The 63,030-nt window shown below is 42.8% G+C and overlaps 5 protein-coding genes across 12 annotated transcripts; 1 reads left to right on the top strand and 4 right to left on the bottom strand.

Moving 5' to 3' along the window:
* Nucleotides 1-2,844: 2,844 nt before the first annotated feature.
* On the bottom strand, nt 2,845-8,410 carry slc25a3a (solute carrier family 25 member 3a). The gene is made up of 8 exons (XM_031582850.2): nt 8,137-8,410; nt 7,686-7,839; nt 6,388-6,515; nt 5,918-6,097; nt 5,066-5,247; nt 4,449-4,621; nt 3,749-3,859; nt 2,845-3,201 (listed from the first exon to the last, which is right to left on the bottom strand). The coding sequence occupies exons 2-8, from the start codon at nt 7,828-7,830 to the stop codon at nt 3,038-3,040; spliced, it is 1,083 nt and encodes a 360-aa protein (XP_031438710.1). The 5' UTR covers nt 7,831-7,839; nt 8,137-8,410; the 3' UTR covers nt 2,845-3,037.
* A 2,011-nt stretch (nt 8,411-10,421) lies between these two features.
* On the bottom strand, nt 10,422-14,541 carry LOC116224098. Of its 3 annotated transcripts, none has more exons than XM_031582849.2 (5): nt 14,386-14,541; nt 13,745-13,908; nt 12,897-13,051; nt 12,073-12,143; nt 10,422-10,871 (listed from the first exon to the last, which is right to left on the bottom strand). In XM_031582849.2, exons 2-5 carry the CDS (start codon nt 13,887-13,889, stop codon nt 10,610-10,612), a joined length of 633 nt encoding a protein of 210 aa, XP_031438709.1. In that variant the 5' UTR covers nt 13,890-13,908; nt 14,386-14,541; the 3' UTR covers nt 10,422-10,609. The 3 variants fall into 3 exon arrangements, with proteins under 3 accessions (XP_031438709.1, XP_031438707.1, XP_031438708.1); XM_031582847.2 differs by having other exon boundaries at nt 12,897-13,063; nt 14,386-14,536; XM_031582848.1 differs by lacking the exon at nt 14,386-14,541 and adding an exon at nt 14,242-14,373 and having other exon boundaries at nt 12,897-13,063.
* Nucleotides 14,542-15,597: 1,056 nt separating this feature from the next.
* Nucleotides 15,598-30,238, bottom strand: tmpoa (thymopoietin a). Of its 5 annotated transcripts, XM_031582576.2 has the most exons (12): nt 29,956-30,237; nt 23,995-24,112; nt 23,664-23,813; nt 23,216-23,340; nt 20,966-21,100; nt 20,437-20,463; nt 19,992-20,102; nt 19,536-19,640; nt 18,949-19,179; nt 18,585-18,701; nt 17,807-17,907; nt 15,598-17,501 (listed from the first exon to the last, which is right to left on the bottom strand). In XM_031582576.2, exons 1-12 carry the CDS (start codon nt 30,187-30,189, stop codon nt 17,090-17,092), a joined length of 1,866 nt encoding a protein of 621 aa, XP_031438436.1. In that variant the 5' UTR covers nt 30,190-30,237; the 3' UTR covers nt 15,598-17,089. The 5 variants fall into 5 exon arrangements, with proteins under 5 accessions (XP_031438436.1, XP_031438437.1, XP_031438438.1 ...); XM_031582577.2 differs by lacking the exon at nt 18,585-18,701 and having other exon boundaries at nt 29,956-30,238; XM_031582578.2 differs by lacking the exons at nt 19,992-20,102; nt 20,437-20,463.
* A 1,031-nt stretch (nt 30,239-31,269) lies between these two features.
* LOC105897561 (serine/threonine kinase receptor associated protein) lies at nt 31,270-39,855 on the bottom strand. Of its 2 annotated transcripts, none has more exons than XM_012824502.3 (10): nt 39,623-39,855; nt 39,171-39,291; nt 38,790-38,925; nt 38,435-38,516; nt 38,222-38,294; nt 37,618-37,717; nt 37,183-37,320; nt 36,636-36,772; nt 35,636-35,785; nt 31,270-31,742 (listed from the first exon to the last, which is right to left on the bottom strand). In XM_012824502.3, exons 2-10 carry the CDS (start codon nt 39,280-39,282, stop codon nt 31,672-31,674), a joined length of 999 nt encoding a protein of 332 aa, XP_012679956.1. In that variant the 5' UTR covers nt 39,283-39,291; nt 39,623-39,855; the 3' UTR covers nt 31,270-31,671. The 2 variants fall into 2 exon arrangements, with proteins under 2 accessions (XP_012679956.1, XP_012679958.1); XM_012824504.3 differs by having other exon boundaries at nt 31,271-31,730; nt 39,623-39,854.
* A 1,020-nt stretch (nt 39,856-40,875) lies between these two features.
* Nucleotides 40,876-58,524, top strand: etnk1 (ethanolamine kinase 1). Its single transcript, XM_012824501.3, has 8 exons — nt 40,876-41,167; nt 44,407-44,666; nt 45,860-46,000; nt 48,192-48,334; nt 51,300-51,383; nt 52,152-52,312; nt 57,342-57,415; nt 57,561-58,524. Exons 1-8 carry the CDS (start codon nt 41,021-41,023, stop codon nt 57,631-57,633), a joined length of 1,083 nt encoding a protein of 360 aa, XP_012679955.2. The 5' UTR covers nt 40,876-41,020; the 3' UTR covers nt 57,634-58,524.
* The last annotated feature ends 4,506 nt before the right edge of the window (nt 58,525-63,030 follow it).

The following is a 63,030-nucleotide window of genomic DNA, read 5'->3' as shown; positions in this document are numbered from 1 at the left end:
TTAATGATAATGATAAATACTGCCCATCCGTTCTAAGTTTGCTTTTGGATGGAAGGAAACAAACAAACAAACAATTCGGTTAAATAAATGAATCAATATGAAACACTAATGTATACAAAAAGAGATCCCGGGTCCCAGACACACCCCTATAAAGTAGACCACTAATGAAGAGCACCACAGTGAGGGTTAAGTGATGAGTGGAGTCATATGATGAGAGGCATGCTTCCACTACGCCTTAGTGCTAGTTCTAACTCATTAACCTCCTCAACTGATTAGCCGCTTACTGATTACTCAAAGGGAAGAGCGGAAAAGAACAGGACGAAGGAAGAAAAAAAAAGAAACCGGCATCGATTTTGAAGGCTTTCTGAGAAACCGCGTTAAAAACATCTCCCCTCATGATTATCTCTCTCACATAGTGTTCTCTCCACTAAAGGGTGATAGGCCTCTTTTGAAGGTGGCAGAAGGAGGAGGAGTGAGCTCAGCCCTGCAAGGACAGAGGGCGATGGATGCCCAGATTATCCACACATGTGCCCGTCCCCTTCATGGCTGCCAGGAACGTGTGGCATAACTCACCACCACCAACTCCGAAAAAGACAATGGAGAGCCACCTTTGACCTTTGGTCTCACATTTCATTCTCTGTCCGGCAAAACTTGATCAATAAATCATATGGTGGCTTAACCAGGCTAGGCCTCACCACACAACAAAGACAAATTCTTGCAGCGCAGTTTAGCCCTCCTGTGACAATGGCATGGAGGCCATAATCTCTGAGCAAAAGAAGCACTTCCAACAGGTTGTGTTTGCATTCTTTGACACTTTCAGCAGGAAACCATGGTTTCAACGTTGACAAAATACAAACATGCAAATGTCCATAGTAAGCGAAAGCTAATGAGGGTACTTGGTTAAATATAGCCTCTCACGTGGTCCACAGCGAGACTTTTTCCACTTATCTGTTTCAGTGATGGTCTCTCTAGTATGAGCATATACACTCACACACACACACACTCAGTGGGTTTACATGGGTCTATGACAATATTCTTTAATTAGGCCTTGTAATGTTTTCTGACTGGGTCATTTAAGAAAAATATACTCTTGTCCAACTCCAGATATGGTGTTGCTGAAGATCAATAATGTTGGTCTTGAATTGAAAATACAGTGACAACACTAGGTTCTGTGAATGAATGTCTAAGCACAACACAGACTACCAATAGATGGTGTCAAATTGATCAGGATGTATTACAGTTTGAGCTGCATTATTCAACAGCCCAGCATTTTGAGTCAGACGAGCTTGGGGGATGGGGGGGTGTTGCAAATAGACATGACTACATATCCCATGACCCTTTGCCCCCTTGCTATCATAGCAACATTCGAAATCCAGATGTGCCAACTCTGGGAGTCCATTACCCAGAATACATTTCCATTAAGACCCCGGCAACCCAGAGACATAGTCACAACAAGAGGAAGCAAATGGATTGTAATGGCAACTATAGTGACACACAATGGCTCATGAAAAACACAGAACCTGGTGATCCTGAACACTATACTGTGACGCATGTGTGCTTCTCTGTCCTGTTTATGCGTTATGAACCTATCAGCCTAAAGCAATTTTTTTTACACACACAGACACACACACACATCACTGTCTGTGCTGACTGACACCAATACCCATTCACTGATATGATGCATCTTTGCTAAATGAAAACAACCTTAATTTGAATGAGGTCACTTAGATACGCTATCTGTGCGTCACTCTTATGGTACGATGGCAGGAAACAGAAGCCGATAAAACCTTAGGTTGCTGTGACCTCAGGGACGCTGTGTACACGTTCATGACCAGTGCAGGCCTTTAAACCACTCCCCTCCCATACAGAACATCTAATTTATTCTTAATGGCTGTAGTAGGATATAGACTGGCCTGCAGGACAGATATATTTGTCCCATGATGAATGATGTCTTATCGAAGACGAACCTCAGTGTTGATTGATAATAATCTACTTGCGTGACTAGTGTGACCAGTTATATTGATTATTATGTTTTACCTCATCTACCATGTTGAAATCTAAGTATTTTGTGCATAAGTGTATAAGTTCCACATAACTTAATGTTGAATCAGTGTTTTAGTTAAGGTTTCAGTGACCTAAAGCCACAAGTAGGTCTTCTGATAAACTGAAAGACTTGACTACACTGTGAATCACTTAGTCATAGACATTTTCTCAAAGATGTCCAAGAATTCAGTTCACTCCTTGTAAAGCAGCTTCAAATGATGAGCAGGCAGAGGTACATTCTACAAACCCTGTTAAAATATTATATATAACTCTCCTCTAGGTAGGTACCTAACAATGAAAATACATTGCCTGGAAGCTCTTGAAGTTTTAGCAGGTATACGTCACATTGACGGATACTTTTCAATTTTCAACTTTAGGGATAGCGCTCCCTCTATTGGTAGAAAAGGGTACTCCCTTACAATGTCTATGTAGCACTTCAGCTGACACCAAGACAAGCAGAGCTCCCCCTTCAGGCTTGAAAAAGCAGCGTCAAGCCCATCCACTTTATATGTATGTACAATTGGAAAAAAAAGGTTCTTTAGATCAAGACTCCAAGTAATCTTGGGAAAGTAGTGCAGTAGATTTCATTACAAATACTCAGTCCATTTAGAGATACAACACAGGTCCTAAAACACACCTAAAACCCTGCCACTAAGTCTGTAAAATGTAAGATATGAGACATTGTAGTGTGTAAAATAGCTCTGGTACTTCATGCAAATATCTGGTTGCGTGAGTTACACAAAATGTTGGTGCTTCTTTGACATTTATTCCACACCAAAACCGTGACAAGAACAAACTGTATTTCCATTACAAGGTTTAATTTCTTATTGTTATGGTACCCCTCCTCTTCAGATACATGGACAGAAGTGTCAAGTGACTAACTCTAGTACAGCTGACGAATGTTTACAAAAACGGAGATGTGAGCTGTAAACTTGAGTGGATGAGAGCATGAAGAGACCCGTGTTGCATTCTGGGTAAGGAGGTAGGGACTCGTCTAGAAGCTAGCCAATTCCATCTTCTTCTTGAGCGACTCGGGCATTTCCGGGGGAGGGGGGCGGGGCAAGCGGAAGTAGACCTTCACTGAGTCGTAGATGAACCACTGCAGGGCAGTCAGGGTTCCAATCATGATGATACGAGCAACCAAGCCCTTCCACACACCTGCAGCAAGGTTCACACACACACACACACACACAAAACACACACATACACACACACACACACACACACACACACACACACACACACACACACACACACACACACACACAAACACACACACACACATACACAAAAACACACACACACAAACAAACACACACACAGGAAAACATACTTCTAAGCATAAGAAGAAGGCACATTTTGACATGAATGACAGTTCGAAATGTAGTCTTTATAGTGGGAAGACCTCCAGGACATGGATGTAAGTTCAGTGAAATAAAAAAAAACATCTAGTGTGTGCAAGTGTGTTTGTGTTTGTGTCTGCCTGCATGTCTGTCTGTGTGTGTGTGTGTGTGTGTGTGCCTGTTCGTCTGTCTGTCTCTCTCTGTGTATGTACATATATGTTTGTGAGCCTGCATGTGTGTATGTGTATGTGTGTGTCTGTCGGTGTTGGTGTCTGCGTGTGTGTGTGTGTGTGTGTGTGTGTGTGTGTGTGTGTGTGTGTGTGTGTGTGTGTGTGTGTGTGTACTTTAGGTGTACATCTCACCTCGGGGTCCAAGGCGTCTGAGCACCTGCATAGTGCTGCTCCCACTGTCCTTGTTAAGCACAGACACCACAGAGTCAGCTGGGTGAGAGACCACTGCACAGAACACACCAGCTGCAGAGAGAGAAACACACACACACACAAACACACACACACACACACACACACACACACACACACACATAAACACACACACACACACACGCAAACACATACAAACACACGCACACACACACATTCATAATGTCTCAGGAAAATAACAAGAGCCCGGGTGGAATGACCTTCCTATGACTACCTGAAAACCATTTGGTGCAAATGAAGCTAAAACTATACTGTGATTTTATTTCAATAGATAAATCGAGGAACGGGAATTTAAATTTAAATAGATCAATAAAGGTGCATTGAGTGGGTGGGTGGATGAATTAATTGACTAATTAATTAATAAATGAATGAGCTACTATACATTTTGTAATAAGTGTAAGAGGTAAGATAATAAGCACATAATGATACTGTAAAAATTTGGTATGGTCAATGTAAACAGTTTAGTTTAAACATTGTAAACTGATAATATATCCCCTTAACCTTCTCCATCTGCCTTTTTTAATTCTTAGCCAATATATAGATATATACATATATATATATACATATAGATATCCCACAAGTCCATTTCCCAGTGTTTCATTTCTGGTTCTGTGTCACTCACCAATGTACCCGGCCATAAAAGTGACCATCAGCTGCTCTCTCTTGGTGCACTCGCTGCGGGGCTTGGGCACCACGTGCTTGTAGAGCAGCTCCACGGTGCGCTCAAAGCAGGCAAACTTCATCATGGTGTAGGGGATCTGCCTGAGCCACAGTGGGTACACACCCTTATAGAACCTGCACGTGGCTCAGAGAAGGACAGGGAGAGAGGGAGAGAGAGAGAGAGGGAGAGAGGGAGCAAGAGAGAGAGAGAGATCCCCGATTAGTAAGTCAGCTCTGACAGGTGATAGCTGGAGGTTTGAGTAAGGAACATTCCGAGTGAAAGGAACGTTCGATTACTGGGGAAAGTGCCCTTTTTCTTGAGCAAAAACAAAGCAAACTATAAAAGAAACATACAGTTAGGATCTTCAGTGTGTCTCAGTGAATGTTTGTGTGTGTGTAATGAGGGGGTCTGTATGTATAATGTATGCATGTCTGATTGTTAAATATAAATATATTAAATATATTCATGGATATATTAATATACCATGTAATATAACATGTAAATGTGTGTGTGTGTGTGTGTGTGTGTGTGTGTATGTGTTTTCATATGTGGTCCGCCACACTCCCGTTTGTACTCACCCATTGAGCCCCTCCTCGCCATACATCCTGGGGAAGCACTCGCGGAGTGTGTTGGCGTACCCCGGCTGCGTCTGGATGCGCACCTTACACGCCTCCATGGGCGCCAGGGCGATGTCAGCAAAGAACTCCGCACTGGCTGACGACGCCAGGTACAGAGAGGTTCTCCACAGGTAGGTGTTCTCCTGCTCAGGACAGAAATGGGCTAAGATTACACAACAACAACAAAATATCTTTAACAAAAACGAATTTGTATAAAAGGGTAAAAACCGCGCCTGCTTATATTCATATTCACACACCAAACGTCAATGCTGTCCAATCTAAAAAGCAATGATATGTAAACTTGATCAATATTGCTTGGGTCTCCTCTCTCCCAGTGACACTCCTACCACTGCAGCCTTTAACAGTAGAACGTATTAGTTTCAAATGTATTTTCATTGTGCAGCGTATAGTACAAAGACAACAAAATACAGTTCTAAAATATAGTACTAACAGTAGATAATAGTCATCACTTCAATAGTCACTTGCATTTCCTCTCCCTTCCTCTTCCTTCCTCTACCTCTTCTTATCTTTCCTCTAATGCTATCTCCTCTAACTAGTACTTAACTCGCACTTACAGTATTTACATTCCTGAACTTTTCATTCCTTAGGTAAAGTAGTATTTATTGTTACACTAGGTCTCTATTGCCCGTAGCCTGATTGTTTTCTCCTCTGTACTTCGCTTTGGATAAAAGCGTCTGCTAAATGACTAAATGTAAATGTTATCATTTGTGCTTCCATACCAAACCACATGTAAATGACTGACTGACTGACAGACTACTTCCCTAATAGTACATCTTCCCAATCTCTACCCACCTCCCCCAGCATGTCGGCGTAGAACGACTTGAACATCTCATAGAAGCCAAACTTGCACAGGCCCTGCATGGAGTAGCCAATGAAGGTCGGGGCCCAACCCCTTCCCAGGCCCCTGAACCCATCCTCACGCAGGGTCACAGAGAAGCCAGTAAAGATGGACTTGTACTTGTCCGGGTCAACCTGCAAGACAGAATACACAACGATTATGAACTCCCATTGAAGATGGACTTGTACCTGTCCGGGTCCGGTATATATACTATATATATAGAGAGAGAGAGAGAGAGAGAGAGAGTATATGATCTTGTCTAAAAGAATGGCATAATATTTTTTGAATGAGTAATGTGACAGTTGGTGTTTAGTTGGTGACTGATCTTGCATCTTAACTCTTGGTGTTTGTCTATTAATGTCTCATCAAAGTAAATATTCACAACACTATCGATGTCACGCTGAAGCAGCGTTGATGCACAGACCTGAATGCGGCATTTGATGAGGTCGAGGGGCACGACAGCCGTGTGTGTGAGGCCGCAGCTCAGGATCCCCCCGAAGCCACACAAGGCGTAATATTTATTGGAGCCGTACTCGCAGCTCACCTCAGGGTCTGAGGAGCACACACACAGAGGAGGTCAAGCAAGGCAAACGAATATTTGGTATTCCTAAAAACTGCCTATATTCTCCACTGTACGTGAAATAAGACTGCTATTTTAGTTTTATCCCTGCAAGTGTTTTATATGATTCAAAATCCACATGGTAGATTGTCAAAGACATTAAATGCACCTTAGAGTCCAGAATATGAAGGAATAGCTACAAATTAGGTGATGCAAACATAGCCCAGAATAATGTGTCTCTTTTGATGTTTTGGTTGTTGCAAGGATATATAGTGGGGTCATGCATCGTTCAAATGTTGACATTTGTGTTTTACAGCAGCACAAAAGGACCCACCATTTCAAAGCACACAGAGAACAGAGAAATGTCACAAAAAAACAAGCAAAAATCAGCCCAATGTGCCAAAATAAAACGACCTCTTCAGCTAATGTACAGCAACGTTAGCCTGGCGTTGCCAGACAGACCACTCTTAAAGTGAAAAGGCATGAGGTGTGCTAGCCAAGGCTTTCTGTAGCCTGGACGAGGCCAGTCATACTAGTGGAATGAAGTTTCAATAAATCACTATATTTTTATTTTACACCATTTCGACTCACAATTACCACAAGGAATAGTTTTCTTCCCAAGTAAAGGGCAAAACTGCTTGCTACACCGGTGGTGAGAAGCTAAGAAGTTTGTCATAAGCCAGCAGACTTTCAGTTCGTGCAGCGCAAACCGGTGAGAAGCTTAGTGACTAGTTGTCACGGTCAAGTTCGAACGCTCATTATACCGGCGGGGAGCTGTGAAAATGTATTTTTTGCGTCAATATTCTTATAACGAAGTTATTTCATGTTACAAGGCCATAACGTTACCATGTCCTTCGTAGTACAGTAAGATACAGTTTGTCCTTCATGCCACCGTCTGTAAAGCTTATGTGAGGCTCCAGTTTAAATAGGCTGTAGTCAGATAGCCTATATTAATCCTAGATAGTCCTATTGAGCAGGCCAAAATTAAAACATTTGTACTTTATACAACTTCAAATGTATCCATCTGTAATATAATTATGATAATTATTAGGATTTTATCAGCTTTACAAATTGCTGTGTGTTGAAAGTTTTTGGTTATCGAGAAATCTTGACATATCTTATCAATCGATAAACTTCAAACAGTATATTGATGGCTCCGGTACCTTCAAGTGAGGCCGCTGCGAGTGTACGTTTCAGGTGTGGCTCAACAGGTGTGTCTTGTCCCGGCTCCTCAGCTTCATGCAGGACCATAACCGGGGTGCAGAAAGGGTTCGCCCTGGTCAACTGCGTCAGCGTGTATGGATACATCTTCTGGAGCTGAGGGTTGTGGGAATAAAAAATGACATCGTGAAAAAAGATATACCTGTTTGAGGCAACATGGCTGTAAAGGAAACAGCACATGCCCTCTGGGAAACAATCAGTCTGCCATTTTAAGGCTAAGGCAATCAGATTAATTAGCTAGATAAATACAACGTATGTCAGATTGTAATTTGATGGGAGAAAAGATAGCCAATTCTGTTCTTCACTAAAGGCACATGAAGCCTAGTCGTTGAACTGGTTGGTTAAATAGCGTTTGTAAATGTAATCGTAAACAGATTGATAGTCTTTCATTACCCTGGCTTCTCTGTGGTCCGAAACGGCGCCTCCTCAGTGCAGCGGCTCCCAGGCGTCAACTGACCTTCTGCTAAATCAATCTGTCCTCCCGTTAACTACGTCACTCTCGACAAAGCGGGGTAGACAAGATGCATCCTTTTCAACTCGTAGAGAAGAAAACCTGTGTGATAAGAGTATGGACTAAAAAACTTAGTTATAGTCCTAAAAGTATTTTAATGACTGAGTCAGAGGACTGATTTATACCTGTGTTGGTAAAAGTATACGTTTAGGCCTATAAACTATAATGACCACACTGTCAATAAAATAATTAGTGGATCAATTCCTTTACTGTGTGAGACAATGGCCCAGCCCAGGTTTATTGTGTTTTATACGAAAGCCAGCGTGAGTAATTGGGTGAGTAACTACGCTAAATAGTGAGAGTAAGGCAGGTCAAGTTTTATTATGGACTATCACAAAGTACATCAAGCTTACTAGCTACTACAAGACAGTTCAATGGAAGTGTGCGGCTGATCCATAACAGAGGGACTAGTAAGTAGATTATGCCGGCAGAGAAGGGCTATTCTCGGCCGTGAGTCAGGTGAGTCAACCTCCCGCCGTGCTGTGCGCGGAGAATGATCAAAGCAGACTTTTCCCTATATTCTTCAACAGGATCCCCATATAGTCCTGTCCTGGTCGTAAATAATTAATGGACTATGGATAATAATGACTCATGGACTGGAATTCGGATTTCAAACTGGAGTCTAAATTAATCAAGCAATATTTGGGTAGATCAAAGCGACATAGCTTTACGCCTAACACAGATACATAACAGTTTAAGAAATGGTTTTGAAATAAGTATATAAACAACCCTAATAAGTATTAATTTTTTATTCAATTCGCTCAATATTGTACACAGCACCCCCCACCACCCATCACAAAACTGCTCTTAAAAGCTATGTTCATTGAGGTTCAGCCTTAATCCCAAGGTTCAACATGTGCTGGCTGTCCATTGCTCTGACACAAATCAAAGTGTACAATAGACCATAAGTTTCATTAGGTAAACATGGCAAAAATAACATCACAGATACAACATGTTAACATAAACACATTTTATTGAAAATATAAATAGTTGTATTGCCATCACACACAAATTAACACACATAGGCTACAAGAGACTAGATCAGTGGTTCTCAAAGTGTGGGGAAGGTCCCCATTAAGTCTATGTGAGAAGGGATAGCTAGCCGAATTATTAATAGAACGGACATGCGCCTAACATGAACACTGATTGATCACCCAGTGAAAAGTTAAGCATGTTTAAATGTTTTAAACCACAGCTCTGATCAAATAAAACAAAACAAATGTTTTAACTGATAAAATATTATATATAAATATATAATAACTGAAAATAGTTGAACTGATGGATGAAATTAAATTGAAAATGTTGAACTGTTCAAATGTAGAAACAACGATTAAGAAAACAGCTGATGGTCATCTGTTAGTTATTAAAAGAGAAATTGCACGTAATATGTGAGTGTCTGGATTTTTACACTGTGGTGTTGGGGGGGGGGGGTGTTGTTCATTGACAAAGGTGGGCCTGCCATAAAACGTTTGGAAACCACTGGACTAGATTTATCCCTGTAAAAAAGAAATGATCACAAGTAACCTATGGTACATACATCATGGTAAAGGACTGTATGGGTCAGGCGTTAATGTGTTTCAGTCTGGAGAGGAAAGCAAGGCAGACAGGAGGAGAGATAGACAGATGCAATACAAAGATGCAATGAAAGCAGAGAACAACAGATCTGGTGTCTGCTTCCCAAAAGTCTTGTCGTGCAATGACCATGGTCATTAAAAGAGAGAGAGAGAGAGAGAGAGAGAGAGAGAGAGAGAGAGAGAGAGAGAGAGTACAAATAATCAAGATGATACATTCTCTTCATCTCGTCTGGCTGCTGGAGAACCACACTTTGGGGATCTTCACTAGAGGCCACAAAAGCAGCTCTCTGGTGCATTTACCACCACACTGAAGATGTGAGTTAGTGTACTTTGGAGAGGGAGATGTGTGTATATCAGATTTATGTATGGGTGTAAAAAGTCAAACATTAAACAACAGGCCAGTACGACAAACAGATATGTACATGAAATGTTTTGCCTACAGATAAAAAATACAGTCATTTTAAAGAGAGGCAGTGGGTGTTGCTTACTGGTGAAACAGACAGGAAAAAAGGACTGTCAGAAAGGGTGATGACGGGGTTCCAGTGTGTGTGTGGTGTGTGTGGTGTGGTCAGACACAATTTGAAAGAAAATCTAACACTTGCAAAAGTTCTATAAAATAATTTTTTCCACCATTCAGAAGCCACGTTTGCATTCCACACTGAAAAAAAAGTCCATTCCGGTGAACCTTGACCTGCACATTTACAATTATAATGGTAGTACAACGTTAGGACTACCCATTCCCTGGGTGTACACCACTTAGGACCACTGCACGATTAACACCTTATACGATAATGTAATCAAAGCCACCCAAAAAAATTGAAAACAACGATTTTGTCAAAAAGATAAATTCGCCAACAGTTTCTGCCACCACGATGGAAATCCACTCCCACGTAAACATGCCAGTGTCCTCAGGCTCTTGAATGACCTCCTCCACGGGTGGAGGTGAAACGATCTCATCGACCTGGAAGATGTAGAGCAGGCAGCCAGTCAGCACACCGAAGACCAGGAAACCAGCTAGCTTTGCCCACAGCGGCATCCAGAGCCTACAGAAACAAAGACCATTACAGCACTGCAGAGACGTGATTCATAAAGTTACAGCTACTGCTACTGCTATAGCTGATTGACACAGTGCCATTTTAAAGTTCACTCACAGTGTCCCAATAAAGGACATAAATACTATGGAAATAGTACTTACTTATTTAAATGCATTTTGATATATTAATACTAGGGCTGTCAATAGATAAAAAAAAATTAACTAATTAATCTCACATTTTGAAATTCATTAATCTAGATTAATCGCGATTAAAAGTTTGTTTTTCTTCTAAAGACTAAATCTTATAAATTAACGAGTAATCACTTCAGACAGCGTGTATTTTGTTTAATGGTATTTTCTTCCGTGCTCTTTCACCGTCATACAAGGCCGACAGTCACCGGCAACCCAAACTGCTACAGCGTTGGTAACCTTTTCACGGACTGGTCTAGTTATTTTCCTAGAGAAGTCGTGGAGTGTGGGTTGGCGACCATCTAACCTGGGACTTCTTTCTGTCGGGTGCTTTGCATTAAGACGAGCTGCTTCTGTGACAGCTAAATTCAGCTTGACAAATGCCACATACAACTTTAGTTTTGTCGATTGTTCTGTCATTTTGCCTCTTAAACAGAAACTTTTCGCCCAACAATCCCTTAGCTCTCTCCATCTTCCACTACCGTCTCAATCTCTCCTATCTAACTGACTGCAGGCACGTGGTGGTTTCGTGTCAGGGGTCAACGCACACCGGAAGTAAAGTTGCGTTAACTGCGTTAAAATATTTTATCGCATTAATCTCGGCCACAATAATCTCATAGATGAACGCGTTAACTTTGACAGCCCTAATTAATACATATGTTGCAAAATGTATTTGCTGTTAGGGTTGGGGTTAGTAACAAGGTATTAATGTAGTAATTTATACTACTGAATAAGAAATTGTATTACTTAGAAGCTTTCGTTCATGTTGTTATTATTTTTATTATCATTATTCTTAGTATTATTCCCACTTCTGATATGACCACAGCAAACAGATGTTAAAATACCTGTCACTTATATGTTACAACTCTGTCTCACTCTTTTTCTCTCTTTCTCTCTCTGATGGTCCTCTCTGCACTTTTGTGGCACATCCCAATGTACCCTTTACCTCAGACCCTCCCTCTCACGATACTTTTACTTTTCCCTGGTAATTATGTCACACTGATTTCTACTACTTGACTTACTTGATGTCTTTTGGGCCATGGATCCCATTGGGGATAATCTCCTTGTTCTGTTGTCCGAACGCCTTCTGGATCTGTCCAGGTACACAAACAGACACATGTTCCAACTCACGTGGTATAGAGGATAACAGGAAGGAGAGATAGACAGACAGACAGACAGACAGGACAGACACAGAGGCATTGGCAGAATGAGAGAAAGACAAATCCTTCAGTCCCTCTTCTGTGCCTCAGAATTAAGGTTTGTGCAGCTCTGGTGATGTAGGCCTATCTGTGTCATGCCAGAAGGCATATTTGAAAAACTTCAATTGAGAGACAGGCAAGACATAAGTACAGTATCACTGCTGCAAAAGGGGATATACTGAAGGAAAAGGGAAAAAAGACAGAATGAAGAGTGAAGAAAAGACAAAAGTAACAGAGGAATGGGCAGAAAAGTAGGTGGCTGGACATAGACGCCAATGATGCAGACAATAGGGAGAGGGGGCTATGCAGAGACAGGATAACGAAAGAAAAAACTTGTAACAGAGAAGAGAGAAGAAGAGAACTGGAGAGATAAAAGAGAGCAGAAAAGAGAGGAGAGGAGAGGAGAATAACAGACACTGACAGAGACTAGACAGGGATTAGACTGGCATGTGTAGGAGTTGTCCTGCATGTGATTCTGCCATGTGTGTTTGTGCCACTGCCCATCTAGTGCCACCTTGTGTCAAAATAAAAGTCTGGACTCGCCTCTGAACTTGTACTGAAATGACTTGAGGGATAGAGGGAGGATAACAGACAGACAGACAGACAGACAGACACACAGGTGAGGCCAAGGATCAGAATGTTCTTACGCCATTGCTGTTGGCAACCATTGCCCGGGTGAGGATGCGGGTGGTGTGCCACGATGCTTTCCCGTTTGCCACGGCCCCCTCCTTCTTCTCCTCCAGCTGGTCCTCAAACCACTGCACCTCCTCTGACCAGTGCACAAACTCCCCAGCCTCTCCATCTGAAAGGCAAGCTTTAAGGCCATCACAATCAAACCGATGTCTTCTGCCTGCCAGGCAACAGGTCTACACATCTTCTTTAACTGTGTAGTGTTTTTATTTGTAATTAATTGTCAAAGAAAGACAGTGGTTCAATGATGATATAACTGTGAAGGCATGATACATAAACAAGTGCTCTCCGGAATGACTGGGCACGTCACAGTTTATCTCTCAGACTGAGGCCTTTTATTTGCATTTCTTTATATTTGTGATATACTCGTTTAAGTACGAATTTGTATCATCAATGGAGCAGAGCAAGTAATTAAATAAGTGGATCATATATTACATTTTGTTCCATCTCAAATGTAAGTAATGATGTTATCTGGTACCTAACCGGTGAGGATTTGTCCTTAATTCCCCTCTGGTACAGATAGAGGCCATCAGTCAGGTAGCCGTATAAATCCTATGTACTTAGCACGCTAAAATTAAAACGTTTGCTCTTTGACTCTTACTATGGGTTTAATGTACACCTTCAAAAACATGTTTATGAAAACTATTGATAACCTAAAACATTAAGGTCGAATAAACAATAATGAGTTGGTTTACTGTCTTTATAATGGTAGTACAAAGTCCTGAAGTCACTTTGCGCTAACGCTATTGAAGAGCATACAACTGAACATAATGATTTCATAGGGTAATCTTTGTGTTGTACATACTGTCATAGTCAACCGACGGGAGTTTCCGCTTTGGATGTGCCTCTTCTGGTGCGCCCTGAACCGGCTGCTCGTTCTGATGCATGCCGCTGAACGGAGTGCTGAAAGGATTCCACCTGTCCAACTGCGTCAGGGTGTGTGGATACATCTTTATTTGCAACTGGGATCTGGAGGAACAGAAATGAACCACTGATCGTACAATAGCATAGACCCAATTCTTAATAATATGAATTAAAATACGTGTGTGGGACATTTTAATGATAGGCAAATATAATTTTAAAGCAATGGGATAAAATGATGACCTAGTCAAAAGCAAACTGTAGGCTGCATACGTGGAAAACTTCAGTAGACTACAGTTACGCATTGGTTTTGTATTCCATTAGGCCTACTTAACACCTCTGATTAATTAACTGAAAAGTAAATATAACAGCTTAAATAACCAACTGCAGACACGCTGTCCATAGTAGTAAAACAGCAGGAACATTTCATCTGTAGCTTACTGCAATCAGATTAATTAGCACTCTCTCCGGTTGTAGTTTGAGGCAATCGTCCACTGTTAACGGAATGTAAGACTGCGTCATCTTGGCCACCATCACACGCAAAAGTAAAGGCTATATCAAAAAAGCGAGAAGAGATTTGATTACCGTGATTTTCCTGTGATCGCAACACGGTGCCTCGTTGGTATACAGTGGATCAGAAGTTGTAACTGCCCTTTGGCTAAATCAATTTGTCCTTCCGTTAACTACGTCACGTGAAAGTAGGGAAAACAATCCAGTCACGTCCAACACTGAGGCAAGAGAAATAAAGACAGCGTGTAGTTGACAGACTGTTTTTACATTTGGTTGTCTATGCAACTGTCTAATGGTATTAATGCACAAACTATACAGGAGTATGATGTCCATCTGTGACCCTGTCAAGGTGGCAATTATATAAAAAGTATATTAAATATATAGTAATATGGCCATACATTTCACAAAATGTTTAAGGTTTACAACTTCGACTCAATTGCAGTTTTAGACACCAGTTTTGCAATAGTGTATAGCAGTTTAGCCACTTTGGAATTTCACTAATTAAACGACCAAAGCAAATCAGAGCAAAGTAAATCAAGGATTACGACGCCTCAGTGAAAGTTCAGAGACCCACGACAGAGCGTATTAAGAAGATTACAAGTTACAGACGTCTGTGGTAGGAGTCAGTTGAAACAACCTCCCGTTGGGCTCTACGCAGAAATGTAAGCAAATTTATATTTACTCCATTTCTCCAGAAGCACTACTGTGTAGTAAATAAAGATAAACGAGTGACCAGTTCTTGTGTATGAGAGGAACACTGTATGTTGGAAACAAGATTAGTGTGAAAGGTGTAACGTGCCGGCTCAATGCACGAAACATAAAGGGGAGGCCACGCAGAATTTATGATAATAATAATAATATATTTATTAATGATTTACAAGTTTATATATTTATCTAATAATTATAGCAAACGTGTGGTGAAGGTGTGGTGAAGAGAAACAAAATATGTGATGTACAGTCAGTTAAATGGTAATATAAACAAACAAACAAACGACGACGACGATGATGATGATGATGATGATGATCCAAAATCCAACGACTATCCCAAATCCAATTCCTATCCAAACACCAACGACCAATCCAAAACTCCGATCCAACGCTCTCCCGACTGCCTTCTGATCAGGGCTTTTGTAGCCATCCAATCATGGGGTACACCTGTTGTACACCTGCTCCCCATTACCTGCTGAGGAGACAGAGACAGAACAAGCATGGAAATATCATGGGGCGGGGCCTAGATCCGCCAGGGTCGTAACAAAGGTAAGAAAAAAGGAATGGGAATCGTGAGAATTTGGATATAAAATTAACAATTTTATTATGATTTCTACAAATTATACAGGACTGACTACAACCATATGAAAAAAAAAAATATCCACCCCACACTGACGTTTTGCCCATGACTTGGGCTACAAAACCCACCAAATAAATACATTTAAATGGACATTTTGTCAGATATTTCAATAGTTTGCTTTGAAAGAGGTCCACAAGTTCCCCACCTCAGTTGTGAATATATCCACCAATTCTGTGGTTAGCCATTAATCAAACATAATAAAACTTGACATTTGTAATGAAACATTATAGAAAAATACTGCAGATACCAGAAATCGCAATCTGCAGACATATTGGAACAAAGCAAACCCCCAAGGCTAAATATAAAAAAATAATTGTTATCCAATACAATTGGGAAGAGTTCACCTGGTTTTAATTCCAATGGAAGCTGACTAGACTGATTTCAATTACTCAATATCAGAAATTCAAACATAATTTCAGAAAAAAAGAGCATGAAGTTCAGACATTTCTCAACTCCGCCTTCAGATTTTGGACATCTTGGCCAATATTTCTTAAGTGCGGTGTGAATTTATTATCGTGTAGATGAGTACAGGAGTCAAGAAGCAACTCTTAGAGCCTGTACTCATTAATAAAACAGAAATGATCCTTCCTGGTTACATGACAAACCCTTTATTGAAAACACAGACTTTAGTATTTCAACAATGTATATATATTATTTAAATACATGATCTACAAAAAAGGTTAATTGGGGATTTGTAAATATCTCAAGTGAAATCACAATCAAGGAGTGTCCAACCCACACACAGCAAACTACCTGTGCTGGTGAGGGACAAACAGAGTGAGTCATGATTCCTTCAGCTTTTCCTGAATTCGTCTTGAACATGATAATTGACAGCTTTGTTTCAAGGGGAAAGCACCAACAACATCATGGATCAAGTCAGAGACCCACAAGATGAGAAATGTGTTTCTGCCTCTCTGTCTCTCTCCCTCTCGCACGCACACGCAAATGAAGATGTGAGGATACATGAAAGATAAGATAGTCCCTGTGATCTGGCAAGAGCTGAAAGCCGTGGGTCAGGATTCAGTCAAGGGAGAGATCCTGAACTGGGAAAACAAACAAGTAAAACAAAAACATGGAAGAGGAGGAGGAAATGGGGAGGATGGGAGACCAGTGGAAAGAGGAGGCAACAGTGCCACTTCCTCTTATGATCACTAACTCAGTGGAGCTTTAATGTGCAGGAAAGATTAGGGTACTGTCAGAAAGGGCCGAATCAATTCTTTATTTAAGTTTCTGGAAACAATGCAATATTAAGGAATAGACAGCAAAAATAAATGAACCACAATGGAGTATGAGGAAGGGAAGATGATGTGCAGAGTGGAGCATATCAGAGGGCAGAAGAGGAGGTGTTGAGAGGGTCGTCTTTGGGGTGGGGTGGGGTAGAGTTGTGTTTGGGGTTTGTCAGGCGGATTGGAGGGGGTGCGGTCGGTGGGTTCACTTGCTGGTCTGTCCTTCGGGCGCATCCTCGGTCTGCTGTGTGAGGAAGCCAAACGGGTTGCTCTCGTTGGTCTCCATGGCCTGGTAGACGAGGAACAGGAAGCCGGCCAGCACGCCGAACACCAGCACCTGCACCCACACGGGCATCCAGCGCTGGCGCCGTGACTGGCCACCGATGGGCGCCCTGACAGTGGGGGCAGAGGCGTGCCGAGGAGCGGAGAAGGCGGACGGGACCGGGGACAGGAGGAGGCGTGTCGAGGGGCGGGACTCCACATAGTTGGAGGAGGAAGTGGAGGAGAAGCTGGTCTCACGCAGCTCCGTCAGTCTAAGACGTGTGTCGTCCAGCCAGGTGTCAGTCGATACTCCGGACCGTGCTGCTGCGCCGCGGATTGGCCGCCTGCAGGTGGCACTGGAGAGAGAGCAGAGGAAGAAAAAGAATAAATGACAAGACGAGAAAACTACAGCAAAATACAAAAACATTACATAGGGCTTAACGCAAGGGTCTTACTTATACGACGTCATTTACTAGTAGGCATCATTTGTGTAATGCACTTAAAATGATTTGCAATTTAATTTTCAAACAACCATCTTTTAATCGAGGATACAATGCATAATAATATTCAAACTTACCTTTAGCCACTTGGCAGACACTTTTATCCATACTTAATTATACAGTACTATGTGGCATTATAGACTGGATGGTTAGGAGCTTACCTAATGCCTGTTGGGGTGTTGACATCATTGGGGAACATCTCCTTCAGCACGTCCTTTGCATCTGCTTTGGGGGTGTGCTCCACTGCCGACACCTTCTCTACCTGCGCAGACACACACACACACACACACACACACACACACACACACACACACACACACACACACACACACACACACACACACACACACACGTTTTACACTTATGAAAGAGGGAGAAAGAGATGGGGAGAAAGACAGCGGAAGAGAAAGAAAGATACAAAAGTAAAGCATGACTAATAGAAAGAGAGAGACGTTTTAAGAGACATACTCATGTAGAGTTTATGGCCATCTAGTCAAACCTCCCTCCAATCACCACTGTGTGTGTGTGTGTGTGTGTGTTCAATGAGAGAGCCTGGGGCACACACCCTAGTGAGACATCAAACTACCCAGGAGAAAGTTACAAAATGAAATATCGACCCCATGGGGGCCCTTTCGAAGTGCACAGAAGAGACCACATTCCCATAAACAGAGAGGAGACACACCCAATGGTACTCAACCCTATCTTTGGGATCACAAAATGAAAGTCAACAGATGTGAAAATACAGTTAAGACAAAGTGTCAATCCTTCTGTTTTCTGACACATGGCTTTGAGATCAGTGTTCCCATGGATACCCACAACAGAGGAAGATGTCAACAGATGTTCTTATAGTCCCTTGTTATGGCTTCAGCCTACATACCCTTAGAGTGTCACATAGATACATGCCCTGATGTTTCTAGCCCCATAAAATAGGGTTCCTACCCATGTCTGTGAGGGACTATCTCTCTGCCCCCTCACTGGGGTCACGGGGGAGAGGAAGGGAGTGATTTTCTGCTGCCGGCCATCGCCTTTGTCAACCTCCGTAGACTCCTTGTACGCCTGGTTAGGAGAGGGAGGCCCATGTGATAACACCCCCTGGATCTTTCACACAGCCATGAAACTACACATGGTTGGACTGTTGAAGTCTTAACAATGACTCTGATCACAATTCAGATTTAACTGGCTCATTCTTATGAAGACACATGTGCACACACACACACACACACACACAGAACCCCACCACCAGTGACAGAACACAGACATTACAAGAGGTGTGCTACCTTGTCGTCACCCACTCAATAGTTACCTGTTCAATGGTCTGGGACACAGGCTTGCGTTGTTTTGGCTGAACAGACGCCGACCCCTGCCTAGTGAACAGGGGAGAAGAGGAGTCCGGCGGACCTGAACCTACATTGGTAACTGAGGATGTGAAGGAACTTGCGCTGGAGTGCTGAGAGCCTTCAATGGCAACAGCAAAGAATGGGGGCTTGGATGGTTTGATTGCCAACCCCGATGGGTTGGGATCCGGAGGTATGGCCTTTGATAGAAAGAATCATCAGTGTAACTGACCTCATCATGACTCTGCAGGAAATACCCTTATGTAAGAGTGCAAATTAGGACGCAACTCTGTAATACAGTGCATCAGAGGTATCAGGATGGAGATGGAGAACCACCAAGAGTTCTGCTTTAGAAGCTAATGTCCTTGAATGTGCAAGTGAACATTCAGGCTAACTGCTATGCTATGCTTTCATTAAGACCCTCACTGTAAAAAAACATCATGTTCTCTTAGAAGAGTCACCTTAGAATGAGAAATATCTGGGGGGGGTGGATTGTGCTTAAATAAAAATAAACACAAGTGCATCTCAATGAGAACCAGGGGAAAAGAGGGAGAACCTTTTCTTTTTGCCACGAAGATGACAAGCTGTCCTGGTGGATGTTTTCATTCCATGCAGAGGGTTGGAAGGTTTGGGGATCTTTAACCTGCTGGAAAGCCCCATTCTCCTCGGACAAAGAGTGAGAGCCATTGGAGACAAACAGAGTGTGTGTGTGTTTGTGGGATGGAGGGTGCACGCAAAACATGAGTGCATCTGTGAAGGGTTTTGAAGGCACCCCGTCACCCAAACACCAGTGATGGATTCACTTTGTAGTAAAAAAAAAAAAGAAATACACAAGTTCCGCAAACTACAAGCGTTCTAACCTAATAGAATACAAAAGAAAGCCCAAATCTACATCAAACACATATGCATCAACACCGCCTCTCCCTTTAAGCACCACGGTGACGACACCTTTGTAAATCTTAATTCCAGTGAGAACTGGGACTCCTCTAGACACCTGAGAACCCAAGAATACCTGCGCTGGTTTACGGGGCTTGGTAGAGTCCATAGTGTAGGACTCAACCGGGGGAGCTTTGGAAGTTCTGCCCATCGGTTCTGATAGAAACTTGGGGTCTCTAGTCCCGACCTTGAGTAAATGCACAAGGTCATCCAGTATAAAGGTTATTAAGTCGAAGTCAAATCACTGGAGATAATAGACAAAGTTACTGGATGGAACACTGACAGACAGTCTTGGAAAAAGTCAGGAATTGGATAAAGACAACAATGTCCACCTGCAACAATACAGAAGGACTTGATGCAGGCACATTTCAGCAGATAATTTGTGTTTTGGTGCGGCACAAAACCACATTTGTCTCATTTTCGTTCTCATTAGTGTTACCTCTGAAAAAGATCTGGCCTATGTGTGAAATATACCCACTTGAGCTTCTTTCTAATCTCCATTTCCTAAGGTGGGGATTTACCTGAGATGGCGAGTTGTCAGGTACGTCCTGGAGGAGAGAACAGTTATATGGACGTGCGTTATCTGCGATAATGAACGCTATCAATTTGTTATCCATGATAATTAACAGTCTCCCAAACTGACACTAAAACACCACTGAAGTTGCTAGTCAGAACCACCAACAAAACAAGGTGACCAAACCAAACATGCCACTGTCTGACCGTACAGGATTGCACACACACACACACACACACACCAATCTCGTGAAAGGTGCTTTCAGTGATGTGTGGACAAGCATACTACTGCAAATACGGTAAGCTAGCAAGTTAGCAGTGTTAATACAGTTTGTGAGGAAGAGAGAAGTGTTTACACTCAGTCACTGAATATCACTGGGTATGGAATCCCTTCTATTGTCTTTACTTCGACCCAAATACTTAGCCGTGGAAACCCAGAAGATGACATGTAAGACATATAGGTGAACATGTGGAACTACAGAAAGACAGGGGGAAGTTTGCAGTAGGAGGACGGACAGAGAAAACATGGGAGTTTACAATGTCATCGCTGGAGATCATGGCCTGCTCAAGCATTGAGGAAGCACGCCGGTACCGTCTCTTAATGTTCAGCACTGGCTCTTCTTCCTCCTCCTCATCCATCAATTGCAGTTCCTCCTCTAGCAGCTCTACATGCTACACACACACACACACACACACAAAGACAAGTACTTCCACATGACCAACGAACATTAAGGGTCTGCAGAAGCAATCACACAACTCCCTGGGAGAAGAGGGCGGAAAATACTCAGTTTTCTATCCTTCTCATACTCACACACACACACACACACACACACACACACACACACACACACACACACACACACACACACACACACACACACACACACACACACACACACACACACAACCCTGAAGTGCAGCCCTGTACAAAGCACCTTGTCCTACACTGTTTCACCACCAGGGGGTGCCACACACCAACACTGGACACAAGGGACTTGAAAACCCAAAGGGTGGGGTGGAAGTGCTCAGACTGAAAACACATGCCAGAGAGATCGCTTCAAACTCAGTGCAGTGCAGTGCAGTGCAAGAAGACCAAGTGTAGAAAAGTGATCCTTCTTCAGAGAATTGAGAGCAGATGTGATCTGTGATTGTACATGTGGAGACTAAGTTTGAAGGAGCAGGAGAATTGAAGGATAAACAATAAGGGAGAAGTCCGGAGGGAAATGATGAATGCTACATTGGCTACATCACCATTAGCAGTTTGGACAAGAGACGGTGATGAGGGGTGGGGGGGGGGGGGGTTCTGGAGGGCTGCAAGTCTACAGAGATTTAAAGAGTGTGTTCACTGAGGGAGAGAGAGGGGGAGAAATTTAAATAGAGAGAAGGGGGGGGGGGGGGCAGAAACAAAGAGAGAGGGAGAGAGCGAGCATGACAGCACACGAGAGAAAGAGAGAGCGCGCGAGAGAGAGGATGACAGCGCACAAGAAGAGAGAGAGAAAGAACATCCGAGTGAACAAGGGAGAGAGAGGGAGATCCCTAATCCCAGTCATGTGCTTTGGGAAATGGAATCTCATTACCTTAGAAAGTGTGTGAAAGAGATGAGGTGGGTGATATCCGCACACCATGCGAGTGTGTAAGACAGTCAGGAGTCAGGATAGAGATCGGACACCCACAGTTTTCAGACTCCACAACTCCACCCATATCAACATTTTAAGAATGTGAAATATTTGTGACTGAAGTTGCATTTCAGAAGACACATAAAATAAAATGTTAATTAATCTAGGCTCATGTTGCCTCAGTTAATGTCATCATAGCACAGACTTTCTTATATCCATATCCTTTTCTGAAAATTCTAAAAACGTCTGAAATGCCACTGCCACAAAATTGTGTCTTGAGAGAAATAGTGTGAAAAAAGGATCAAACCAAACATCCAAACCAGACAGTTACAGATAATGATAGACCACTGTAACAGGGCCAGAAATACTTAATTCATAGTGAGATCACCATCCAGTGATGATCTACCCACTAACACCATCAGAGAATAACTCACATAAGCGATCAAACAAGAAAGTGGTCTAAAAATCCCACTGTAAAGATTAGTCTGTAACAGCAGTTTCTAACAGCTTAAAGTGTTTTAGGATGGAGATTTGCTAAAAGGCAGGGACAGTGGGCTAATCTAAGATTCGAATTTGCCCTGGATTGACCTGACCTCACTGACCCCCGATTGGTTGTGGAGGCTGACTGAGTATCCAATGACTGACCACCTGCAGCATGAGACCAAGTCTGAGGCGAAATGGACATTTTATTCCAACACTTTCATTCAAAAAATATTTAATTTACAATGATCTGAACATTCCGAACTCATCAGGGCTTCATCTGATGTTAATGGTGAAGACCTGAGTGTAGGAAAGGTTGCAGAGGAATAAAATGGATCTGAATCCTTCGTTTTTTGGATGCGTACACCTTTTCCTAGTTTTGCTACCCAGTCTGAGGCACACAGAGCCTGGGGTGCATGAATGCCCCCAGTGTGTGGATCCCAATCAGACCATAGGGTCAGCCGCTTTAGTGGCTTCACATGACTCCACTTAGCATGTGAGAGAATGAATGAGGCAAGGGATCGCTCATTCAAGGAGCGGGGTTGACTGTGTGTGTGTGTGTGTGTGTGTGTGTGTGTGTGTGTAAAATGGTCATCTCCCTCCCTTGTGTAATCACAGGATTCACAGTGTGTATGTGCTTGTGTGTTCTACTCTGCTTTACTTGCTTGTGTGTGTGTGTGTGTGTTCTTACTCTGTTGTGCTGGCTGCTTCTGGTGCGAGTGGTGACTGGGATCTTCCCTCTGCTCCTCAAGGGCCTCTCCACCACTGGAGCCGGTGCTGGTTCTGGCTCAGGCTCTGGTTCCGGTACGGCCGTCTCTGACAGAACCACAGCCAACATGTGAGTGGACTGAACAAATTAGCCTGTGTCATTACTAGTGCAGCGCAAACAGTGCAGTCTGCTTCTGTAAAATTCAGCTAATTGCACCTCACAGTCCTCTAGCGATAGTGATTTTGAGTGAAATAAAATGCCACGACTTTACATTTTCTTTGCAGAAATATTGCAGTAATAAGAGAAAATTCCCGCAATTGCGAGAAAACCTTGAATTTGCGTAAATTCATAAAAAAATGAAATATCGCAAAATCCTGGAGAGCATGTCATCTGGCATAGTGCGTTTAATCTGAGGTGCTAATGCGGTTACCTTCCTCTTTGTCACTGTAATGGTCGGATTCTGCGTTGCCGTTCTGGCTACCGTCTGTCTCTGGGGGGGCTGCTGGAGGGGCCAGGGCCTCTGGAGGCCCCTCATCCAACAGCTTCTGCAGTTTCCGCTCATACAGCTTACGGGTGGAGGCTGAGAGAGAGAGAGAGATTATAATGGAGAACCGCAGGCAACCAAACACCCTACCATTGTCAACCACACACACACAATTATTATTCTATACAGTTGATTAGATGCTACTTTTTGTCAGATTACAATGTCTATGCAAACTGGAAGTGACACCCTGTGGTGGGCGGGACATCTCTGCACTCACCCACGATTGGGCCAATCCCGACTCCGTACTTCTGGAGCTGCTCCCTCAGGTCCTCGTCACTCAGCTCCATGACATCCACCTCGGTCGGCAGAGGCTTGTCCGTTTTCCTCGTGGCTTTCTGTCAGGGCCACAACAACAATCCCCAGCATGAACAGAGCTCAGACACAGGAGACGCAGTACAGAGAGCTTCTTTTGGACATCTTTGCATGTTTAATTAAATATCTAGCTAGCTAGCTAGCTAGCCATGATCGGTCATTGAACGCCAATTGAATAACATAAAGACAGCGCCCGCACTAATGCCACCTTGTGCTCATTTCAACTTTGACCTTACATCACAAGTGACAGGAAGTCCCTCTGTCCATTAGCCCACTTTTTTACCTTTTAATTTCAACAGTGTACAAAACATTAAGAAATAATAATAATGACAATAATAATAATAATAATTTGGAGGTGACCTTGTTCATGATTATGCTGGTGCGTTTCTAGGGACCCTGGAGGCCGCAAGCAGAAATCTGAGCATGGACCCCCTAACCCTTACCCCCACCATCTACACATCTACAAAGGTTATCTGGTCAAGCGAACCATTTCTTTTTTTATGAATAATTATTTAATTACATAATATTTAATTTATATAATTATATATGAATTGTAATAATTACATATGTGTGGACACTTTACACAGAATAATGCAAGATGATATTTTAGAAGGCAAGGCACCATCCTGTTTATATTGGGACAAATTATTCCAAACTATCGTACCTTCTATAATAGGCCAATCTGTGGAGACGTATAGGCGTACTTATTGGGACGCATTAAGAACTTAGGCAGAAGGGATCTCCTTCAGAGAAAAGGGCATAGTTGTATTTAGTCTGCTAACAGCTTTTATTTCTATTGGTTTGTAGAAAACAATGTCAGCACAGTTCACATCCACCAATAGCCCTATTTTTAAGATCTTCATATAGTATAACCGGTACAGTTGCCCACTTGCAAAGAAATGCAAAGAAATGCATGATCTATAATTGGTCTATTTTAACAGTGAGAGACAGAATATCAACAAAAATGTAACAGTTATGAATTGATTTGCATTTGATCGCGGGAAATAAGTATTTGATCCCCTACCAAACAGCAAGAATTCTGGCTCCCACAGACCAGTTATGTGCCCACGAGGCACACAGATTAGACCTCATTAGGCCTAACAAGGTACACCTGATCTCAACTGGTGACGTGTATAAAAGAAACCTGTCCAAAGAATCATACTTCACACCTTCAACCTCACCATCATGGGCAAGACCAAAGAGTTGTCCAAGGACGTCAGAGATAAGATTGTAGACCTGCACAAGGCTGGAATGGGCTATCGGCAAGCAGCTTGGTGAGAAGCAGACAACTGCTGGTGCGATTATTCGCAAATGGAAGCAACACCAATCACAATCACAGCATTAAAAATGTGGGGATCTGCAAAGAGGAGTGGACCAAAATCCATCCTGAGATGAGATGAACCTGGTGACCAACTACAAAAAACGTCTGACGTCTGTGCTTGCCAACAAGGGTTACTCCACCAAGTACTAAGTCATGTTTTGTTAGGGGATCAAATACTTATTTCCCGCGATCAAATGCAAATCAATTCATAACTGTTATAAAATGCAGTTTTCTGGATGTTTTTGTTGATATTCTGCCTCTCACTGTTAAAACACACCTACTATTACAATTATAGATCACACATTTCTTTGCAAGTGGGCAAACTTGTGAAATCGGCAGGGGGCCAAATACTTAGTTCCCCCACTGAAGTTGCATTTCACTGTGTTTCAGCCTAGTTGGAAAGCTCCTAGCAAGCCAATGGTATGGAGACACAGCAGCGGGCTTCTGGATGTGTCATTGTAGTCTCCTGCACGAAATCATAGATTTGTGGTATTGTTGTGGAGAAGATGGCGACCTGTGGCCCAGTAGGTGTCCTCAACAGACTGATCACAGAGAGGCAGAGGCATCACAGAGGTCCATTTGCGTTGCCTTGGAAACCTTCCCCATATAGTCACCACAGGAGGAAATCAGCAGATTTCCCCAGCACTTTCCATCTCTCTCTGCCTTACATTCCGGTGTGCACTACATTAAAGTTACTGCCGAGACAAGCCCAGTCATTTACATTCAGACTGCAAACACATGTTGGAACCTTCAGAGGGTTTTACCGCCTGATGAAAAGGTCAGGGGGATATAGTGGATGTGCATAGCATTAAAGTCACTGTAGGTACAAGCGTAGTCATTTACAGTCAGACTACAAAGACATTTAAAAACTTTGAGGAGGTTTTACTGCCCGATGAAACCATAGAGCGCTGAGGGGGAGAGTAGTGTAGACACACATCCTTTCAGAAGGTCCATGAACAGACGTTTCCAGGCACGAGCCCAAGTCTGACCCATCAATCCTGTTGGACCGGTTTCTTATCAAATAGATCATTTCAGTCTTTTCAGATAGGTCAAAGAGGGAGTCCAAAAAGGTGTGTGCTTGTGAGAGACTGACTGCTGAATATTACGTTTTTCCATAGTGTGCAGGTGCGTAGCATGATCTAGAGCAAGATCTCTTAACAGAGGACACTATCTCTCCATTTATCTGCCCCCCCCCCCCCTGCCCTGCATCCACTGTTCCCTTCACAGAATGTGGAATGCGCTTGCAGAATGTTAAAACACACTCAGGAAGTCCTGATACCACCAGACTAGAGCCAGACAATCTCGGCTAAGTCATTGCCATTTCGCAGTTAAGCGTTCAGCGGTCGACAAACAAAAAAGCACACAAACACATTTACACACTCGTGCGAGCGCACACACACAGCGCTAAACACGTATTTTTACGAGGGGTTTGACACCACTACCAGCAGCAGTGCCAACAGTGCGAACGCTGTGGCAGACTTGGCGGGGTGAGAATGAAAGCGTGGGGCAGTTACAGCCACAATCCGCCTGAAGCACATCCACAAACCCAGAACAACAAACAAACATGTGACTGAGGGGAAGCATAAGGAATGAGGGAGGGGGAGAATTAAGGAGGAGTGGGGAGGGAAGGAGGGAGGGAAAAAAGTGAGAGAGTAGGAGGTGGGAGAGGGGGATGGGGGACAAGTGAGAGAAAAATGAGGGAAATAAGGAGAGTTTAGACAGAGAGCGGAAGGAGGGAGCGAGGAGAGGACGATGAGTTTCAGTTCCTCCCCTCTTGGACTGAAGTTCCTCAGTTGGGGCTTACAACGGGGCTGCTCTGGAAGGATGCCCACTGAGTGTGCGTATGTGTGTGTGTGTGTGTGTGTGAGTGAGAGTTATAAGCACGTGCATAAAAAAAGAGAAAGGAAAAAGAGAGTTTCATAATCTTAGCATTTCAACTGCAGTGAGAGAGAGACTGCAGAACTCCCATAGCCCTAGGTACCTGAAACCTAGGCGAGGGAGTGTAGAGATGGGTTGCACCTGTCCCAACCCTGGAGGGAAAAATGTCTGGCATGTACCTCACACCTCCGAATTTGAAGCTGAGCCTCGGTACGATGGTTTAGTGACATCAGAAGTCCACAGCTGAGAGTGTGTACGTCTCAGAGTGGAATGAAAACAATGCTCGCCCTCAAGCGTGAAACATTCCCGAAGAGTTAAGTGGTGCAGATGTGGTTAACCACAGTTTAGGTCGTCCATGCTTAGTGGTTCCAGCCCATTGCATTTCCAACACAGTCCCCACAGGCTTTTTGGAACTTCACAGTGAGCTAAATATCACAGTTTTTCATAAAACACATAGAGGTTTTACTTTATCACTCTTCTTATTCTATGGAAGCTATTCAAAGACAAAATGTAAGGGAGAAAGGACAAGGCAGGGAGAAAAACAGAAAGGGGCAAAAACTGAGAGAGAGAGAGAGAGAGAAAGATCAAAACAGGCTGTATTGTGCTAAAGACACACTCACAAAAGTTCATCTACATGTGCTGATGTTGACATAAGGACTCCAAAAACACGCCAGTGGGGGGTAACCGTTCTCTAGCAGACAAACTATAATCAGGCATGACAGGGTGTCGGATTCCTGGCGTTGAGATGAGTGTTTAGAGAACTTTACTGGGACTGAGCCCCTTTGATGGAGGCGAGGGGAGGGGGAGGGAAAAGGGACACATCTGGCTGCTGCAATGCATTCCTGCTGCAAAAGTATTTCCTCAATAAAGGGAGACTGAGCTGCTTGCAGAAACACCCAGACGCACAGCACACACCAACGATCCACACACAGCCAATGGGCATCACTCCTCCACTCACTTATCTGTGCAGAAGGGGGATGAGTGTGAGAGGGAGAACACGAAAGGACAAACGACCAACACCCCACTAGACAAACAAGAAGCATTTCTTCCTGTGCACAAGGGCACTAGTGATACTTAGTAGCTGGAAACTTTATCAACTTCAAGAGAACATAGAACCTTTTAACAGCTGCTGTTTAAGTCCCTCTACGTGTATCCTCTAGCTATGCCATGAATTGTATTGGTAAAGCCTTTCTTTCATGTTTGGTAAAACCTCACACACAACAGGGTGCCCACTGTTTTACAACATAAGCAGTCTATACATACATACAGACACTACACATGAAATCTAAAACCAAGACATTTGTCCACCATGACAGACCATGGGAGTTCAAACAACTGTCTGCAGCTGTTCTCTTCATTAAAGTGTAAATCCACCCCCATATCTGAGCTTAACTCCACCCATTGCATAATTTTGAAAAATGCTCAAAAGGTGTGCAAAGTGCTGAGACAGGGGCTGTGGAGGGGCTGAGAGTTTACTCCATTCGAATGTGTGTATATCAGGACGTAGATAAGTCCCAACCGGTTCTATCAACGTCAGCATCGGCCTTGCAATGTTCAGGATGGTTTGAAACAGTAGATGGCGTGACGAGTCATTTTCAACAAATGAAATGTCGATTTTTATGGGGAAAGAAACCCCGAATTGTATCAATATTAACACCAGCATTGATGTTTTTTTTCCTTCACGGCAGGCTACAGTCAGCTCAATAAATAAATAACAATATATATATATATATATAATTTTGTATTGTTCGTTCTTTATTGAGCTGTAAACTGAATGATTTGACTGTAGCCTAAATATAAAAATAAATAATTAATTAATTGAATGATGAACGATGCCTTCCCCGTTTACCCTAACCCCCTCCAAAACATTGCCTATGTTTCCTACACACGCAACGAATGTCAAGGAGAATTGGGTGAAAGTGTTCGAAGCTTAACAGGATAGCTTTCACGAGTGCAAATACTACTAAAAGAATGACAAATAAGGCCTGAAGTAGCATTGTTATTATTATTGGCTGTAATGCACACATTTGATAAAATCCCTTTGTTGTATGGTTTCAAAATCTTTTTAACGGTTACCCTGGATGTTTAAATTTGCCATCAGGCGTGACTGGCACCAACAGGAAGTATTTAAGCGGGAAACCGTCGGCCATAGCTTCAGTCAAAGTCAACATGCCGGTTTGTTTTCATCAGGCTAAATCACATGCAGAGCGCGCAGAGTCGCAAACGTAAAACCTGACCATAAAGACCGGGATAACAAACAGCCTCAGATTAAATGTGTTGAGAACAGTCGAGTAACATTGTAGCTTTACCTTAGGCTACTTACACAACCGTTACAATGTTGCACTTCGTTGACTATCAAACATTAAACACTGTTTTGCACAAGGAATTGTTCAATGCTGGAATAACTTACACAAGTAATACAAATGACTCATTGTTTATGTAGACTAACTGGTCATCTCTTATATTAATTAAGGGCTATTCTTACTTTTTTAGCCTTTTGAGTAGGCTACACAGAAATAGCATTCAATGGGTAACACGCAAACAGGCGCGACTTCAGCGAGTACAACCAGTCTGTTCAGACTCAAGAAAGAAAAAATAGGAGTCAAAGTCATACTTCATCTGTCCCCAAATCAACTGCGTAGAAAGACTTAAGACCCCACAACCTACCCTGCCGGAGCGGCTTCTGTTGGAGACCACGGGGGCTGGCAATTCCTCGTCGCTGGAGAACGCTTCTGGAGGGGCGCTTTTCTTCTTGTTTTGCGCAGTCAGATTTTTCAGGTACAGTTGCACATAAACGTCCTTTTTCTGTTCGCCATTAGGAAGAGAGACATTATTGGCCTGAAGTGCACTCTTTAGTTTGTCTTTCGTGAGAACAGACGGGTCCTCCAAGAATTCCGACATGTTAGCTTCGCCCAGCGTCAGTACGTCGTATTACGGTGTCTGAAAAGAACATTCTATTTGTATTCTGTCAACGACCGCTCTCTATCCTGGAGCCCGATTGGACAGCTGAGTAAAGAAGGGCGTTTACCATTGGGTATCCCGGTATGCAAATATAGGCGCCCTGAACTTGCAATGACTAGAATGGCACAATAGTAGACTATTACAATTGCTACATGTTATGATGGCAACAATTGTATCAAAGATTAAACAGCATATATAAATTCGTTTCACTCCCCAGATAATTCTGCACATTTTATTTATTTATATTTAGTCGACTTATTTACTTAGGCTACTTTTGCTTTCATTTATAACTAAAGTTGAGATGATCCCGAGTTTCAGACAGTAATTTATGACTAATCTTCTGTATTTTACGTTTTAAAATGTAGAATGGGAATCTATAATGAAACAGATGTGACATACTTACACTTAACTTCTGTGCAACCATAACAAATATTTATCTCAGTTACATTGTTAAATAAACCATAAGACAAAATCTGTAATAAGGCTGAATGTGCAAAAGTACTAGAGCAGACATCAGCATCAACGTTGTAAAAATTGATGCTTTACATGGGCTTATACCACCCTCTTGTGGAGAAACTCAGATACTAACAGCATGCATGTTTTCCTGCGAAATATAGTAACACCCAAGGCAAGTCACCATCAGTTTATTTTGTCCACCAAACTAACACGTGTGTGTTTCAACCAAAGACATATAAACAACAGTAAAGAACTTAAGTAGCTCGTGACATTTTTACTTGTGACATATCCCAGCACATCTCAGTGAGAGAAGTACGCACCAATAACCTCTCCAATTCACAAAGCTACTAGCCTCTTGGGGGGGGAGGGGGCACCACCATTTCCTCAAAGACAAAGTGTGTGTGTGTGTGTGTGTGTGTGTGTGTGTCTGATTTCATGTGTAAATTCCCTTTACTGAAAACAAATGGAAAATTTCTCTATATTATTTTTTGACATAGTTCTGAAATCACAGACGAAAGAGAGCCCAAAGTGATCACAGTGCTTGGGGGGGGGGGGGGGGGGGGGGGGTAGCTATGAAAGGGACATGGCTAAGGATGGAGTGTGACCGTTGGACAGGAAGCAGGCAGCTGTGAAAATACCGCCCTCACAGGTCTACTGCTTCCCTCCTCTGTGTGTGTGTGTGTATATATGTGTGTGTATATGTGTGTGAAATCTTTCCCAAGTAGTCCCTGCTCCACCTGTCGTCAGTCCCTGGTGTAGTCGGGTGGCACAGCACCTTTGCAGGGGATTGTAAGAGGGGGTGGGGTGGGTGGGCACAATCTGGTCTTTTAAATGGAACCCTGGCCTCTCCGATCCACCCATTTGATCCAGTCATCTCTCTTTCCCTCCCTCTCTCCATCCCTTCCTCTCTTTCAGACTTCCTTTCTTTCTTCATTCGTCCGTCTGTGTCCCGGCAGGTGGCGTTCATCAGGCCTTGATCTCAGGAGGGCAGTAGATAGCATCAGAGTTCTCAGACGCCAGCTCCTCTGTTGTACAAGCAACACACACCCAAACAAAAAACACACATCATTCATTCTGGACGGTCATCTTATGCACACAGAAATTAAGGTTAAGTGAACAGAGCTATACACTATATAGAATGTAGATGTTTGGTCTACACTCATTCGTTTTAAGAAATGCTTTTATCCGAAGCGCCACGCAGTTCAGTACAGATCCCAATTTCTCATCAGTATGTATGTTCCCTATATGTATGTATGTTCTGTGCTAAAGCTTGTATGTATGTATGTATGTATGTATGTATGTATGTATGTATGTATGTATGTATGTATGTATGTATGTATGTATGCATGCATGCATGCATGTTCCCTGTATGTATTTATGTATGATCTGTCTGTGCCAGAGCACGGGGCCACAAACACTTTTGCAACACGAAAAAGGCAAAAGCAGAAAAACCCTCACCACTCATTTCTTATGCAGGGTTCATACACATTTTGACCAATGGATTTCCATGACTTTTAACCAAATTTGAAGTGATAAAATGTAGTATTTAAACTAACAATGAGAATTCCAAAGCATACAGTATACACAAATATGCAGTTTAAGCTCTGTATCATAAACTTAGTGCATTTTGTTAGCATTTGAATATGCTTCCATAGGCCATTGAATGCTGGGCGTGTACAAAAATCCCACCTTTTCAAAGATTAATTTTGAGAAAATGAGGCAGAACACCATCACAAATTTTTTATATGTTAAGAACAAATATCGAATCTTTCCAAAACAGTCAGTTTCATGTTGGTAGCTGCTCTCATCACATAGGGACAGTTTTTTATGCAGAGCACACATAGGAAGGTCTGTATATAATGTCAAGTCTCTAGCTTTAACATTGAGCTGTCCACAGGCCTTCAAAGATGCTGCCACAGAGCGTAGAGTAAAACTTTCGCGCAAATTCAAGCACCCCGAATACTATGATATACCCAAGTCACAACCTGGAAGTCCATATTCTTCAAGTAATGGTAGCTGATTTTAAGACTAGAAAGTTTGAATGAGCTAGCTTAAATACTTTTCTAGTTATAGCAATTTGAAAACGGTTCTTCAGAAAACGCTGCTAAAAAAAGCGTCTGAAAATGCACGTAACTTAGTTTTTAAAACATTTTGTTTGTGACAAAACTATTGGAAGTAGAGAGCTAATATTTCAGACTATACTGATTAAGAAGTGTATGAACATCCTTGAATTTTTTCAGCCAAATCTGAGATGGTCGAGTTGGGAGATTTTTTTTAATTTGCACGTTTGGCATGGAATGACCCAATTGTGTTGCAATCTGGCTATCGGGAGAACATTCGTCGAAAGAGCAGGCTGGCATCTTCGGATGATTCAAAAGAATAATGCGAATTGGCCACTTTCAGTGCCCACATTACCTCCGCAGTTAGGACTGCATTTTTCGTTACAGAATCGGTTATCGACGCCTGCTTGGTAGCCGACAAGAGGGACGTGCTGCTTGGCGTAGCAGTTGCCCTCGCTGTGGTGATAGGGGTTGCTGAAGCTTCGCTAGTAGCAGCGCTCTGTTTGCTTCCTTTGGCATGGCTCGTTAATGGTTAATGCCGCCTCTCCCATGTTTGAAATGTCGAATGTTTTGCCACCACACAACCTACATTTTGCTCGTCCCGGGTCTTCGTCTGTTTTAACCCATGAAATGTACTTTTCCATTAGTAGCCAAGCATGGTTAAATCTACACTTCCCTGACATTATCCTGTCCGCTTCCCTGAGTCACTGTTGCTATGGCCACCAAACTTTTCAGTTAGTATGAGAGCGTATGCCTGCTTATATTTTGAGCGTATTTCACTTAAAATCATATTAATTATGTAAAACTCAGCGTAAATAACATTGAACAAATTTCCATGACTTTTCCAAAACTTTTGGGATTTAATTTTTTTCAAGCACTTTTCCAGGCCTGGAAATAACCATTTTAAAATTCCATGACTTTTCCAGGTTTTTCATGACCGTACGAACCCTGTTATGACTGTGAACAACTATTAAAATTAGGGGTGGGAATCTCTTGGCACCTCACGATTCGATTCGATTCCGATTCAGAGGTCAACGATTCGATTCTAAACCGATTCTCGATTCTAAACCGATTATCGATTCTAAACCGATAAAACGATTATCGATGCATCTCGATTTTTAAAACATTTGAGTTTGCTACTCAGAGTCTCAAATCACTTCCTACTTTGTGTTTGATAATTAAAGAAAATCAACAGATCTATTTTTTTATTAGAGAAAAAGTGTGTCCTTGTCACAATTATGACTTTCTATGAACAATGCAATAATCGATGCAGCTTGCATTTCAACACAAAATGAATGTGTAAAAAAAAAAAAAAAAAAATTTTTTTTATTAAAAAAAAAAATCGATTATGAACTTTTCTGAATCGAGACAGAATCGTTCTAGAGAGAATCGAGAGAAATCGAAAAATCGATTTTTTCCCCCACCCCTAATTAAAATGCACATGAAAAGCCATTTTGGACAATAACCAGGAGTGAATTAGAGGCTGACATACTAAAACAACTAGACTAGATCAGATCGACTAAAACCAACACAGACCCTGACCTTCAGCCAGTCTGCTGGCCTCCTAACTCACTCAGACACACAGCGCGTTCCAGAGCACAGTGGCCATAGTAACTCCCTCCCTGGGCCGCTCGGAAACCCTGCCAGCTTAAATCACAGGGAGACTGTCCAAAACCAACATACAAGCTTCTCTTTCCAAATAAGAAAACTAAAAGTGAAATATCTCAATAACATGGCAGGGGTCTGGGATGCATTCTTCCAGTGAAGGTGTTAAACAAAGATACAGTGGGGGAAATACAAATTTGACCCCCTGCCGATTTCGCAAGTTTGCCCACTTGCAAAGAAATGCGTGATCTATAATTGTAAGTCTATTTTAACAGTGAGAGACAGAATATCAACAAAAACATCCAGAAAACATACAGTGGACTTAAACCCAACACTAAAGCCATATTGTCCATAAAAACAAAAACAGTTAATTTGAATTGCGCCATCATACCATCACAATCAGACAGCCCACTATAAACCCACTCTCAATATAAAATGTACAAGACTGATGCAGCAATATCCTAGCCCTTTTTTCAGTTACAGCTACTTGGGGAAACAGCATGTGCATTGGCACGCCAGTGTTTAAAGCGCACAGACAGGGATAGATATCATGTGTTGCTTTGGCAACATCCTGGAATGTAGCTTTGAGCTCTGACTAAGTGCCATTTCATGTCTTCTCACTTTCTAGTGAAAAAACCTGGCCATTTGTATGGTCCTGCCCATTTTTTCACATCGGCTTTTGTTGGTGTTGTGGCTGACAACACTGCCACAACTGTCTGGAAAAACCAGGTCACCTTTTCAAAATGCTATTGTTACCAGAAACGCCTATCAGCTTTCTGAAGTACGCCTAGTCTAGGGAAGCCAGACCTGCCCTTGGTGTTTAGTAACTGGGGCAGACATCTCAGGACAAACCTGCCCTTGGAGTGAATGTGCTGCTTTCAGCTCGGAGGTGTTGGACTGGTTTGGCAATTGAGGGGGAAAGAAAAACACCCGTAAAGAGGGAGAGCGCCGCTGTTGCCCAGAAGGGCAGAGAGGGGTCTGAAGCCCAAACTCCCCCAGCAGGATACCACCCCTGGGGCAACGCTCCAAGACCAGTACATTGTGCCCTAAGACACCACAGCACCACCATGTGTGCCGGTGCTATACAAGCACAAACAGGGTCTACATTGGAGCATTATTAACATGAGTAAGTTTAAGATGAACATGGTCTAACTAAGGCAGTTGTTCACATTCCCCCCACCACCACCCCACCACCACCACCACACACACACACACACACACACGGTGGGAACCACTGTATTTGGGTAAGCTGGAGCCAAACTCACCAGGCAGGACACACTTCCAGAGGCCGTAGGTCTTGCCCACGGCGGTCTGCCACAGGCGGAGTGTGCCGTCTTCTGAGCCGCTGGCATAGAGCTCCCCGTCTGGGCTGAACCGCACACAGTGCACTGGCCCAAAGTGGCCTTTATAGGACTCTACACACGGGAAAGGAGAGGAGAGTAGTCAGCATTCTCAAACACACAGGTGTAAGACACCCACTGACATTCACCATGTTAAGCAGCAGTACAGAGTTCCTGTATAATACTAGGTTTAGTTTAGGTGTGCTGACATTGGTAGCAACATTCTCTATTGTCCTGTTGGTATTGACTCTTGTTTAGTGGTGTATTAAATGAACAAAGTGTAAAATTGCCAATATGTCTTGTTTGTTCCTTGTTACTGATCGAGCGTTCAATCATCCAATCCACCAAACAACTCAAAACCAAGAATGAATATCAACAGGAGACTACACTGTTTAACATTGGCAGAGAATTTTGGCAAATTTTACTTGGGCGCTACCCATATAATCAGTTGTGCTGCTCATCCCACAAATCCTTACAAGTTGCACATCATTGTAAAGGTAAATAAACAGGCTTTCCAACTATATAAAATACAATGCCAATTAGCATTGTAACAACAGAGAAATAATCGACCAAACACAAATTTCCAAACTTTTTTTGACAAGTTTAGTTGTGCTGTGCTGTGAAAACGTTGCTTACATTATGCTTTAACTGACCGAAAGTGTGTCTTATATGATCGACAGGAACAGCACACAAGGTCAGTCTATAGTGACACACAAGGTCAGTCTATAGTGACACACAGACACCCAACAATCTAAACATACCTGTAAGATATGCCTATTTGCTTTGTTTAGCTATAATGGACCAGTCTGTAATGAATGCATCGTCAATAGATTGGCCTCAGACTTTGGGACCCTGGTCCCGATTATAGCTCTGTGTTTCCCAGATCTGACCTAAGATGACCCCTTGTGAACTCTGCTGTACTCACCCATCTCCTCTTTGGTGGTGTAGTCATATTTGTAGAGCTTGAAGTCATCGCCGCCTGCTACAAAGTAGTCCTTGTCGGGGTGCAGAGAGGCCGAGTGGATGGATGTTGGAGCGTCTACAGTCTTAATGAGGTCCAAACTACACACAGCAAAGACAGACAAACAAACAAAAGCCACGAACGTAAACAAGTTTGCATAGATCTATTCATCTATATCTATAACCCTATACAGATGCACACACTTCAGCTACACCAACATGGGCAGTCCTTTGAACGTTACAATCGTACACACTCAATAAAAATTAACACCCCACATTATTCTAGAAAGCTGTATATTAAAGGAATGACATTAGTGGCTGTATATATAGTGTATTTATATATATATATATATATATATGTATAGTTAGAGAGCTAATGGAGGTTAAGAATGAGTTGCGTGATGACTGAATGGTAGCTATAAGTGTTCAGGAATTAAGTACTTGTGGCACTACTCTCATCTCACTCATCTCATTTACTAAAGCATTTGGCCATTTAAAACATGGTGGAGCACCTGTGGGCGTTGTAGAAAGCCACCGTCTTGCCGTAGGTGATGACAAGGATCTCTCCGTCGGGGATGTACTCCATGCTACTGACAGCCTGGTCAAAGGTCAGGGTTTTCACGGCCTCGCTGGAGGTCTTATCCCAAAGGCTGGAAAGACAAAACACAGAGATGTACACCAGGGTCACTCATTCGTGCGCTTTTCATTTCCAAAGATACACCAATATGTTAAAGGTCTTGTCTCAAAACAAGTACAGATAAACAAGAAAGCGGTAAACAAGGGTGACTAGTTACTTTGTTTCTAAGCTAGAGACACTGTAATATGCTCTATACTCTTTGTTTACACAGACACTGAGGTTTTGGGGGAAAGAGAGACAGAAAAGAGACAGAGAGAGAGAGAGAGAGAGTGTAACTAACTAGAGCTCCATTCATATGAGCAGGTCTCACCGTATAGTTTTGTCGTCTGCTGCAGAAAGGATCTGTTGGTCATTGTTGCACCAGAGCGCTTTCTTAATAGCCGACGTGTGCCCTGAGATCTCTTGAGGTTCTGGGTGAGGGAGGTGAGCAGGAGGCAGACGATGAAGGCTTAAGATACTTCACCATACAAAAGGAGAAGTACACCAACTGAGTAGAGATCATATCCAATTGGTATACTTCTCCCATCCAAGCCTTAAAACCACCAATGAATCTGGGTATGTTACTCTCTCCAGAGGGATTATATAATGAATAATGACATCTCTTTTTGGGATTACAGGTCATTGTAGTCAATCTACCATATATGTTCCATGTACACCTCAAACCTGGCAGACTATGAACAGACAATATAATGACAGACGCAGGAGGATTTAACGTCTTACAGGTTATACGTCACTCCAAGTTAAACCTGGAAAACCACCTCAGGACACCAAATACTCTCTAAACACAATAGATATAAGGCGAGCCTGCACATATTTAAACATCTCTAAATTCACACATGAAGAGGGGTGCTGCTCTCCATCCCTGCGTGTACCACCTCCAAAAAAAGTGTAAAAAGTGTGACTTGATGACTCACCTGCTTCAGGCTTGTTGAGATCATAAATACGCAACAATTTATCATTCCCTGCAGTTAGCAGACTGTTACTGTCCTATAGACAAGAGGATGAATGAGAGACTACATGTTAATATAGCATCTGCATTATCACCAGAAGCCTGGTGGAACTGTTCTTAACCACTGAAAACCAAGCATATGCTCTACATAGAGATGTGTGTGTCTGTGTGTGCTTACCTGAGTGAAGTCCACGGTCTTGACAATATGCTTGTGTGCCAGCGTGAGAACTTCTTCGCCGGTCACTGCATCCCACACCTTACTGGGTATCACATAAAAAAATAAAAAAATCATCATCAACTGAATTCACAGCATCCAGAAATAACACGTATGTGCCATGTCAGCCCATTGATATACATTATCGGTGGCAGTGTGACTCGTCCAACAAGAGTATGTAGGATATGACATCATGCAAAGATAACAAATCAGGTCTTATGTGTGACACCGCTATATACCGCCACTGCAACATCATTCGGCTAGGGCAATACTGTCTGTCTATTTTCACAAAACATACCCGTGGACACATGGTACTCACGCTGAAAAGTCTGCCGCTGCAGTAGCTGCCTTGGTGGCCTCTTTGTTCAAAGTGGCTCCCCAAACAGCGCCTTTGTGACCCAGGAACGTCCCGATCCAGTCCCCTGTGTCTCCCTGGCGCAACATAGGTTTGCCATCTACAGAAGGTATAAGATGGACACTCACATCACAACTAACCTTACATAGGTAAAATGCGTATCCATAACGTTACATTTACAACTTCCTATCCCAACTCAAGTATATGCGACTGCCTGAACCAGGTACCGTTAGATAACAACTCTAAACCCTCTAAAATCACAGCAGCATCAATATGAGCTAACGTTAACCATTGAGGTGCGTTCTTGTTTGCTGTCCAAATGATCAATGAAAATGTCATTGTTACCTTTACAGGCACTTATCAAGAAGTATCCATAGGGAGTTATCCCACTGAAGGCCAGATCTACCACAGGTCTGGTGTGCCCGGAGCAAGTGAGCGGAGTCTGCCTCATAGCCATCACTGGAAACTGGAAATGGATAAGATCATTAGCTGGAGCGTCTACTAGCTGGCTGGCTAGCTAGACAGGGAACAACGCCAACGTGGCTAAGGTTATCTATCTAATATTCAATTATTACAAAGGGATGTGAAGCATATGTTCACCTACGTGACACCTGTCTCTCTCCAGAAATCAAGCCGTCTACGTGGTTAATATATCAGCGTCATCCTATCCCTGGATTAGCAAGCAGGCAAGCTAACACATAGCTAGCTAGGTTAAAGTTAACGGCTTTCCGATAAAATGTCACTAGCATTGGCTAGCACACAATAACGGTAATGGTAACTGTTAGCTAGCTACTTACCTTCCGTGAACAAATGTCAAAAACCAAGGCAGACAAGGCTTATATCGGAACCAAATTTGGAGGATTCGAGGCCGATGCTATCTGCTACAGTTGTGACAAAGAGCTGCACTCCCGGCAAAAATGCTGTGCCACCAGCTACAGTGTGTTTGCAACTCGTGTGGGTGCAATTCTCACACCAACTGTGAGGTTGGCAAGCTCTCAGTAGGCACCGGGGACAGGAAACTGTTTTATGGTCCGTCGGAAATCCACTCTGGGATAAATTGTCCGGGTCGTTTTTAGTTACATTATGGATTTGTTCCTAGATATGTCGGGGCACACAAAAGAGTAAAACAATTTCACTAGCTTTCAGCTAAGTATGTTAATAATCTTATACGTATTAATATCCTGACAAGCAAAAGTGGTTAAACACAAAAATAAAGAAAACCCAACTATGGCTATTTCTAATACAGAAAGTGGTGCAAGAGTATAAATGAGACTTAGGAAGGCTATAAAGAGACGCCTATTATTATTATTATTATTATTATTATTATTAGTAGTAGTAGTAGTAGTAGCAGTAGTAGTAGCAGTAGCTGTAGCTTTCGTGTGTGTGTGTGTGTCTGTAGTATTAGGTTTGTGGTATGAGTAGTTTTGCTTTTACAAGTTCAGTTCATCAAGAAAGAGAGAAAGTGAAGAGGGAAGAGAGGACGAATTTAGATTGCCTGTGCCTATTATTAATTGAATATTCAATTTTTGAATGTCCTTTTCTACAGTTAACTACAGTATGGCCTGTGTCTTAGCCATACCCTCTCCTAGTTCTGAACGTATACATTTATGGACTAAGGCATGAGTTGTGCTTTTCTTTTTACTTCAAGAGTAGACTATATCATATCTAAAGACACTGGTCTCTCTGAAGAGGATTAGAAACCAATCCAATTTAAAATCAGTGTCATTCGAAAACGTCATAGGTTATGGTAAATTCCAGAAACATAGCTTTTGTAAAGATGATTGGCCTTGGTGAGACACAATTGTATCTTTAGTGTAAATATATGTAGCCTAGGCTATATACCAATCCTTCTATCCTAGGCCTACTGATATGATTAATGAAGAGATGCTATTTGTATTTGAGGCATGATAGCATACGTAGCAAGATGTATGGTACGTGTGGTACGTTGAGCTGGAACCATTGGAGGATTCACTCGCTGCACGGCTGCAGAACACCGCCGGCGGTGAGTCATTTTTAACCAGCATGCATTGCGCATTGTCTCCCGAGAGCTGTTCGAGGAGAGGCGTGGTCACTTCACGCCGCATCAAGATTGACCTGGTTTAAATCCACACCCGAGCCAGCTCCGCATTCATTGAAAAGTGCATAGCCGACGCTCACAGTTTCTCCCGTGAAAATTCTACCCGAACAGTCTGACTATGGCTAACTACATTCATGTACCAGAGGGTGCGCCCACTGTGCCCAAATTAGATGTGACAGTAGACGAAAAAGATTACAGAACTGGGGCGCTGAAACTCATCAAGGAGCTGAGACCCAACTGGAAACCATCAGAGGTCAAAATGAAGGTAATATTGATAACCATTTTAAGTAGATTCTACCCCGATGTATAGGCATTGGCCATACATGAACTCCGGGGGTCGTCATATTCTGACGATTTGCTGCCAATTGGATGTTATATAAGGCCGAAACCAGACTCCGACGTTGCGCCTACTGCGAAGCGAAGCTGCGTCACCAGCGGCTGACAAGGTGGCGATCTTGCCGCCAAGGACTCATTTGCTCGCTAGGTCTCTAAGACCCGTTGCTATCGGATCAATGTTTCTAACAACCTCAAAGCCACCCCACCTTCTAGGACTCATTCACTCACCTGTGCCTGGATTAGCATGGTAACCGAATAGGCTTGTGTGTTAAGAGTGCAGTTTAATTTTGCCACCGTTTTTTCACCACTGATGACAAATATATAGGCTAGATCTGGTAATGGGTTTGTCCAGCGAATTACCGGCTGCCTTCCAAGATACGATTCATTGTCAGATAAGGAGTGCATTGTACTGCATATTAAAAGCACCTCTGTAACAATATCGCTTGTAATTTGCAGTTGCAGCTGCAGTCAGAATGGAATATTTCGCAACTTGTGGTAGCCTACACCTCGACCGTCACATGACAAGACTATTCACATAATTTTCGAGTTTCATTCTTATTCGAAGATTAATATTAGCCTTGAATTTCAGTGCTCAAATAATCGCAGTGGGTGCGGGTCAATCCTGGATTATTTTATGTGATTTGAGATGTATTGAGCCACTACTGTCACACAGTGATTCACGGTTTATCATTTTTAATAAGTCTAACTACAGTCCCAGTACTTTTTTGTGCGTTGACATGAAGTCTGAAAATGGGCTCGAACTCAGCCTAGGGCAGCCTTGAAATAATTCACAGAAAACATCACACAGTTGTTACAGGGAATATAACTTTATAGCTTCAGTTGGTGTTATACCAAGGAGGGGTGTATGGCCGATGGTATAGAGTGCGGTTACATAATAATGCAAATGTTAAAGATGTTCCTTAAACTGCCCCCCTCTTTGGTCCCTGAAAACGAATTTGTTACGTAAGAGATGGTGCCATGAATTTTTAATGCTGTCAGAAACCAGGACCAGTTCCTTAGGTTTTCCCTGAGCCTGTTTCATTTTCCTTTGACTCACCCAAGACATTCTGAACTAATATACCTCTTTTGTACACAATCAGTTCATTTACATGACTTGTAGCATTTCAGTCCTCTGAAATACTATTTAAGGTGAAGGCATGGAATTTGAATGGAGGTGGGTGGAAATTTGCATAGACGTTAGCTTTCAATGAGTTTTTTGTTTGTTTGTTTGTTTTGGCCAAAAGGGTTTCCCCCGGGGAATGCACACGTTTCTCCCTTCTCACCTTGGAGCAGGTTTGTATACCTGTCAACAGAGAGGAGCAGGTCCTACCAAAACACAGGGACCTGTGTGAGTTGGGACCCAATTCTTAAAAAGTTTGCAATACACTTCAGGCTACTTCAACTGAGACACTGACAGATTGATAAAGGTGCTAACACAGTCATGATGGTAATTCAAATGTTTATGGTATAAGGTTTGTGATATTTAGAATAGTTTATAACACATTTATAGGCTTCTGTTCCTATCTTATTGATGAACAGATGAGTGACTTCCTCCTGTAGCCTAAACACACACATAGGGGTGTGTCACACTCGTGTTACAGTAGTTTGGATAGTGAGAGGCCAGGAGAGTGTGTACGCGTGTGTGAGGGAGGGAGGAACGCATGGCATAGTGTGTGTGTGTGGTGAGTGGATATATATTGAATAGCGAGATTGTGTGGGTGGGTGTGGTAGGGGAGGGTGGTTGTTATGGAGAGACAGACAGAAGTGTGTGTGCTTGTGTGTGTGTGGCTTGGTGTGGATCAGTTTATCAGTGATGTTAAAAAAATTGTGTACTCAGCACATGCTGGCTGCTGGCCGACTCCCACAGAAAAATAAAATTCCGGACATTCCCGCTGTTTCCACTCAATCCCTGATAGTGCACATGATTAGGGCCGGAATTTCGGGCCTCCCAGAAATGTGGACGCTGTTTACCATTGGAAAACAATGCATCATGGTCTACGGGAGGGGGGGGGGGGCAATCACTGTCTGCCCCCCTTTTTGTCTGAGCCTAAATCTAACCACCAGGAGAAAACACTTCAGTCCCAGGGTTCTCGAAAAGATTACAATTAAAGGGGCACTATAGTGCAGGATAAGACAAAATGTGTCCCAGGATACAATTATTTAGCTCTTTTTGTTTGTATCAATTGCCATGCAGTTAGTCGTACGATTTTGAGTAACTAACTAACTTCGGGATTTGGGGCTTGCTGTCTCCTTAAATATGTAAAAATTAAGCTTTGCTGATTTGTATCAAGCCAGTGTCAGGTGATTTGAGTTTGAGCCAGTTTAGCACTGCAGAACTGGGGGGAAGGCAGGTCGCGATTGGGGAAGTAGTGGAGGGGACGGTCACTTTCCCCCCGTGAGGGGATATGGCGGGCTGTAAATATCGGCGTCATGGTAATTGGATCAGCGTCTGACTCAGGTACTGGCCGAGGCGTGAGCAAGTTTAGGGTGAGCTGATGGGCACGGCAGCTGAAGACCAGCTAAAGACCAAAGCAGCACAGCACAAATGTGTTAAAGAACCTGAGTTGTTTCACTTTATCTCTCTCTCTCTCTCTCTCTTTCTTCCAACTCCCCTTTGTTCCCTCTCTCTTTTGGTTCTCTTTTCCCCTTCTGTCTCTCCCTTCCCACTTTCTGTTTCTCTTACTTCTTTTCCTCTCTTTCACTCTTCCTTTCGCATACCCCTCTTCTCTCTCTCTCTTTCACTCTTTCTTTCGCATACCCCTCTTCTCTCTCTCTCTTTCACTCTTTCTTTCGCATCCCCCTCTTCTCTCTCTCTTTCGCATACCCCTCTTCTCTCTCTCTTTCACTCTTTCTTTCGCATACCCCTCTTCTGTCTCCCTTTCACTCTTCCTTTCGCATACCTCTCTTCTCTCTCTCTCTTTCACTCTTTCTTTCTCATACCCCTCTTCTCTCTCTCTCTCTTTCGCATACCCCTCTTCTCTCTCTCTCTTTCACTCTTTCTTTCGCATACCCCTCTTCTGTCTCCTTTTCACTCTTCCTTTCGCATACCCCTCTTGTCTTTCATTCTCGCACTCCCTGATCTCTCTCCATCCCCTTAAATAATTTGTTCTCCTCCCCTCTCCTGGTATACCCCCCCCCCCCCCGCTCTCTCTCTCTCTCTCTTTCCAGTCCTTCACCGATGGAATAACAAATAAGCTGATTGGCTGCTACATGGGCGGGGTGATGGAGGAAGTGGTTCTGGTGCGTATCTACGGACACAAGACAGAGTTGTTTGTGGACCGCGAGAATGAGGTGAAAAGCTTCCGGGTTCTACAGGCCCACCGCTGCGCTCCGCAACTGTACTGCACCTTTAACAACGGCCTCTGCTACGAGTTCCTACAGGGAACCGCACTAGAACCGGAACACATACGCAGTCCGGGGATATTCCGGTAAGTTAAAACACACACTTGGGCAAACACCCATGAAACACAAGCACACTGGAAGATTTGAAAATGGAAATACAAATACAATTGATTGTCACTCAAACTCCTTCAGTGTATCGTAATCTTCCCTTACACCATAAATCACCCTGTAATGTGTATTTAAGAGATCTTTTTGGGGTAGTTTTATTACTATGTATACATATGTAGTAGCCAGACCCTTATAAATGCAGTTTCCAGAACACATATAAGCCTAGGGCTATATGAATAAGCAGCCTGTAGTGAACACACCATGAACACGAGCACTAAGGGTATTTTGGAGGATGTCTTGGCGAGGCAAATGCTTGAAATCGGCTCAGTAACATAAAGTCGGCTTTCAAATGTGCATACGAATGTAATAGGCTGAAGTGTGCTGTATGTTTTAGTAGGCTTTAAAATATGCATACTGGAGATGAGACATTCTATCCAGCTGTGCAATTGTATCTAAAAAGGCAGCTTGCTTTACAGGAAATGACCTTTCACACAAATGGATTACACACTAGTTAGATCATTCTTTAATTATTTTTTCAAAAAAGAGGAAGGGCACTTTGAAGATAAAACTTTGAGAATGTTCTTAGGTATGACATTGTGAAACTGACCAACCAAAGCACAGGACCGCCCTGAGAAAAACCCTGTGTGATTCTTCTGATGATAGTGTATCAGTTTTCTCAGTGACATTAGTCCATTTCACACATACACAATTGTGGAGTCAGTCTTGTACTTGTACTCTCGTCACATACACACAGACACACACACACAGACACACACACATATAGTTCAGCCATGTTCAGGTAACAAACACACACACATACGCATGAATATGTAACCATGTTAAAACAATCACACTACAAGAGACACACAGTACTGAGACAGATGTTCTCAACTTTGAATGAACCCACTTAGACAAGTCATAGTGTTCTCTAGTTACTCAAAACATAGACACTATCAGACACACAGTATTTCCCCTCTGTGGACACCATCAGATGCCAAAGCCAACCGTTGTCCTCTCAAATTACAGTCCCAACTAGCCAGTAGCTTTCCGCCCACACACACACACACAACTTGACCAGTAGTTGGTTGTTTAGAGTTCTCTGAGAGATGAGTTGTGTATATATTGATTGATGGAGTGTCTAATGTGTCTGATGTCTCTGTGTCCTACTCAGGCTAATTGCGCCGCAGCTAGCTAAGTACCACGCTATCCATGCACACAATGGCTGGGTGCCACAGTCTGACCTCTGGTTCAAGATGGGCAAGTACTTCTCCCTGGTGCCGACCCACTTCAAGGATCCAGCCCAGAACCTGAGGTACGCACGTGGAGGGAGAAGGGTGGAGGGCAGCGCTCCCTCTCTTTCTGTCCGTCTGTCTGTCTTTCTTTATTGCTTTTTTTTAATCTTTCGTGTCTTGCGTTTGTTTTTTTAGTTTCAATTTAAATGTTTACTTTCTATTTTCATGTCTATCTGACTTCCTCTTCTACCTCTCTTACTGTACCACTGCATTATATCTACAAACAGTGACACATCAAGACATTCTGATTGTATCTGTCTTTATTTAGCTAAAGAGAAACAGACCACAGGCTTTTAAAGAATAGGAAGTGTAGCCTACACTGAGCTCCGGTGTGTTCCATTAGAGAAGCGGCGGTTCTAAAAGTTATTTTTATAACAATCTGACACCCGTGCTGTGTTTCTTTTTCACATTTTTTCTTGTTCCTTTTGAAGAAGATCTAACTTCCATTCCACACAAACTTCTGTCTCTCAGAGTCTTTTACGTAACCCCTGTTCTTGCATGTTTGCCCAAACATACCTCACCTAGGCTTACATAAGAGTACCATACATTCCTGTCTACTCAACCAAATGGACTCAACCATAGTCTCTCTTTTTACTGGAGTGTGTGTTTACGAGCCGTTTGCTCGAGGGAACATGTGATCCATTGTGCCAATGCTCTCCAGTAGCGCAACTGGTAGGACAAGCAACCACCACCATCGGCTCGATAGCCATATAGAGACGAAAATGTATATCTGCACGGTGTCTCTTAAGTAACAGCTAAATGTGTCTGCTTAGCATCTGATTTTTCCTTAAAAACATATCTTCATATCAGTAAAATATAGTAAACAATAACAAAAATTAAGCTTATAGTTCTAATTACCATATATTACAGTTTATTTATAAAACTGGTAAACATTTACAATATCTTTATATTTGTTTGAAATTACAAATACAAGTATAAATAATGTGTTTTTTACTTCAAAATATTATCAAAAATTGTAAATATATTCTTAGAATATCCTAGTGCTATGTAAGCCTATTACAATCCAATTATTTGAATGGACACAAATCAGTTACATATTTGCATTGTTGCCATATGGCAAGCATTACATTTTACCATTTTACAAAAGACATTATATATCTAAACTTGTTTTAAATCTAAACAAAAATAAAAAAAACTTTAAATAAATAAAACAAATAAAAGAAATACAATAAAATAAAAAAACACAAATAGTGTTTCATTTGTTTGCCTTCAGGTGGTGGTCTTCAAAGTGTCACGTCTGCAGAAAAGGGAAGTGCTAACAACATTTCCTGGTCATGCAACGTTAAAAGTTAAAGTCCCCCTTTTCACAGATAAATACTAAAGAATACGTTTTATGTTACTGCCTATTAGAAAAGCCCAGATAAATTATGTGGTAGAGGATAATGACTGTGCTGGAAAAAGATTGTGTACGAGTTGGAAGCACAGCACATAAGCAGTTTCCTTTTGCGTATAATTTTGGCTGGAAACTGCTGCTGTCCTTATATACCCTATTCTGGCCCTCATTGTGTTTACATTGAGGTCTGGAGGTCCGGCCGCTAAAACTCTAGCTGCGGAAAAAAAAACAGTGGTTGTGAACCACAGCTACCAGAAAAACATGTTCCCAATGCAGGGTCACCTCATCCAGAATGAGTCATGCATGTCAGTATACCTGCCCCGTCACCAGAATACCTCCACAAAAACATGTTCTGTGTGTTCTGATGATTACATCCTATCGGTGAAACAGGTGAAATGCATGCTTACAAAGAGTGCGCTTTTTAAATAGCCAGAATGAGGTGTATGTCAAAGTTGAACAATGCAATCAAAAATCCAACCACCACTGGTTGGATGTTTGGCAATATATTTTGTAGAAGGTGGGTAATAATCTGTGGCTTAGATTGTGGTTATGTAAATACCATGACAACCAGCATGCTAGTCCTCCAAAGTGGTCATGACGAGTCTCAAAGTCCAGGTGTGATATCATATGATTTGACTTGTGCGTGCTTGAGTGCGTGCTCGTGTGTGTGTGAGTATTTGCTTGCATAATGGCTGTAAACATTATTTGGATCTTGCCATGATTTAAAATCCTTACTTGATAATAATGTGTGTGTGTGTGTGTGCGCGTGTGTGTGTGTGTGTGTGTGTGTGTGTGCGCGTGCGTGCGTGCGTGCGTGCGTGTGTGTGTGTTTGTGTGTGTATCTGTGTGTGTTCCAGGTTGAGCCGTGAGGTGCCAAGCACGCTCTCCCTGCAGGAGGAGATGCTGTGGCTGAAACAGTCCCTCTCTGGGCTGGGCTCTCCTGTGGTCCTCTGCCACAACGATCTGCTCTGTAAGAACATCATCTACGGCCAGACTGGAGGTGAGTTCCCCACCCCCTGCCCCCTTCCACATACTTCAGCACCCTCCCACTCCCACCCCCATCCTAGTACCCCCTCCTCTGCCTGTGCCCGTGCACCTGGCCTTTCAGGTAGGCTCAGCTTCTTATGAGTATGCCAGCCAATCACAGCTTGAGTGTGAACAGCCTCCTCCCTGTCCAGCCAATCACAGGGCCTCCTTAAGAGGGAGGTTTTCCGAGTGTTATGTTTTCGGGGAAGGGTTTTGAGGGTGTGGGGGGAAAGGTAAAGACTGCACTGTGTGTTGGAATGTTGAAAACAGTCACTGCTACATGTAATGAATGCAGGAGGGGTGTGTGCGCGTGTGTGTGTGTATGTGTGTTTTCATGTCGATGCTGTCATAGTGATTTTCTTTACTATGATGATTTTATTTGCACTTCATGTTTCTGTTGGGAATGCCTTCATTAGTACTCATTAACACAAACCGTCGGATGATGTGTGTATGTGAGGCTGAGAAACAGACTCAGGGTCCCTATCAGAGGTCCAAGTCAGACGGGGGGCAGGGGCTCTGTTGGGGTGGAGGGTGGGGCGGTTGGAGGCAATAGGTTTGGGATTTGGGGTGGGGGGGGGGGTCTAATCTCACAGCTCCTTGATTCTCTCTCCTAGGGGGTGTGTCAGCAGCCCAAGCCTGGGGGAGCACACAGGGACCCCACGCCATCGTTTGCGGCCCCCCCACTGCTCAAAATCCACAGTAGAACCGCAGAATGTAGAACGTTCTCCAGTGCAGAAGGTCACAAGAGAGACAACCACAGTCTAGTGCTCAGGAGAACTTACTGTATGAGAACCACAATCTCACAAGAGCCACAGAGAGAGACAGACAGAGAGAGAGCGAGCGAGAGAGAGAGAGAGAGCCACTTCCTCTGTGAAACATTTGAAACCCACAAAGCCCCTTCAGTCAGAGAAAAAAAGTAGGAGGGGGGAGGTGCTTCTGTTTCTTTATAAACTGGAAGAAGAAAGAAAAAAAAACAACTGAAGCCTTTCCTCCCCCTCGCTAAAGAATGTAGACGGCAACAGCATTTCTGTTTCTGTGGCTCAGGCATTTCCTGAGAAAAAGCTCATCATCAATATCTCTGCCCGCTCAAATTACAGGCCTATACTTTTAATCTGCCACACAGTCAAAACAAACCAAGAGAAACCAAAACAAACCAAACCACGCGACGCAGAGCAGAATAATAACACACTTCCACAGACAGAACCGAAAGCTAAGGCCATCTTACCACTGACAACACACAGGAAACCACCAAGGCTACCATTTGCATAGTGGCAGCTGCGACTCAATCTGATTGGGTGCTGCACCGACCAATAGGAAAGCCCGGTTTCAGTAGGTGTGCAACAGCAGGAGGAGAAGGAAGGGAAAAAAAAGAAAGAGAAAAAACTAAACTGGGGAATTGTTTTGTGGCCGTGAAAATGGAGGTGGATAGAGGAAAAGAGAGGCGGAGAGGGCTGGAGTGGGTTGGGAGGGGAGGGGGGTTCTGTACAGTGAAGGCTGTGTGTGTTCTGTGACAGATATAAGTGTGTTGCCCCCAAAATGGTCTCCGTCTGCTGCACAGGGGTATAGCCACTGGCTGGAGGTGTTCAGTGGTGTTCCGCTAGGACCACTCCGGGCCCGGTAACGACCTCATGTGTCTCTCTCTGTAGACCCAAACACACTCTTAACCAGGCAAACACACACATACACACACACACAGACATTCTCATAGACACACATATGTTTACTGTAAACCATAAAACTGTTCACTCATTCAACAACACACTAAAAACTCCACTGGGAAAGTTAGACATGTACATTGTCAATCAATTGTTTAATAGCTTCTGGGTAATAACAATGGAGAAACTAATTCGAAAATAAGCTGTGAAATTTGGCCAAACATGTTAAAAGTTGATTCAGGTGACAGGAGTAAGGCTTTGTATTGTGACATCATCTCAGGCCACATCTCAGGAATGTGCACGTGATCCGCTTTCCACTGTTAGTTTCTTGCCTCTAGAGAGCACTGTTGGCTCAAGTCTTTTTTTTCCTCTGTCATTCTGCATGGTGTTCTTATTTATTAATAAAACCTCGCATCCTCAGCTCTTTTTATGTTGCCTCCTTGTCTCTGCATATCAGCAGTAGGACACCTTTACCTCATGTCAACACTCTAACCATTTCTTCCAGTGAAGATTTCATTTTGTTTCTCTCTTCCCTCATCTGCCGTCACCACCCCTGTGGCCGGAATGTGTGTGTGTGTGTGTGTGTGTGTGTGTGTGTGTGTGTGTGTGTGTGTGTGTGAGAGAGAGAACGAGAGAGACAGAGAGAGACTGTCTGTGGCGTACCATCTGTGGCCATAGAGTGGTCTTTTGGAAAAAGTTGATGAACTCGCATTTTCTCACTCAAACTTCATTTTCTCTCTTTCTCTCTCTCTCTCTCTCTCTCTGCCTCCTTTTTCTCTTTCTTTCTCTGCATTCTAAAGTTTGGGTATTCTATCCCCTGACCAACTCATGACAACAGTTGTCATAGTTCTTCAACCCCTTGTTGCTTAGATACAGAACACATGCCCTTTCCAACTACAACACATGCAGCAAAACACTTCCATGTTTGTATTGCAGAGTTCGCCAACTTCTTCCAAACAGACTCTTCTGGTCTAACATGCCGGCATCGGCGCCAGCATGTTTGCGCCCGTATGTCTGTGTGTGTGTGTGTGTGTGTGTGTGTGTGTGTGTGTGTGTGTGTGAAATGCCACTCTAACTGCATCTGTCTCCTCTTTCCAGCATGCAAACCCTTACTCCTTACTACATAAAAAGGTCTCTCTCACCCACACGGAGCTCACAGTCCGTCTAGTCCCTGTGTCTAGCTGACACGATTGCTAGAGCTCTCTCATGTACACATTTTGCCAAGACAGACCAATGTGGACGAGACGCCAGTGCCTCTCTTTAAACAGTGGCCTCTTTTCACAGGCAACGTGAAGTTCATTGACTACGAGTATGCAGGCTACAACTACCAGGCCTATGACATCGGAAACCACTTCAACGAATTTGCAGGTAACGCACCCACTCTTGAAAGTAGGGATGGGTATCGCCACCTACCCCTTGATACGATACATATTATTGTACACAGGTGATGATTCAATCCACTATTACAACAGTATCTGAATAGCACTCCTGAAAGTAATTAATTACTTCAAATATGTGTAGAAATAAGTAACAGGCCCTGTTACTGCCATCTGCAGGCAATGAGTTGATACTGCAATTCATGCTAACAGTATTGAGAATACTGTGTGGAAAACACATACGTAAATAATTCTATACCAAAACAAGACATGAAGGTTTAAATACAGTATTGTGAAAAATAGCATTTATACATTGTCATATTAAATACTGAAATCTAATACTGAAATGCAATAACCCCTGAGTCTAAACTGATTCCCAGTTGAAATTAAAGCAAAAAGTTTGAGGGCAGAATTCACAGGCATGTGGTTGGAATTTTCATTTGAAATTCAGACACAGAAGACCTTGTAATTGTTGAGCTTTCATTTGATACATAAAGCCAAAATGGAATTTATGAAAAGGCATGGCCAATTACTTTCACTGGGTATTCAATTGAAATGCAGGAGTGAGAGACTATCGTTCATTATAGCGTTAGTCAATACATACATGTGTTAGTATATACCTAAAATACCTGTCTATAATGCATGGATTTGTCTTTAAGAAAAAAATAAACATTTTGGCCCTTACCTCACTGGGAGGATTAATGGGGCAGGACTAAATCACCTGCTGCTTTCATTGGTGGGTTTGCTGTGTGACTGACAGGTCTGAGTGACGTGGACTACAGCCTGTACCCTGAGCGGGCTCTGCAGCTCGAGTGGCTCAAGATCTACCTGGAGGCCTTCAAGGAGCACAAGGGTCAGCCCAGACACGTGTCAGACACGGAGGTTGAGGTGCTCTATGTGCAGGTCAACCGCTTCGCCCTGGTGAGTACACACACACACACACACACACAGAGCCCAGTTTCAAAGTAAACAATGCTCTTGACTGAACTGATCATGCTTTCCCTCCAGGTAAAAATAAAAAGCCTTTGTTGTGCAGTCATAAAATAGTAAATAATTAACCTTCCTTGCAGTGGTCTGAGAGTCAGGTCACCTTTGTGATGCCTAGATGAATTACACTGTCAGAGTTAAGGAGAGAACAAAGTAGTGGAAAAGGGGCTGAAATAAAACTGGCCTGGATAAATTCTTCAGTGACCAAATGATGTCCTGCCTCTAACACAGTTATCATCTTTTTTACATCAAACGGCCCCTACAAAACTCAATATTTGCTCAATAGTATCACACATATGCACATGCCATCCTCGCTCCAATACCATATTATGAGGGTACCTGGTGATGCCATGGAGCTGATTGTGAAGGGAAAATGTGACAGTGGGGGAAGGCTAGTGTAACCATGTTTATAATGTCCACACAGAAATACTGCTGAAGTGACACTGGGGAGTGGGCAGTATTATTAACCCCCCGCTATAGTGAAGGTTTTACGGTTTGCTCAGCCAAGGAAGCCAGCCATGTCAAATCACCCTGCCCCCGCTAATAGCTGACCTGTTGCGGGAAACATTAGCTCCTGAGTCTGGTTACCATGGTGATGTCTTTATAGAGGGAAACATGTGTGGTACTACAGAAAGGCTGGTGTATGAGGTCATGCTTAGCAATTACCTCCAGTAACTTCTTTTTACATAGAAAAAAACGATACAATTATTTGCCTGTAGTGAAAGATGGAGATGAAATTCTGGCTGTTATTCAGGCGATTTGTACAAAAAAATACTAAAGCCGTAATGAAGAGAAATAAAACTGTGACTGATTACCAAACAAAAGTCCTATCCGTGATGTCTGCATGGCAGGAGGAAATTTTACCAAAGTCTTGATAGATGACAAAGGGAACACGCCTAAATAACTTCATGTTTAATTTATAATTTAACAAAGAATCATTTGCAGACTTACTTTTCTGAAGAGCAACTCGGGCTAAGATTCTAGGAGACTAACATACAGATACGAGAGGACGTGAGTTAGAAACAGAGAGACATGTTTTACATTTCCTGAGGAAGTGAGAGATGCCCCTCATGTTTAAGAGCAGTGCTTGCCTTTACTTCCACATGGCCAGAGCCCTGATGAAGACTGCTAGTCTGTTTACAGGCCCATTCAATAGAAGTATAAAAAGTATGAAAATACAAAAGATAATGCATGTAGATTATTAAAAAAAGACATATGACATTTCCATATCTGAACTGTTTTGGAAAAACACAAAAAACACTGCCAGTTTTTGGGCATTGTACACAAAATATCTGACTTAGCAGGCAATTCTCCTAAAAACACCAGGCTGCTCTAATCAGCACTGTCTAAAATAGACAGCATTCTTCTCATATGAACACCACTGAAGTCAGAACTACAGATACAGCCTTTCTTTACAAAGTCACCGTGAAGGTCACTTCCTCAGGTGTTCATGAATGTGCAGGAAGTTCTTAATTATGTCTAGGTGTGTATGAGAGTGGGATTCCTCTTTGATCTTCCAATAATTAAATCTATGCTCTTTCAAGTTGAGGAGACGAGATTGATCTCGCAAACAAGAAAACGTCATTAAAATGTTAAAATTGTCTTCTGTCAAGTATTGACCTGTTCAAAAATAAATAGGAAAAAACAGCCTGTCCATGCAATTAACAGGACTGAATGAGTCAGCCATTGTTTGGACACTTTAAATTCCCCAATTTGTCGCATTCCATGAAGGAAAGACGTTGTCAGCGAGATGGCCTCACCAACAGAAAGAAACGATAGACTGAGTATAGGAGAAAAGTCAACCCCTCATTCCTCCCCTCCACTCACGTTATTTGCCCTTGACTAGAAAGGAAACGTAGGACAAAATGTTTAACTCCTTAGTCGAGATTCTCAGCATTGTTCTTCTCTGAAGAGCACCAAGGCCTCTTCCTTTAATTGGAAATGTAATAACATTCACACTTGACTTCTTTGCCAAGCTGGGTTAGAAGTAATTGATTAATACCATTTTTATGTGCTCATAATTGGAGTTCCGTGAGGAAAAGATATAGTCCTCACTTTATTAAAGGTCATTATTCACTCTGTGGTATTTAAAGCGTTCTTTCTTTCTTATTTTCCGCAAGGCTTGTGTGTTGACTCGAGACTGAGAGAAATAAATCGAATGCACACTGTAGTGCCTCCTGACTTTACGGGTTGGAGACCGCTCAACATTTTCTTGGAAAGTGCACAATAGCTTGGCTGTTTGGGAACATAGCGGGGTTTTGTTGATAAAACACTTGCTCTTCCATTTAAAGACGTGTTTGGGGAAGTGGAGTTCTCTGGCTCGCAGAACCTGCCTGTTGTTCTGCATCAGAGGAAAGAGCGAGAGGGCAGGAGGAGAAAGAGTGAGGGAAATAATGAGAGAAAGAGCCTCGTCATCGTTATTTAATGTGAAGTCCTTGGAGGGGAAATGAGAACCGGAGACCCCGACCTGACATTCTACATGTTTGTGTGAGTGGAAAGGATTCTGGGTCTTTTGTTAAACGTGTTCCACATTCTACAAGTTATCAGAGCCTCCTAAAGGCAGTGACCCAAACAGCAAACAAACAAACACTGTGGACAAACAAACGTGGCTCAGTATAGTCTTAAAGAAAGTACTCAGTACTCTTTCACTTTTTGTTTCTCTCTGTCTCTTATTCTAAACAAGACATTACAGTAGACAAACTACTGTGCACACAGAACTACGTCCTTGAAAATGTTGTTTTTCTCTAATAATACTAGTACGCCTGCATATCATAATTCTAATCATCATTGTAGTAGGAGTAGTCAGGTGAATAGTATGTAAATACAAAGTACATGATAGGGAAGAATTACACCAAACAGGTGGTATGTGGTCAACTTCAATGGTATGGTGGGAAGTACTTTGAACACTATGTGAAAAAGGGACAATGACAGGAAGAAGGGATTATGGAAAGACAGAAGAGGGCAATAAAACGAGAGTGAGATAGCTCAGAGGGGGGAGGGGGGGGGGGTTTGTAACATCTCAGGGCCACAGCATGAACAACCTTGCTCAGCTATTGTTAGCCCAACGTTAATGTGATGCGTTTTTTTTAAGGTTGTCGTATATGTCGATTACCATACTATGGATAAGTATTGACAACCCTAGTAAAAAAGGGAGCAAAAACTAAATATGCCAACATAGACAGGAAACAAAATGACTGGAAGTAGAGATTATCTAGGCAAGGCAGCGGAGTGTTATAACAAGAGAGAATGATCAGAGGGTTAGAGGGCCTGCTTTCGTAAAACATAACTGCTATGGTATAAACAAGCTCTCTTTAGTGTAGGTAAATGTTTCCAGTTCTCCTTTTAGCTTGCTTAATGTTGATGATCATATATGTTATGGATAGATACAATGGGGAAAATAAGTATTTGAACCCCTGCCGATTTCGCAAGTTTGGCCACTTGCAAATAAATGTGTGATCTATAATTGTAATGGTAGGTGTATTTTAACAGTGAGAAATAGAATATCAACAAACAAATCCAGAAAACTGCATTTTATAACATTTATTACTTTATTTGTATTTGATGCAGAAAATAAGTATTTGAACCCCCAAGCAAACAGCAAGAATTCTGGCTCCCAATGACCAGTTATGTGCCCAAGAAGCACACAGATTAGTCCTCATTAGGCCTAACAAGGTACACCTGATCTCAACTGGTGACGTGTATAAAAGAAACCTGTCCAAAGAATCATACTTCACACCTTCAACCTCACCACCATGGGCAAGACCAAAGAGTTGACCAAGGACGTCAGAGATAAGATTGTAGACCTGCACAAGGCTGGAATGGGTTACAAGCAGCTTGGTGTGAAGCAGACAACTATTGGTGCGATTATTCGTAAATAGAAGCAACACCAAACAACTGTCCATCGCTCTAGGTCTGGGACTCCATGCAAGATATCCCCTTGTGCGGTATCGGTGATCATCCGAAAGGTGCAGAATAACCCCAGAACTACACAGGGGGAGCTTGTGAATGATCTCAAGGCAGCTGGGACCACAGTCACCAAGAAAACCATTGGCAACACACTACGCCGTTATGGTTTGAAGTACTGCAGAACTCGCAAGGTCCCCCTGCTCAAGTAAGCACATGTACAGGGCCGTCTGAAGTTTGCCAATGAACACTTGAATGATTCTAAGGAGGATTGGGAGACAGGATGTGGTCAGATGAGACCTAAGTCAAGCTCTTTGGCATCAACTCGACTTGCCGCGTTTGGAGGGGGAAGAATGCTGAATATGACACCATCCCCACCTTCAAGTATAGAGGTGGAAACATTATGCTTTGGGGCTGTTTCTCTGCCAAGGGTACAGGTCGACTCCACTGCATCGAGGGGACTATAGATGGGGCCATCTAATATGGAATATTGGGCTTGAACCTCATTCCCTCATTCCCTCCCATTGAAAACGCAACCTTAAGGATTTGGAGAGGATCTGCAAAGAGGAGTGGACCAAAATCCCTCCTGAGATGTGTGTAAACCTGGTGACCAACTACAAGAAAAGTCTGACGTCTGTGCTTGCCAACAAGGGATATTCCACCAAGTACTAAGTCATGTTTTGCTAGGGGTTCAAATACTTATTTTCTGCATCAAATGCAAATTAAGTCATAAATGTTATAAAAGGCAGTTTTCTGGATTTTTTTGTTGATATTCTGTTTCTCACTGTTAAAATACACCTACTATTACAATTATCACACATTTCTTTGCAAGTGGCCAAACTTGCGAAATCAGCAGGGGTTCAAATACTTCTTTTCTCCACTGTATGTAATATGGACAGTATAAACAAGCTCTCTATGTTATCCTTATATTTAAACAATGTTTAGTATATGTAAATGTCTCCAGTACTCCGTTTATCTTGCCATCTGTCGGTTAGTATGTCTTGGATAAGTACGGACAGCCCTAGCTCATTATTATCTCTCTTCTGTCTCTGTCCTGTAGGCGTCTCATTTCTTCTGGGGACTGTGGGCTCTTATTCAAGCTCAGTACTCAACCATTGACTTCGACTTCCTGGGGTGAGTGTCAGTCAGCAACTTCCATCACATTATCACTTCAGCACCAAGACGTATTTTTATTCAAGTTCAGTAATCGTTCTAGTGATAGTGCTAATCTCTCTCTATCTCTCTCTCTCTCTCTCTCTCTCTCTCTCTTCCACCTCAGATATGCAGTTCTTCGCTTCAATCAGTACTTCAAGATGAAGCCAGAAGTGATGGCCCTGAACTTTCCAGAATAACTCCGCAGGCTCCCAGAGTGCTGTGCCCTCTGAAGAACATCTCCCCCTAGTGGACTCCATGGCCAACTGCATCATAGCCCTTCCACTGGTCTCAACACACCTAATTCATAAGCTGCAGCAAACCTAGACAAAAAAAAACAGACACAACCAACTATTGGAAGTAATGTAATGGGTAAATGTTTACACCTTAATAATGGTCTCCAATTGCACTGGCTCCCATAGACACACACCAGACATTTCTCAGATAACACACTGTACAGACTGGACCCCTTACAACCTCCACACGGAACCGTCACACCTGCTGTGAAGGAGTAACTAGCACACCTCCCATAAGAGGAGCACAGAGAGGACCGATCCCAAAACCCCAAACGGACCTCACTAAGGCCTTCTATTCCGGGTTCTGTCACGCCCCAAGCCGGGTCGCCTGGCACAGAACCAACACCAAATACACTGTCCCGGACCACCTTACCCAGCCAAACTAACTGGACCAAATGGATATCCCCCCCATGGGAAACTGCTTCACCTGTTACTCACCTGTTTGTCTGACTGCTCCTCATAAGGCCTTCTCTAGTCCTGTGTAGCCCCCTATACTGATGATTACAGATGTTATATATCAAGACTTGGGGCATGGGGCCAATGGCCACTAGTTCTGTGAGTTTTGTGGGCGAATTCCATGGTAGTTCTGTTTGTTTACACATGTTTTTCGGGAAAGGATAGGCATCCAGCAGTGTTAGAGGTGTGTGTCGAAGTGATGGTGTGTGTGTGTGTGTGTGTGTGTGTGTGTGTGTGTGTGTGTGTGTGTGTGTGTGTGTGTGTGTGTGTGTGTGTGTGTGTGTGTGTGTGTGTGGACAGGAGAGATAAGGCCGCAGTGGTTTTTGCCTCACAGAAAGACAAAAAGATTTGGGAACGCTATGGTTGTCTGTTACTGCAGTGATTGGAAATGTTTGTCTGTCGTGGGTGCGGTTGTATGTATGTTTTTTCTTTCTGGGTTGTGCGTTTAAATGCAGTCAAGGTGTCGAACATTAATCAGGGACCAATGGCTTGCGGAAGAGATTATTTCTCTTTTTCTTTTAAAGAAGGGTCTTTTTGACATTTCCTAATGATGTCAATGGCCCGATGAGTCACTGTGATACGTAGAAACCGAATGGTTTGGTTGTTTTAGCCACCTTTTTCATCCTCCCTACCCCCTTTCCTTTCCCTTTCTCCCTGTAACACGGTGCTGGGATAAAAAGTTACTATACTTCTACAGAAAGAAAAGCTTTCTAAGAAATATCTAGAGTCTGGTGGGGATCACACTGACCAGTGGTAGTAGCGCTAAAAGCGGCGAATTTTCTATTTTTCACTATGGTTCGGTTTCTTGGTTAGTTGGTTGGTTTGTTAGCAGGATTACGCAAAACATACAGGCCCGATTTTCATGAATCCTGATGGAAAGGTGTAACCTGGGCCAACGAAGAATCCATTACATTTTGCAGCACTTCTGACTCATGGGTGAAATTAGTTTAGCTTTCGCGAACGTTGCGTAATACGCCATTAGTTGCGCTTTCCCAAATGTTGCAATATGTGGCTGACCTGAATGTAGTTTCCAGTGTGATCCCCGGCTTAGTCTGAACCCTCTTTGCAGTGGGGTCTGGCCCAGATCGGGCGCTGATCCGGCCCAGTTCTGGTCGTCATCAGGCCCAGATTCGTCCAGCGATCACTGCCATCAGGGCTAGTACACTTACACCAAAGTGCTGAATTGTTTTGCTTGCACATACTGCACATTGTATTTTTCCACTTACAATTAACAATGTATATTAACTTTTTACAGTGAAAAAAAAGGCAGTTTTTTTTTTATACCTATTTAATTGAAACTGTGTTTTGAGAGGACTTTGCAAGTGTGTAGGCGTGTGTATAGTGCATTAATTAGATGTACTCGTCTGTACTGGATGTTGTGTTCAGTTTGGTTGCCTTATTGAGAAGACCGTTTTAATGCACAACAAGATTTGCAGTTCAGTAGACACTGGTCGTCATGGTGACGGGTGGATGGGTGGCACATCTTTCCGTGTGGTCTTTGTGTGGTGACTGATGTCATAAACATGTCCCAGTGTGTTTTTGACCCTCACCCAGACCCTTACTGGACAATGACATCACAGTATCAAAGGCACAAGTGGCACCCCATGACTCCCGTGTGACGTCATGTCACGATGACCAGGTAGCTTTTTCAGAGAATGCACTTTGAAGATGATGAGTGTCACGACGGCCAAACACACACACACACACACTTACACACATAGTCTAAGGTCAATTCAACCTACAACACATACACATATACAGTGTGTAGTTCTTGTGTTATGGCCCATCTGTGTGTGTGTGTGTGTGTGTGTGTGTGTTTGTGTGTGGGTGTACCTGTCACACCTATAATGGAGTGGTGAGTGCTCAGCTGAGTATCTGACCATTCACTTCTCTCTCTCTCTCCCTTTCTCTCTCTCTACCTCCCTCCCTCTTTCTCTACCCCTCCATCTCTCTCTTTCTCTCTCCCCCTCTCTCTTTCTCTCTCTCTCCTCATGCTTGTACTAAAGAAGCTTTGTGTTTCACTGTTAATGTTCTGTTTTCCTTGTGTGTGTGTGTGTGTGTGTGTGTGTGTGTGTCCTGGGCCTGGAATGAGATTCATAACGATGCCTAAGAGGGTGTCCACACCACACTCTATCGAACAGCTTCCTTCCTTCTTCTCCTGATTCCTTTCTTTCTGACTGCACTACACTCTATCGAACAGCTTCCTTCCTTCTTCTCCTGATTCCTTTCTTTTGACCCAAGTGAGTGTATTACTTCCAGATGAGTGGTGCTTTAAGATCATTGCAAGCACCTGACCAGCCCAGTCCAAACTTCCTCTTTGTAGTAATCATTCCACCTGGAATGCTGAAAGCGCTTGTTTTGTTGAAGTAGCATAATCACACACTCTGCCCCCCCCCCCCCCCCCCCCCCCCCCTTTTTTTCTCTCTCTCTCTCTCTCTCTCTCTCTCTTTCTCACACACAAAGAGAGAGCGAGGAATACACACTTTCTTTTCATTTAGAATCCAAATTCCCTTTTTTCCATTTGTTTGGACCACAATATCTGATCTTCATCCATTGTAAAGGCAAATCTGTTCAGCTGGATAAGCGTTTCTGTTGAGCTTGTCTCTTTAAGTCAAAAAGAGCCCTCTGCAATGACCCTATGGCATGTATAGCTTATGTGGATATGTACAGAACGAATGATATGTTATTTTGCTTGAATCGTGTTGAATATGAAAAGATGTAAGAACTGTACATAGAAAAGTGACATGCTTTTTTTTCTATCAAGTGAAATAATCGGGATTTTAAAACTAGTGATGAAAAGTAATGAAGACTGTGAAGTATGTAGCATTTGATTTTTCTGTATACAAGTGCTTGGAATGAAAATAAAAGAATAACTTCCCAATCTTTGTATTGTTCTAATTTCTGTGTTTAATTTTTTTATAAGCGAGCATGAAAACGATGCAGCCGAAACTAGCTGTCAGCAAGGCTTATTAATGAGATATGGCAAGTAGAACACAAGGCAGAAATAAAAGAAAGTTTCACTAATCACAAGGACTTCTGTCTCCCTCTCCCTCTCCCTCTCTCTCTCTCTCTCTCTCACACACACACTCATATATAACACACACACACATATACAACACACTCTGCTGAACAGATGAACACACACTTCTCTGCATATCATTCATTTGAGAGGAAGAGTGTAACAATACATGCAAAGAGAATTAGCAGATCATTCTGAATCTCGTTTATCTTAATGTGTGCAGTGCTTTTTGTCGAGTGTAATAATTACAACAGCCTTGCAGTTCTCTCAGTCTGTAATTGAATTACCACCACTCCCCCCCCCCCGCCAACACCCCCAAGGGTTTGTGCCTTAATTATGAGATTCAATATTGTCTGTCGACGCCGAGTCTAAATTTAATTTTACTTAAGGTCACAATTCAAACACTTCCCAGCTGAAACACTCACTGCAGTATGTTGTGTGACACTGACCCCACACACACACACACACACACACACACACACAATTCCATCATGCCCTGCAGTAGGCTAGGTTGTTCATTAGTGGTATTACACCAGCAAGTTCAACAAACAACACACTTGTTTTGCACAGACACATTTAGTGCTAAAGTGTGTTGTGGCATGTCATTTGTTAATTATTAATAAGGTAGGCCTATTACACAATATATATTTGCACGCACCTCTACTGTTTTGAAGTTGTTGTTTTTTTAACAGCAAACCAGAACGCCTCCATCCACAGGCTGAGACTACCTAGTTTCCCTTGTGTTTTTTAAAGAGGGCAAAACGTGTGGTAATTTTGGAGAGCAATTTTGTCATAGGCTTCACAGAGATGAAATATAGATAATCCTAGACAGGCATCTGACACAAAACATACAGTACATGAATCAGTGGCGTAACGTAGTAACGACGGGCCCAGGTGCAGGATATTATTACGGGCCCCCCTAGTGAACGCAAAAAAAAAAAAAAAAAAAAATCTTAGCCTTCCCTACGTCCGCAACCGCGTCTAAAAAAACGCTAATCAAAGCTGTTTGTATAACGTAAAAAATGTTAGAAAGCAATAATGGCGACCACTATTTACCCAACGTGTATGTAGTATATTGTAGAAGTGGTCTGTTAGTCGGGGATTATGTTTGTACCTGGCAACCTTATGAGTGATGTGTGATCGCGATATCTGTGTCTTGGGGCCGTAGTTATTAAACGTTACATGCAAGGTGTTCAACACGAATCAGCCTACGAGTACTTTTATTCCTGAACTAAAAAGTACAACATGGTGTCAGAAAAGGATTTTTCTTCATCCACGAGTGAATGCTGCACTAAGCTGTAACCCTGTGGTTGAGAAAAGGAAAGTATTACCCGCGTTATAATAACTAAATAAGTAGCTAGCAGTTCACGCCTGTTGAATCTCGTAGAAAGCTAGAAGCTAAGCATGGACCAGTTCAAGCCCCCTGCACCGCTCGTGCTCACCGGCAATTTAAGCGAAAATTGGCGACGCTGGGAGCAGCGTTTTAAGCTCTATATGACGGCTACAGGTGCGGACGAGAAGGATGAACCGGTGAAGACTGCTATCATGTTGCACACCGTCGGAGAGGATGCACTTGAGGTGTACAACACCCTCAACGTTGAAACAGCCGGCGATGATGAACCGACGCTGGACGAGATTATGGATGCATTCAGGTCGTACTGCACACCTAAGAAAAATATTGTCTTTGAACGCCACCAGTTTTGGTCTCATTCCATGCCTGAAGGACTCGCTGTCGACAAGTTTGTGACTGAACTTCGTCAGAAATGCAAGAACTGTGAGTTTGGTGTGGGTGAAGAAGATATGATAAGAGACAAACTTGTGTTTAG

The sequence above is a fragment of the Clupea harengus genome, chromosome 16, assembly GCF_900700415.2.
Source record: "Clupea harengus chromosome 16, Ch_v2.0.2, whole genome shotgun sequence".
NCBI lineage: Eukaryota > Metazoa > Chordata > Actinopteri > Clupeiformes > Clupeidae > Clupea > Clupea harengus.
Note: the sequence above shows the minus strand (reverse complement) of the source record. Positions and strands in the feature narration are given on the sequence as shown.

What these genes read in the sequence shown, in the direction of transcription:
- slc25a3a (XM_031582850.2), bottom strand. Translation starts at nt 7,830, where the DNA reads ATGTATCCATACACGCTGACGCAGTTGACCAGGGCGAACCCTTTCTGC. An exon ending in CGCAGCGGCCTCACTTGAAG is followed by an intron (nt 6,516 to 7,685) that starts GTACCGGAGCCA and finishes TGTGCTCCTCAG; the next exon opens with ACCCTGAGGTGAGCTGCGAG. An exon ending in GGCGAGGAGGGGCTCAATGG is followed by an intron (nt 4,622 to 5,065) that starts GTGAGTACAAAC and finishes AGCCACGTGCAG; the next exon opens with GTTCTATAAGGGTGTGTACC.
- LOC116224098 (XM_031582847.2), bottom strand. Translation starts at nt 13,889, where the DNA reads ATGTATCCACACACCCTGACGCAGTTGGACAGGTGGAATCCTTTCAGC. An exon ending in CCCGTCGGTTGACTATGACA is followed by an intron (nt 13,064 to 13,744) that starts GTATGTACAACA and finishes ATGGCCTTAAAG; the next exon opens with CTTGCCTTTCAGATGGAGAG. An exon ending in CATGGCCCAAAAGACATCAA is followed by an intron (nt 10,872 to 12,072) that starts GTAAGTCAAGTA and finishes TTGTTTCTGTAG; the next exon opens with GCTCTGGATGCCGCTGTGGG.
- tmpoa (XM_031582576.2), bottom strand. Translation starts at nt 30,189, where the DNA reads ATGTCGGAATTCTTGGAGGACCCGTCTGTTCTCACGAAAGACAAACTA. An exon ending in TTACAGTGACAAAGAGGAAG is followed by an intron (nt 23,341 to 23,663) that starts GTAACCGCATTA and finishes TGGTTCTGTCAG; the next exon opens with AGACGGCCGTACCGGAACCA. An exon ending in CTGACAACTCGCCATCTCAG is followed by an intron (nt 20,103 to 20,436) that starts GTAAATCCCCAC and finishes CATTTACTCAAG; the next exon opens with GTCGGGACTAGAGACCCCAA.
- LOC105897561 (XM_012824502.3), bottom strand. Translation starts at nt 39,282, where the DNA reads ATGGCTATGAGGCAGACTCCGCTCACTTGCTCCGGGCACACCAGACCT. An exon ending in CTTGATAAGTGCCTGTAAAG is followed by an intron (nt 38,926 to 39,170) that starts GTAACAATGACA and finishes TACCTTCTGTAG; the next exon opens with ATGGCAAACCTATGTTGCGC. An exon ending in CTGGAAGTGTGTCCTGCCTG is followed by an intron (nt 31,743 to 35,635) that starts GTGAGTTTGGCT and finishes GGGTGTGTGTTG; the next exon opens with CTTGTACAACAGAGGAGCTG.
- etnk1 (XM_012824501.3), top strand. Translation starts at nt 41,021, where the DNA reads ATGGCTAACTACATTCATGTACCAGAGGGTGCGCCCACTGTGCCCAAA. An exon ending in GATCCAGCCCAGAACCTGAG is followed by an intron (nt 46,001 to 48,191) that starts GTACGCACGTGG and finishes TGTGTGTTCCAG; the next exon opens with GTTGAGCCGTGAGGTGCCAA. An exon ending in CCACTTCAACGAATTTGCAG is followed by an intron (nt 51,384 to 52,151) that starts GTAACGCACCCA and finishes TGTGACTGACAG; the next exon opens with GTCTGAGTGACGTGGACTAC.